Genomic DNA, 72,089 nt, shown 5'->3' on the forward strand with positions numbered 1-72,089 from the left:
ATTTATTAAATGACCCATCAAAATTTAAGTTTATTTTTCTTCTTTCCAATGGAATAGGAATGATTCTTTTAAAATTTTTCGATTTCGAGAAAATCAGTTTCAAAGAGAGAAACTTTTTTGTGGCGCACCCGGTAGATAATTTTATTGGCTTTTAGGAAATATATACTTTTATCATGAAAAAATTTCAGGAAAAGAAGTTATATCGAAAAAACAAACACCATACATTATATGTAAAGACAATCCTTAAAATGTTCTTGTTCTTAACATTTTGGTAATCGAAACTTTATGTTCTTATATAGTTTGTTTTGAACAAACGTCTTTTTTTATAAGAGCATCCAAAATTTTTGAAGCCTGAGGATGTTCTTAATTTTTTGAGCTTTAAACCTAAAATGTTCCTAACAGGTTCTTATTTTGTATTTTCGACATTTTGTGAGCATTTTTCTCTATTCTCTTAAGAAATTAGCCATTAAAGTCTGTAAAGCCTTAAAATATTCTCAACTTGTTATTAACATTTTGGCCATTGAAGCCTTATGTTCTTATATAGCTTGTTCTTATAAAACCAAAGACGTCTAATGTTTTCATTTTCTTGAATTTAGCAAGAAAATGAAAATAAAGTCGAACTTCAACTATAAAATCTCCTAAAAAGGCAGAAAAAACTACAATCATGGTCGAAATCTATTGAGAATTAAGCTTATTTCCTCGTTTTTCGAAATTTGGAGTTCGGGCAAGAGAGTCGATTTTGGACCATCTTTCAAATTTAATCGGATATTTCAATTTGGCTCGGTTTTATAGACCCCAAGGCTATATCATGAGCCTTATTGGACCATTTTTGAACTTTTGGATCCTCAGGTCCTAAGGTCTTAAGTCTCATGTTAAAACTCAGAGTTAAAACTCTACTCTTCCAACCTACTTTAGAGGACTTACAAATCGATTGTGGTTTCAAAACTTCCCGGTGGATTTTCATTATTTTCTCAAATATATCGTATCGACCATGATTATACTTTCTTTTCTTGACAAAAATGCAAAATAGAAAATAAAAAGACAAAAAATACTCGAATTCATGGATAAAATGAAAAATTGAACATAAAATTCTAAAAAACCTTAAAAACTACCAAATTTTGAAAATTTGGCAGTCTTAGATAAAATCAAAAATTAATCAAAAAACAAGAAGTAGAGATGGGAAGGTGAAATTTAGACTCCTCCTTGGAAAACTAGTCTTTTTATGTTGGAAATACGGTAAAAACCCATGTGGAAATTACGTTTTTGTACCATTTTCTGGGCATGTCCTTGGAGAAAACCACAAGCGATTTTTCGCGCAGAACTGTCGTAATGTATAGCTAACCTAGATATTAGGCTATAATGTGAGCAGTCAAGCTGTAAGTTTCCGTCAGGTGAGGCGTCCCTTTGGAGCGGCCTCGGTCAATCGCAGTGAGTTCGCACAGTGAAGCACATAGGGTAATTGTGTCATAGTTTCAAATGGTGCCCTGCTGAGCTGTGTGAGTGATCTAAGATCAACCACGTATCTGTGCGAACAATAACGATAGATTGACCGGGAGCCATCGAGTCTAGGCTAGCCAGTTAGTCACACTAGCGTCCCGCTAAAATGCATATCAAAGATTAATGCTGCGAAAGCACTATATCGTTTACTTGACTCACAAGCAAAAAATGCGCCGCAAAACTTCTAAATAAAAGGATTTATGAAAAAATAACCCGGCGCTTTTTGATGAAATTAACATTCTCAAAAACTATGAGAAATTGCCTAAAATTTGAGCCATAGATGAAAAATTTGAGTCAAGCCAACCTTGAAAACTAATTTGAAGATAAACTTCTCAAGAAAAAGATCTACGGGTGAGACGGAACCCACCTAGATCAGCGCACTGCCGGATAGGCTATTTCCCGGAAATTTTGCCAGACCTCAAACACTGACCCATTTACATGTGCAGAATTGTTTTTACTTTAGCGTATGAGCTAGGCCTTAAAAATCGAAGCGCTGTCTCGGGAATTGAATAAAAAATTTTGGTTGGTTGATTTTGGCTGCTGCACATTTTATTTTGTTTCAAACTTTTAAGTTTTAATTAATTGTCTTGCGAAGTCGATTCAGGCAACTCTCATCCTTGTTGTTTCAAATACATCCTGTAGATTTGTTTTTTCTGAAAGCTAGATTTCCTAGTGTGACTAACTGCTAGCGAGTGACTGTTCACAAAAACAAAAACCTTGTTTAACATCTCTTTTTCCACATCTCTGTCATCACTTTTTGGATTTTGGCTTTTTAGGACCCTGCCGACGCACCGGACTATAAAGAACACTGGACACGCGAAAGTCCGGTGTAAAATGAGAATTGTTTTACCACCGGACAATCTCTACACCGGACTTAACTTAAGGAAGTCGGATGTCCAGTGGGTGTCGGAGAAGGATATTTTTTTCCACCGGACAATCAAAACACCAGACATGACCAGTCTGGTGCGTCCGGTGTTTCTTAATTTTTTGTTTCGTAAATGTCCGGCGTCCAAAATTCCCTGTATGCAACACCGGACTGACACCGGACTTATTGCGTCCGGTGTAGCGAAAGGATACTCTTTGCCACCGGACAAATACACCGGACAGTTCGGTGCGTCGGCAGGGTCCTGGCTTTTTCAACCTGGATTTTTGAACATTCCAACCTTTTTTAGCTTGGATTTTGGCTTTATTCAACCTGGATTTTTGAAAATTCCAAGCCATGGAAAATTTTATGGGGGATGGGAAATTTTTTTAGTCCTTTTGAGGGGGGGGGGGGGGCTCGAAGTGGGAGTGCGAAATTGATTTTTGGATTTTTTGAAATGTCCTCCACTCCCCCCTAATAAATACTTTCTGACCACTCCCTTAATTTGATAACAACGAGGAATTAACCAAAGTTCTTTATATATTTTGACCAAGATTTTAGGGGCCGTCCACATAGTACGTACGCACTAAGGATGGGGGGGGCGGTCTTCTCAAAAGCATATGCTTGCGGACATATGGAGGGGTCAAAGGAAAATGTACGTTTTTTGTCGACTTTTACGCTTCTTATATGCATCAAGGAAAAGAAAAAGTTTCTTAATAAACATTGAGTTTCATGTATGAAATAAAGATCCGAACCAAACAATTTGAATTCAAAATCTTCTTCAACCGAGTGTGGGGGTGGGGTAAAAGTACGTACTTACGAGGGGTATAGCCATTTGCGTACGCTTGCGCACAGGGGGAGGGGGTACTCGATTTTTGACATTTTAGTGCGTACGTACTATGTGGCTCTTAGCGCTACGTTAGACAAAATTTTAAGCAACAAGCGAGAACGACTGAATTCGAAATTAGGAAGCTGTGTTTTGGGGTGTATTTGGGCTGACGTAAGTCTCTTAGCTGCTCTATGTTATATCAAATTTTCCGCAGCAAGCGAGAACAAACACGTAACAAGGCGGCTGTGTAGAAAGTATACGTAGACATATCTGTTGACCCTTTCTTATACGTAAAAGTACGTTTGATCATCATGAAACGTCGACACCCGATCCATAAACTCCAATGAATTGAGCTTGACATGTGCATTCAAAATGCCGACTATGTCGATCTCCTATATGAAACACTAAGGATGGGGAGGGGCGGTCTTCTCAAAAGCATATGCTTGCGGACATATGGAGGGGTCAAAGGAAAATGTACGTTTTTTGTCGACTTTTACGCTTCTTATATGCATCAAGGAAAAGAAAAAGTTTCTTAATAAACATTGAGTTTCATGTATGAAATAAAGATTCGAACCAAACGATTTGAAACTCCCCAAATTTTTCAAATGTACATTAATTTTTTTTCACCATATTTTCACTTGTCAAATCATATCACTTCATACTTCGAAAGAAGTGTATTGGAGTGTAGATCACTAAAATGACTGTGCCATAATTAAATTTTCACCCTAAGAAAAATTTTAGGCAAAAACCGAAAACTGCTTACGTCAGCAAATATTTTTTATTGAATAACTCAGGTTCGGCTGATGTAAAACATGAAATATACTACGTGATAGAGCTCTTCAAACCAAAGAAATATACTCTACTCTTATATTTCTTTGTTCAAACTGAGCAAAAAATTTATTACATGAAAGTCTCAACTATTCTAGATCTTATCTAAAATAAAAAAATAAAAAACTGCGTATACATTGATTTTCTGCGACTAAATCACATTTTGCTTAAATAAAATCAGGTTTTAAAATTCATGGCAATTTCCACTCTTCAAGCTATTTTTTCGTGTTTATTACGCTCAACTAGTCAAGGTTCTAAGCTAATAGTATTATTTTGACTTCAAATAATATGTATACTATTAGCTTAGTTGCAAACATGCTCGCCTCTTCCGAAGACCTTTTATAATAATCAAAAACGACAAATTGTCGTTTTGATAACGAGAAAAAATACTAAAGAACCTGAATGGATGCGATAAACCGAGCCGCAAGAGTTGTTTGCAATCAGGCGTTTGTATAAGTGTACTGAAAACTTAAAATCACGCTTCTACTCGAAATCTTTGTGCTTGTCACATGACATTTTTTTCTGATTGGTTCAATTCTGTTAACACTATTAAAGTTATCAGCTGTAAAGCAAGTAACATGGGAATAAAATCACGGATTTTTTTTGAGAAATCACATGTTTTGACATTGACATTGATATTCTTGATATGAGTCAAGATGACGTCATATTTTTTAACGGAAGCACTCGAAAAAATTTTGATCTCTGTGTTCCTATTTTTGGTAACAAAAAGGGTTCAAATCACGGATTTTTTCGGGTGTTTCCGCTAGAAAAATGACTTACGCATATCAAGAATAATTCTGCAACCCGCGTGTGGCTTAAAGGGGCATAAAAGTACTGACGAAATTTGTAAGCAAACCGTATGCAGCAGGATACAATATCAAAACAAATATAGATGATTTTGATTGTTTACAAGTTTGTTTTGACACGTGATTTTAATTGTTCTCATTAATGACACGTGGTTTGCGCGATGTTTACATTTTACTACTTTTATGTCCCTTTAAGGTAGAGTTGAAAATCAGCCGGGGAAACTAACTTTCCAGTTATTTGAGCTCTCGATTTTTCGAATTCTTACCCCCCTTGGAGATTTGAATAATCGGGAGTCAACTGTAGAATCAAGTTTTCAAGGGTCCACTTCCGCTTTTTGGACCTACCCCGGTGGGGTGGAGGTCCTATAAATTAACCCGTGTTCGTTAGTTAGTTAGTTAGTTAGTTAGTTAGTTAGTTACCAACTTTTCTCGAGATTGGCTCATTCAATTTTTCTGATTTTTTGCACAAAGGTGCATTACTATAAACCCTCGAATGTGACGGAGCCCGATTTTCGAAAAAAAAATTTTTCCGGCCGGTAGAACCGGAAATGTCCCGAAAAAAGCGGTTTTTTGAGATTTTCTCGAGATTTTATCATTAGTTTTTTGCGATTTTTTGCACATAGATGCACATTAGTACTGCCGAAAAGGTGTCGAAAACCGTTTGCCGAAAAAAAATTTTTTCCGGTCTGTAGAACCGGAAATGTGCCGGAAATCGTCGTTTTTTTCACATTTCCATCACATTTTTTCAACTTATTTAATTGTTTCTTTACAGAAAAATGTTCTTTATGATGATGCCCAAAACTTAGCATTGTTTGATTTCCAAAAAAATCATCCTTTGAATCCGGAACTCCTTAAAAATCGCCGGAACAGGCGAAAACCGGCGTGTAAAACGGGTTTCCTTCATTTTTTTTTCAACTTATACTCGACAGATTTTCATGATTTTTTGCATGCACAATGATGTAAAATGGCAATGCCCAAAAATGTGACAGAGCCCAATTTTCGAAAAAAAAATTTTTCCGGCCGGTAGAACCGGAAATGTCCCGAAAAAAGCGGTTTTTTGAGATTTTCTCGAGATTTTATCATTAGTTTTTTGCGATTTTTTGCACATAGATGCACATTAGTACTGCCGAAAAGGTGTCGAAAACCGTTTGCCGAAAAAATTTTTTTTCCGGTCTGTAGAACCGGAAATGTGCCGGAAATCGTCGTTTTTTCACATTTCCGTCACATTTTTTCAACTTATTTAATTGTTTCTTTACAGAAAAATGTTCTTTATGATGATGCCCAAAAGGTGTCGAAAACCGTTTGCCGAAAAAAATTTTTTTCCGGTCTGTAGAACCGGAAATGTGCCGGAAATCGTCGTTTTTTCACATTTCCGTCACATTTTTTCAACTTATTTAATTGTTTCTTTACAGAAAAATGTTCTTTATGATGATGCCCAAAACTTAGCATCGTTTGATTTCCAAAAAAATCATCCTTTGAATCCGGAACTCCTTAAAAATCGCCGGAACAGCCGAAAACCGGCGTAAAACGGTTTTCCTTCATTTTTTCAACTTATACTCGACAGATTTTCATGATTTTTTGCACAATGATGTAAAATGGCAATGCCCAAAATGTGACAGAGCCCAATTTTCGAAAAATAAATTTTTCCGGCCGCTAGAACCGGAAATGTCCCGAAAAAAGCGGTTTTTTGAGATTTTCTCAGTTTTAATTTTCTCTGGATGATTGATTAAAGTGTCGATATTATTTTTCTTTCACCGTTAAACATCGATGCGTTTCTTAATTGCTTTCTCCGTTCCAATAGATATATAAATCGAAATTTAAAATTATACATTACTTCCATTAAATTCTAATTATTCGTTTTATAAATAGGTAGGTCCATTAAAGTATTACTTGTTTATAGACTGGATGACGCGGTTAAGTGGCCCGGTAGTATATGGTAATATGCTTTTGCTTAGGCAAAAGTAATTAGTAATTTTTAAATGGTAAAAACAGTATGAAGCAATGTTTTTATTTGAGAATAAGGGATGGCAAATCTGTTATTGATGCTTGTTTCTCATTTTTGATTATATCTTTCAACTCCAAGTAGTTTTATTGTTATTTTGATTTTTAACATTTTCTCTCAAAATGGCGACCTCGCCAAACGCTCTTAGTCAAAAAGCAAATTTAAGCCAAAAGTAGACTCTAGTCTAGTCCCTAAGGGACACGTGAAAACAATTATGATAGTAATCGCCTGATAAGTTATTTTTTCTTATTTGGCGCGCCTTCAATGAGAGCAATTAATCGTTAATTGCATCCTGTATAGAGCAATTAATTGTTAGTCACATTCCGATGCCGGGGTAATGTTTAAAAAATTGATTGTAATGATTTTTCTTGCACTACTTGGGAAAAAAGAAGTATGGGGATGTGCTATTGGTCATGGGTACCTTCTGTTCATGAGTCCCAGAAAGGGTCATAAAAACCCCCAAATAGATAAATAAACCCTCGCAGGGTAAGAAACTTCGGCCTCGGTCAGATTCACTTTTGCAATTTTTTAATTTTGGCAAAATTAAAAAAAGAACGAGTTCCACGTAGGGTCCATTTTTCGAACTTCGGTGGAACATCTCCGTCAGTCAGGATGACAATGAAAAAGGGTTCTTGAATCTTCAAGTTATTTAAATGATGACGAAACATGCGACGCGTCCCAAAACTAGGGCAATGTTTATGAATAGACATTGTTTGTTTTTATCATGGATCTAATCTAATTGCTCTATTTTGGCACTCGTGAGCCCAGCTTAGAATTGTGGAGTTAAGGTGTCGGCCGTTTATAACTTTTTAGAAGCATTCTTTACCCCTTATTAATTTCGAAGTTATTGCGGTAAGGTTTCAGAGAAGTGACCTTACTTCAATCAAATTTAAAACGTTAGAAATATTAGAGCAACTAAAGCATTAAAAATGCCTTAGAACGGGTTAGTTTATGCTTTGTTTAACCTAAATACTCTTGGATATAGTATAATAATAATAAAAGATTAAATATTTTTTGCATTTCAGTTAAAGATATATATAAGCTTGGAAAATGGGCAGCGAATTTTCTACATTGGTTAACACAAACAAATATTGGACCAAATGCGTTTTGGCCCTGAATGTACATGGCAAAAAAGCGTTACTGCGTGTGTTCCACAATGATATCGGTGGTAATTATGCTGGATTACCAAAAGATCCAGGCCAACTGTACAACTTTTTCAACCAGCCAAATAACAGAAAAATTCTTAATAAGCTGAAGAGCTCAAAAACTTTGAAACAGGATCAGTTTGACCTGATTTTACCACCGAACAGTAATTTATGTAAATCAAATTCATTCGATATCACGCTTATTGTTTTACTCATCATTACTTTTGTGAATATCCCTCCACCTTTGGGTGGTTGGAAGATTAAAGTACCAAAAGCAAATGATCAATCTCTTGCAGCATTTGTTGTGTTAATTCGAAACCTGAGGAATTTAATTTTACACGGCTCGTTAAATGATTTTGACGAGCCGTACTTTAAAAAGATATGGAAAGATATAAAAGACTGTTTAATTGGATTGCAATATGATCAAACCATGCTGAAAGATTTTGACGAGCTGTTAACAAACGATAAAGTTGTGTTTGATTTCAAAGATGGAACAGACTTTATCGAGGGGCTCTTCGATTTCGATGAATTGAAAGAAGACATTAAGAAAAAATTCGATTCCAATTTCAAACAGCAAGACAAAGAACTGAAAAAGAGGTTGGTTTATATGAAAAAGGACATATTACGAAGTGCAAAAAAAACTTTGAATGAAGTTGCAGAGAAGCGTTTAGAAGACTTCAAGTTAGAAATGCGTCTGGAAAGGAGAGAGCAAATGGAGGATCTGAGGAAAGACATCGAGCATGAGCAAGATGAAATGAAAGATGTCCAGTGTAAGATCATAGATGACCAACGGAAAATGGAAGAGAAAATAGATGTCATCTCTCAGAAACAAAAAGAAAAATTGACAGGTTCGTTTCCCACCCCAGCAGACCCCAGAGTTATTTTTCAACAAAATTGTTCTTACGTTCAATTTTTATTCAAAATTTAAACTTTAGCTATAGCTATTCAAACGATGTGTTTTCTTAGGATATAGCTAAGCAACAGGATGGATTTCACATCAATCAGTTTTTTACTACACCCATGTATCTTTATTTCAGATTACCATGCGCTTAGATGACATTCCTAAAAAGATCTGCTTTCGCTTTTATCACCGGGACTAAAAAAATATTAGATCTACAAATTTTTTGAATTTTGTTGCCTAGATGATGGCAAAAATATTTCATATGGAAAGAAACCAAGAAATAATAAAAATCACTTATTTTCTTAATTTAGTACCGAACCGCACCCTCAGCACAAACAAGACATTCAGGTAGGGTTAGCCTTATGTTGTTAAGAACACTCTAGAAAAACAATTTTTGTAAATTTTTCGTCTGCAATTAAAAAAGAGGATTTTTTTAAAACTAAGATTATCAAACAATTTTCAAAATTAGAGCCCTTCGAGCTGCCATGGCATGTCCATTATGAAAAAAAGCTAAAATATCGATTGAAAGACAATGAACGTTCTCTGTGTTCTACACAAACCCCTTGGTTTCTATAATAATACCTTAAAGGAAGAAATTTTGGCGAAAAGAAAATTTGGCGGATTTGGCCAGAATCCGCCAAATTAAGTTCCCGCCAAAATTTCTTTTTACCGCCATCCGCCAAATTAAATTCCCGCCAAATTAAACTTATTGAAAATATGATCTCTTTTAAGGTGTTTTTGCATTTTTTTGCTCTTTTTACACCATTTTAAGGATAAATTTTTCAGCAAACGCCAAATTAAATTCCCGCCAAATTTTGTTTTTTCGTCCATGATCCGCCAAATTAAATTCCCTCTAAAAAACTTTTTCGGCCATCCGCCAAATTAAATTCCCGCCAAAATTTCTTCCTTTAAGGTAGTTCCTAGGTAAAAATAAAGCCAATAACCATAAGATTTCTGTCATCCGAGTTATTTCAACTTAGCATACATGTTTTTTTTTTATAAGCATACAAAAATCCGAAAACAGTCTCAGAGATGCTTAGGTTCGAAGCTTAATAAGGCTGAAAAATGCTTGAGGGGATTCTTAAATCTAAAACATAAATTTAGGGAAATACTGAAAATCCGTAAAATTCCAGCCAAAATCTAGGCTGCACGCATCCCCTCTGATATGATTTGATATAGGGGATGCGTATCGTCTAAAATATTTCCGTCCCAACTTACCCCCGTCTTTTCTTTTTTTCTTTTTTGATTATGCGTCATAGCAGTACAATGACTTCTTTTTTTCTTTGTTCAATGAATGAAAATTGATAATTATGAAAAAAACAGCACAATGACTTCATTTTTTTCTTTCTTTGATTGGATGTGACGAAATTATGTAAATTTATGCAAATTTTGGTTACCCCAAATTTGAGGTAACTCTCGGACGAGAATTTCATACACGATACGCATCCCCTATAACAAAATAAATTCTGGGGATGCGCGCAGCCTAGCCAAAATCAGGAAGAAAAGATTTTTCGTAGGCTCAAGTAATGTTTGTCATATATGCTTAATTTGAGCCTAGATATGCTTATAAGTGCAATGCTTATAAAAAAAACATGTAATCTATTAATCTGCAAATTAATACAGATTCTACAATGAGAATTTCACCAATTTCAGTAAATATCATATACTAGATATTCCTCACGCCTTCTTGCCACGTATTTTAAGCTGTTTCAACTCGTCAACCAATTGTCTTCTCTGCTTGAAAAAGCCTCGCTGTTAACAAAAGAGGTCAGAGTTAGGACAATTTTTCCAATTTTTAGCGATGGTTATCACTTAATCTCAACTGGTCCAAAAAAGAATCTTCCTCACAGATTACAATTATGGTCAAAATCTATTGAGAATTTGGCTTATTTCATCATTTTTCGAAATTTGGAGTTCGGGCGAGAAAGTCGATTTAGGGCCATCTCTTAAATTTAATCGGATATTTCAATTTGACTTCCAGTCTGTATTCTGAGCCTTATTGGATCATTTTTGAACTTTTAGATCCCCAGATCCTAAGGCTTCAGAAAGCCTAAAACTCAGAGTTAACTTATTTTGCAACTCTATCCTTCCAACCTAACTTAGAGCACTTCCAAATCGTTTGTGGTTTTGAAAGTTCGTGGGAATTTCCCTTTTTTCTCAAATATTACGACCATGATTATAGGTTGTCTTTGAAAATATACATTTTATTGTACAGGGTTGAGAAAATCACACCTCAAGATGTAGTTTTTGTGGTCAATGCAAGCGATGTCTACATGGTCTTCGACTTTCAATGCTGTAGAATCGGTAAAAGAAGAGTGCATCAAGAAATCGAAAGGTGTGCTCAAATAGTTTCAAATGGTTTAATTTGGTTACAACTTTGGTTAACAATGGAAGCACCAATGGAATACGAATTCACTTTCACAATCATGAAGAGCAAAGACAAAAATATCGAGATGATTCATGAAAACATTGAACTAGCAGGTACGCACCTTTAATACTCGCAAGCTTGGCGAATAAAATCTGTTTTCCGGTAATCCTATCATTTTTGGTCAGCAGCAGTGACCCCTCAAATCCCTTCCGCGATTCTTTCTTTCTGGTTCAGCTTCAGTGTCTATTTTAAATCCGATTTCCGTTTTCGCCAAAACTACTGATTGGATTTCTAAAATCGAACATCTCTTACGCGGCATTTTAGTTACTTTTACTCCGATCGGAATATAAATAAGTTAGTTTTCGTGTCCCGTTTTATTATTGCTAACAATAGTCAATTCCTAGAGTAAAATTTTCTTTATATTTTGGTGTTTGATTTGACTTAAGGGCTCTGAACTTAGTCGGAAAATTGATTTTTAGTATTTGAACATAAAAGTTATATTTTAGGTTCTTTAACACTTTTAACTAAGAATTGCCTTTATAAATTTCTTTTTAATCAAATCCCTGAGATATTAAGAATTGAATTGCAAAAATGACGTTATGAACTTTAAAAAGACGTTAATAATATGTTGTATCACCTTCTTTTATAAAAAATGCTAAGTTTTAATGGGTAATTAACCTAAAAATGCTAAGTTTTATTGGGTAATTAACCTTTTTGTTTAAAATCTTTTTCCAACTGTCCGCAAAGAATTGAACTGTTTTAAATTTTTCGGAAAATTTTCTAAATTAATGCATCAAAAGTTATGGCTGTTTTTCTATGAAAAATTGGGTTGGAAAATTGGTTAAAAAGCACTATTTTCAAGATTTTTAAGCAAATAAGCTTTCAGAAAGATTTTCCAAAAAAAAATTTTAGTTCGGTAAAAGATACAACATACCTTAAGGGAAGAAATTTTCGCGAGAAGAAATTTTCGCGGAATTTAATTTCGCGAAATTGGGCGTAATTCGCGAAATTAAATTCCGCGAAACACACCAAAATTGTTAAATCGCGAAATTAAATTCCGCGAAATTCGATTTTTTTTCTTCTTCTTTTATTTTGTTGTTTTTGACCAGGTATTACCAAAAAAGATGGACACAATTGATTTTTAAGCATTATAACATGTATTTTTTATCAAATATAAACAAATATAAACAACTCCGTGATGCTTAAAAGTTAATCTAAGTTGATAAATTCTTCTCAATCGCGAAATTAAATTCCGTGAAACTTTTAAAATTGGCTCATTCGCGAAATTAAATTCCGCGAAATTTTCCATTTTGAAACTCTGATTCGCGAAATTAAATTCCGCGAAAATTTCTTCTCGCGAAAATATCTTCCCTTAAGGTATACGGCAAAAAGATTTTGTGGGCTACATCAAGTAGAAATTTATATTTTGTAAGTGGTAAATATTAAAAATTGACTATGGTCAGAGCCCTTAACTTCATTTTTTAAGTTGAGAGCTTTTTTAATGAACTTTCGTGTTCAATTGTAAAATGCACTGTAAGGATACCTTTTCACTGCTCAAGGGCAGCGCTGTAAGGGTCCGATTTTGAGAGCCCTTTTTGGGCGACACATGCTGTCGTTTAGAAATCAAGTACCCCCCCCCCCCGTAATATATCGTATTCGTCAAGGAAAAGTAGGGAAAAAGTAGTCGTTTCTCAAGTTTTTGACATGGATTATTATCTTTCAAAGCCCACAACAAAGTACTAGGCATGTTACATTTATGTTTTTATTGGTGATAGGCGACAGGGAGCATGCCTTTTAGATGATTTACCAAGACATTCGATATTTTCGAGGGTGAGCCAACTTTCACCATAGTCCCTAAAATTACTGGTAGTGCCAATGTTTTTTGGTTTCTAAACACCTTCCTGACACACTGTACTATTGTTGATTTGGTAACCTTTTTTTCAGGCTTTATACTTTATCTAATCGGATACTTCCATTTGGGAGGAGTACAATGGCTTCATGGCTCAGCCTAGCTGTGAAAGAATGCATTCATAAGATTTTGCTTCCCTTGCAAGCGCAATAACTTTCTGGCTAGCTTTTATTTTATGAGTCGTTTTAATATGTGACTCAATTGTACAGAAGTTGTCAAAAGTTTAATTTAGGTTCTTATCTGAGTTGCTGTTAAAAAAGCTTTCGTTCTGCATAATGATGAAGATTTCTTTACTGGTATTAGGTCTCGACTCATAAAGTAAAACAAAAATCACATGTTAAGTAAAAGTGGCCCTAAAACGGATCATCGGGGGGGGGGCACCTATTTCATCATCTTGCCAGATACTACAATGGTCGCCAATCTTCGTTCTTTGTTTTCTATCTGATAAAAAGGCTGCTATGAGACCTAAAGTAATCCTTGAGAAGCAATATGCTTCAAGTTTAGCGACCAATCAATATTTTGTGCGATATGCAGTCTGAAGTCTATATCGGCAAGTTTCAATCCTTTTGGAAAGAGACTCGAAAAAAGCATTTATTGCTGAGCATAGAAACTCGGAAAACATATCATAACAATCCTTTAATATCTTCACTGGAATGTCTGAGCTTGGCTGTGATTTGCCTTTGACTAACTCTTTTAATGATCGATTATTGATTATTATTATCACGCTTCTCTTTTATATATGTAGATTTTGCTTCTTTAACAGTGTTTTTAAAGCCCCTAGCTAAGACCGGAGTAGATGTTTTTGTTGCACTGGCGTATGTTTTGACTTCAGTCACCTGATCTGTTACTTTTGTTAAAGAGGACAGGATTTCTTGATGGATTGACGCTTTATTTCTTGTACCGAGGGAGTTGATTTGATCTTCTTTTCAATGCTATTACCAGTGTTCGTTGTGTTCGTTGTGGATTCTTGGCTCTCATTTTTTTGATTTAAAGTGTTTTCATCTGGCAGGCCTTTTTGGCATTTTTGAATTGTTTTTTCGTGCTCAGATATGATGTTTTTAATGTTTTTTGATCACTTTCCATGCATTGATTTGATAATCTTCGAAACTTTTCGGTATAGTTGGAACATATGAAATTCCCTTGCGTTCATCGAGGCCCCCCAGCGGTTTGCGTGATGGCGTGATCGGGACTTTTTTCTTGCTTGATGGCGTGATTACATGCATAATTGGCATTATATTAAAGTGTAATCTTGTAGAAGAAAGATTAAATTTGCTTCCTTTGAAAACTAGAAATAATCAAATAGACCTTTTCGCCTTTCCATCCGCCATCTTGAATTGTATGCAAAAATAGAGGAACGAAAAAGCCGTGGTTGGATTTAGTTGGAAAATATGCAAAACATATGCAAGTTTACACAAAGATTAAAAAGACAAAAAAGCATTTTATAAAGAAATATTATAATCATTAGAACAATAAAAGATGGAATTTCTCAATCCAAAAAGAAATGTTTACAGAACAACAAAAGCCTTTTAGAAATTTGTTCTTAAAGACATTGCATATTCTGTTTTCATGCCATTAAAGAATTCCACCAAGACGGAGTACACACATTAAACTTTCAAAACACGGTAATTATGACGTCACACATTCAGCGGGTTCAAATCAATGTTTTGATTTGATCGTCTGACGGTTCTTTCCCCATGAGAATAATTTACCGTCAGCCGAATAAGTAATATTTCTGTCCTTCGCGGGTGATTTTTCAGCTTGAGTTTATGTCTAATGTTATGGTTTTTTGAAGTGCTTGTTCTAAGAGATGAGCGAATAGACTTTTTCGCCTTTCCATCCGCCATATTGAATTGTATGCAAAAATTATGGTGGCCGAATTGCCGTGGTGAAATTCCCTTAGAAAGTATGCAAAACATTTGCAAAAAGGGATATCCGCAAAAAGAAAGTATTAATATAAAACTTACATGCATAATTGGCATTATATTAAAGTGTAATCTTGTAGAAGAAAGATTAAATTTGCTTCTCTTGAAAACTAAAAAAATAATTATATTTGCTCATCTCTTAGAACAAGCACTTCAAAAATCAATAACATTAGACATAAATTCAAACTGAAAATCATCAGCGAAGGTAAAAAATAATCCTTATTCGGCTGACGGTAAATTATTCTCCTGGGAATAGAGCCGCCAAATGATCAAATCAAAACATTGATAATGTGTGACGTCATAATTACTGCTTTTCAGTTTGCGTGTTTTGAAAGTTTGATGTGTGTACTCCGTCTTCGTGGAATTTCTTAATGGCATGAAAACAGAGTATGCTATGTCTTTAAGAACAAATTTCTAAAAGGCTTTTGTTATTCTGTAAATATTTCTTTTTGGATTGAGAAATTCCATTCTTTATTGTTGTAATGATTATAATATTTATTTAAAAGATGCTTTGTTGTCTTTTTAATCTTTGTGTAAACTTGCATATGTTTTGCATACTTTCCAACTAAATCCAACCACGGCTTTTCCGTTCCTCTATTTTTGCATACAATTCAAGATGGCAGATGGAAAGGCGAAATGGTCTATTGGACAAGTTGATATTTCTGTTGAAATACTTTCTGACAAATATGACATTATTGATAAAAACTTCTTTTTTACCGAGAAAGTTACTGGGGCTATCCTTGTTATTGAAGGTAATTACATCTCAATTTTAAAAGAAAAAACCCTTAAAACATCCAAAATTGTATTTGTTCGATTCTAAAAATCGTGATTTTGAAGGAAATGTAATTGAAGGAGGTAAATCCGGTTAGTGTAAAACACAGGTCACAGGTCAGTGTTGACAGGTCAGCTTCAATTACTGTAAATTACAAAGAAAATGTTTGAAAAACAGTTGTTAATGCCAAAAATATAATTCCAAAGGTATTTTATTGGTCTAGAACTATTTTAAAGCCAAAAATCTATCCACGTGCTTACCACTTGCTTTCGCGTTTTATGTCGTGTATAAGACGGACCTGCAATACTTGTATTATATATTACACCTATATCACACATGTAATAAAAATTATATTTTCAATGTTATATGCATGTATGTTATATACAAAGAATACGTATTAAAAATTATTTATCTCACCTTTTGCTTTAAACGCTCCCTAACAGGAAAATAGCTATTTCACAATCATTATGTCATATCTCATTTCATCTCATGCATCACCTTGGGTATGATAACAAGAATTGATGAAAATAGCATCAATGGGATTATATTTTATAAATGTTTCAATATTTTTATCCCCTGATTTGTATTTTTGATAAAATGACGTCACTATTTTCGTATCTCTAAAACAGCTCTCTTGGAGTATTTATTGTTTTCAAAACCTGTCAATATATCCACTTGCAGCGTCAGCATCCTATTATGCATGAAAAATATTTTGATGTTAATTGGTGGACAAAACCTCATACTTTGAGATAACGTCATTATTTACATAATTTATTGTCATTTGTTGTCAATATTTGGGGTTGATGATTTGTCGTTTTAAAAAGTCTTCTAAATAACATATTTTGATATTATATTTTCATGACATAAAATATTTTCAGAAACTTATGTTATGAGTTATATGTTTTGAGTGTGTTACAGTTTTCTGGTCTGTAATTTGTAAGACCTGTGACCCGTGACCTGTGACCTGTGTTTTACACTCACCGAGGTAAATCAATATTAATGAAATTGTCCGCTAACAAATATATTCTTGAATACATTTTTGCAACTTACGGTTCCCGTTCTATTCAACTTACTTATGAGCCAATTTCTGTAAAAATCAGGCAGAATCAGGCAGGTCGAGGAAGTGATATCCTCAGATTTTGCCAATTTTTGGATATTTTGCTCAAATACATGAAAATAACATCCTGTGAAATTTTTTTTGAAAAATCTTTTTTCGTTCCCAAGATATGGGCCTTTAAAGTTTGGGCCAATTTGCCCAAAAAAGTGCACTTTTGATAAATCTTTGACTTCAAGAGCAATTTTAGACCTGATCAAGTTTAAGATTCATTTCAAAACATATTTTCCTGGAAGAAATCCATGGGTACTTTGAAAAAATGGCGTTTTGAGAAAAATTTTTTGACCCCATGGCTAGAAATCATTGCCTGAAATCACAACATTTCTAATTTTGAATAGATTTTGAGAGCAATAGCTGGCTTGGCCACAAGTGTCACATTGATATTTTTGTATATTTCTGAAGTCTTTATGGTCATCTTTGACTTTCAATTAAACTTTTCATGTGACACTTAAGGCCATGCCCTAAAATGGCGGTTAAACATAGCTTTTCGCTTAATTTTCAGTATTTTCAATGAGCTTTTGAAGCCATGGCCCTAAGTTCCACCACTGAAACAAACCATTTTTAGTTAGTGTTTTGGCCATATTTCCCAATCCTAAAATCAAACCCATGTGCTCTAATACCATTTTTGCACAATTTATCTCCGAAAATCTTTTTAAGTCATCAAGACTTAGCCAATTTTTCCCTTAGCAACCAGGCATCCAGCTTTATCAAAATTTTCCAAACTGTTTCCTAGTGGTTCCAGACCATGGTAAATGTCTTAGATTGCAATATCAAAGTCTTGGACACAATTTTCACTGAATTTTAGAGCAAATTAGGGTCGCAGAGACAGAAATAGCAAACCCCAACAGGTAACGAGGAAGCAACTTTGGCTGATGCTTGTTGCAAAACCCTAAATCAAATCAAATTGATTCTTATGTTTTTAACATTATTGCAGAGGAAATACTAAGAGAAAATTAAGTGAGGTACTTAGCATAGAAGTTGAAGGTTCTTTTAACAGGTGAAATGAGGCTTTTGACAAGGAATTTCACCACTAAGAAAAAACGCTAAGTCTCTTGTTTTTCTTTGTTTTCAAATGCTAAAAATTATTTGCAATTTATCTTTGAAGGGAAGTCTCTTCTTGCATTTCATACCTTTGTACTGTTTTGTCTTTATATATACTACACAGACCTAGAAAAGAACTTTGAAGAAAGTTATACTGCCTTACAGATGGACTCTAAGAGGAGGAGAGGATACAGAATTTCAGTGCAATACTGAGTTTTTAGAACCACTTTAATTGAGTTTCATCAAGCATGATCATTTCAAGTCAAATTATTTCAATATTTTGATCAAAACTAATATCAAAGAGTCAAAATTAACATAATGAAATTGGATGGAATCTAGCATAAATGGTTCTAAAAAATCAATGTTGCACTGAAATTCTGTACGATCCTCTGTAAAGTACTGTAGTTAAAGTTCATCTATAAGGCAGCATAACTTTCTTCAAAGTTCTTTTCTAGGTCTGTGTAGTATATATAATGACAAAACAGTACAAAGGTATGAAATGCAAGAAGATACTTCCCTTCAAAGATCAATTGCAAATAATTTTTAGCATTTGAAAACAAAGAAAAACAAGAGACTTAGCGTTTTTTCTTAGTGGTGAAATTCCCCGTCAAAAGCCTCATTTCACCTGTTAAAAGAACCTTCAACTTCTATGCTAAGTACCCCCACTTAATTTTCTCTTAGTATTTCCTCTGCAATAATGTCAAAAACATTAGAATCGATTTGATTTGATTTGGGGTTTTGCAACAAGCATCAGCCAAAGTTGCTTCCTCGTTACCTGTTGGGGTTTGCTATTTCTGTCTCTGCGACCCTAATTTGCTCTAAAATTCAGTGAAAATTGTGTCCAAGACTTTGATATTGCAATCTAAGACATTTACCATGGTCTGGAACCACTAGGAAACAGTTTGGAAAATTTTGCTAAAGCTGGATGCCTGGTTGCTAGGGAAAAACAATGCGTTGCTAAGGGAAAAATTGGCTAAGTCTTGATGACTTAAAAAGATTTTCGAAGATAAATTGTGCAAAAATGGTATTAGAGCACATGGGTTTGATTTTAGGATTGGGAAATATGGCCAAAACACTAACTAAAAATGGTTTGTTTCAGTGGTGGAACTTAGGGCCATGGCTTCAAAAGCTCATTGAAAATACTAAAAATTAAGCGAAAAGCTATGTTTAACCGCCATTTTAGGGCATGGCCTTAAGTGTCACATGAAAAGTTTAATTGAAAGTTAAAGATGACCGCCATAAAGACTTCAGAAATATACAAAAATATCAATGTGACACTTGTGGCCAAGCCAGTTAATTGCTCTCAAAATCTATTCAAAATTAGAAATGTTGTGATTTCAGGCAGTGATTTCTAGCCATGGGGTCAAAAATTTTTTCTCAAAACGCCATTTTTTCAAAGTACCCATGGATTTCTTCCAGGAAAATATGTTTTGAAATGAAACTTAAACTTGATCATGTCTAAAATTGCTCTTGAAGTCAAAGATTTATCAAAAGTGCACTTTTTTGGGCAAATTGGCCCAAACTTTAAAGACCCATATCTTGGGAACGAAAAAAAATTTTCAAAAAAATTTTCACAGGATGTTATTTTCATGTATTTGAGCAAAATATCCAAAAATTGGCAAAATCTGAGGATATCAATTCCTCGACCTACCTGATTCTTACAGAAAATGGCTCTTATATAGAAGCTAAAATTACAGAAAAAATCACAATTTTTAATAAAGATTTGAACAATTTTAGGAGATCAAGTATATATACTGATCATCTTCAAACTGAAAGAAGTGATCATTTGAAAAACGGTTCGTGTAAAACGGAGGTCACAGGACACAGGTCACGGGTCACATGTCAGTGTTGACAGCTCAGCTTCAAGTACTGTAAAACACAAAGAAAATGTTTGAAAAACAGTTGCTAATGTGAAAAATATAATTCCAAAGGTATTTTATTGATCTAGAACTATTTTAAAGCCAAAAATCTATCCACGTGCTTACCACGTGCTTTCGCGTATTACAGGTCCATGTATAACATGGACCTGTAATAATTGTATTATATATTACACTTATATCACACATGTAATAAAAATTATCTTTTCAATGTTATATGCATATACAAAAAATACGTATTAAAAACATTGATCTCACCTTTTGCTTTAAACGCTCCCTAACAGGAAAATAGCTATTTCACAATCATTATGTCATATCTCATTTCATCTCATGCATCACCTTGGGTATGATAACAAGAATTGATGAAGATAGCATCAATGGGATTATATTTTATAAATGTTTCAATATTTTTATCCCCTGCTTTGTATTTTTGATAAAATGACGTCACTATTTTCATATTTCTAAAATTTATTGTTTTCAAAACCTGTCAATCTATATCCACTTGCAGAGCGTCAGCATTCTATTATGCATGAAAAATATTTTGATGTTAATTTCTGGATAAAACCTCATACTCTCGGGTACTTAATAGCCGTTCACCCCCCCCCCGCTAATTAATTTTTGGAAAATTTTCCACCCAGGACATTCTTATTCCAACCCCCCCGCTTATTGATTTTTGGGAAAAAGTTTTTGAAAGTTCCCTTTTTTGTCTTAATTCTGCTGTATTAGCCTGTAGGGATTCACGGAGTGGGGATGAATAAATTGGAAGCGGTCACAAGTGTTTGTAACATGTGTGATGATAATGTTCAAACTGAAAATTGAAATTGAAAAAATACTAAATATTGATCACAAGGAAAAAGCTTAAGTCTAAAGTAAAACTAAAGTATAAGCCTGTTTGAATGTATAAATTTGAATATTGATTGATGAAATTGATTGAATAGTATTAGTTGAAAATAAAGTAAGCTAGTCCTAGCCTAATCTTAATGCCTCATGATGCAAAGCATCAAGAAAGAAAAAAAACAAAATGGCCGACAAAACAAAATGGCCGACAAAACAAAATGGCTGAAAAAACTTACCAGCTTGCCTGAAGTGTGAGGCTGGAATAATCCAGGCAGTGGTGTGATAAAAGTTAGTAAACTAAACTCATATTGATGAGAGAAAAGTTTATAGGTTATGACTAAGTCTTGTTTGAGTTGGACTTAGAAGAATTTGATGTTCACTCCATGAAATCTCTTGTTGAACTGATGTGAAAATGAAAGTCCTTGCTTAAATAGCAAATTCTAGAAAATGTGTAATTTACAGAATGATAAATTCTAGGTCATAGGTCAAAGTTGATAAATGATAAAAATGTATAAATTACTGACCAAAACCAAAAATTGGAAAAATGCATATTTTGAATAAATTAACATAAATAAACAAATTAGAATCCAAAATGGTGAACACTGAGAACAGAAAAAACACTGAAAATGCAGAGAAACATGAGAAAAACTGAAAAACCGAGAAAAATGAGAAACACAGAGAAAACCTGAACAAAATGTGAGGGAATGCCAAAAATGATGAGAAAAACACTGAACTGAAAAGGCTTAGCCGTTACACTCCCCCAACAGATATGAAAAATACTAATAGAAATTATATGAATATTGAAAATACTTGAAAATATACTAATTGAAATAAATGTATTAAATAAATTTTTCTTGAATATGTTAAATTTTAATAATTTTTATTTGATTTTTGAATTTTTCATAAAAACATCAAATCACATTTAGGATTTGAAGATTCATTTAAATTGCAAATTTGCAAATCATTTCAATTTGAACAATTCCTTTGATAAATCAATCTCATCAGCTCCCAATATCAAAATCAAAGTCCTCACAGCACGTGTCGTTAAACGCTTTGTATTCTCATTACTATTCTGATATTCAACCACAACATCACGAATGGCATTATCACGACCACGATTTACTGATTTGATACGACCATATTGATAAGTTGAAGCGATGGCAGAATCCTGTTTGGTGAACAAAACAACGTCACCTGGTTGTAGATCACGATCGGTGTTAAACCATTTAGGTTGGTGCATCAATGATGGTACATGCGAGGTTAACCAACACTCAAACCACGCATTGAAGATTTTCCCATTGGAACGGATGATTTTATCAGAATCATCTGATATTGACAGAGGTTCGGTTGGACAGCGGTCATTGTTCCTCCCGAGAATGAGTCTGTTCGGAGTGATGAGGTCTGCGAATTCAAAATCACCTTTGTTTTTTATTGCCAAAGGTAGATTGTTTATTGAGTTGGAGATGGATGCTGCAAGGGTTTCCCATTGCATCATGGAGAGTCTTTCAAGGTGGACAGATTTCTCCAATGATTTTCGAATTTCTCTAATCTTTCTTTCGACTCGACCATGGAAGTTGTGTCCACCAACTGGGCAGGTGCTGAACTCGATAGATGATTTTGCCTCAATCTTGGCCTTGATGTCTTGGAAGTTGAGTTGCATTGACTTACATCCCTTGAGAAGCTGACTCCCTTCATCAACAAGTAATTTCTTTGGGTAGCCAACTTCACATGCCAAACGTGTGAATGCTTGCACAAAGGATGTCGTTGTGTAATCTTCCATCAGCTTGATCTTCACGGCAGTTGTGGTTGCGCAACAGAAAACGATTAACCAGATTTTTACTGTTGTTCGTTTGTGATGATTCGAGTAGGATAAAAATGGTCCAGCCAAGTCGGTTTGGGAGCAATAGAAGGCTGGAGCGATGTTGAGACTGTCTAGTGACGTGGGCCCCATAGATACATCAAGTTGTTGTTTCATCAAGAATCGACATTTGGCACATAAGGATCGAATCTGTTTCACGAGGTATCTTCCTTCAATGATGTATGCTACTTGAAGGATATATCTCCAAGTGGTTTCGACTCCTGTGTGGCTGGCTGTCGGATGATTCCAATGGATGTCGTTTACAATGGCATATGCCAGCGGTGAATGTCGATCGATGATTGGTACATGAAAGTGAAGTGCTCCTAGATCCTTCATGACATTTGTTGCATTGCCAAGAATCGTGACGTTATCTGTTGGAAGAATTCGTCCTGTATAGTACAAGATTCCATCTTTCATTTCCGAGATTTTCTTCACCTTGTTCGTAGGTACAAAGGTGTTGACTTCCAATGTTGCCTTTCTGAAGAGGTAATTCCTTGCTTCTTCTAAGTCATCCTCTTGAATCTTTGTTTGAAGACGTTTCGGGCGAAGTGATGAGATCTTGAGATGAGTTTTGATGAATTTTCGAATGATAACCAAGATACGTACAATAGAAGAAAATTTCCTGGCGTTTGGATCAACGAGATAATTTGAAAGCTTGTATCGTTTAGCGACCTCATCTGCTATGATGATTGAAGATGAAAAGAATGACTTCGCTTCTGGCTTGCATTCTTTATAAGCCAATTGACGTTCTTGAGCACTGAGTTGAATCTTGTCCTTTGATAGGGATGGAAACAGTGTAGAAGGTAACTTCATCCAACTGTATCCATTGATCCAGTCTGATTCTTTATTGATGGTGTCGACAGATGAGCATCTGCGAGTTCCGATGTCGGCAATCATGTCTTCTGATTTGACATAGAACCATTGAGATCGGTCAGTGAAGCGTAGAATTTGGATGACTCTGTTTCTTGTCCACTTCATCAGATCAAGGTTTGGGTTGCAGATCCAGTATAGAGCGATTTGAGAGTCGGTGAATTTGATTGACGATTTATGACGGTCTCCAAATGCTGACTTGACTGTTTGGCCAGTATGACTGTTGAGAAGGGCTGCCAGGAGCTCTCCTCTTGGTTGGGTTGTTTCCTCTAAGACTTGCGATCTTGCGAAGATGAGTTGGCATGAGTATGTTTCATCTTTGAGTTTGAATCGGACATAAATTGCTGAACATGCCAAATATTCACTGGCGTCGCCAAAGTCAAGAGTTTCGATGTTGAGATTAACGGCCTCTTCTGGTACAATAGCGCGTTTATATTTGATGGTCTTTATCTCTTTCATCATTTCGAAGTGTGATACCCACATGTTGCGGAGGTTGTCCGGTAAGGTATCATCCCATTCAAATTTGTGCTTGACGATTTGATGCATATCCATCTTCATTGTTGCAATGAAAGGTGTGACGATGCCTGAGATGTCGTATAATTCTCCAAGTTTGGATGAGCATTGTCGGCGTGTTAGATTGGTTGGGATGTCAGAGATTGAAGTTGGTTTTCGACCACGATACTTTTTCGCGAAATTCAGATCCTGAACATCAATTGATAGGGTGTCTTCTTTTGGGTACCACTTGAGTCCAGCAACTGATACAGAATGACTGTCCTTGGAAAGCTTTTTGATTGGATCTTGGCAAGAGAATGTGAAACCTTTGAGTGTGAAGCCACCATTGTTTACAACAGTTTCGAGTCGATCTGCAGTGTTGATGACCTTGGGAAGAGTCTGATCACCTGATAAGCAATCATCCACATAAACGTCCTCTGATACGATTCTGTAGATGTCAGGGTGATCATTTTGGAATTGCTTGGCTGTCTCTCGTAAGCATCGTTCTGCCTGGTTGCCTGATGATTTGACACCGTAGATTAAAGTTTTGATAACTTTTTGTTCTGGTGGTTTGGTAGAATCAAGTGTTTCGTTCCAGAGATATCGTTGCAGAACCCAGTGTGATTTGTCTAGCTTGACCGAGTTGTACATCTTTTGCACATCTGTGTGGAATCCGAATCTGTATCCCCTCCACCGAAGGAAGATGTTGAGAAGCTTGTTCATATTGTTTCTCCCCTTAGCGATGATGTCATTTAGGGAAAAACCGCTCTTGGTTGGCATCGAAGCATCAAAAACAACGCGACAAGGTGTTGATACAGAGTTTTCTTTCCAGACTGCTCTCCATGGGATGAAGTTCTGGATATTAGATTGATGAAGAAGGTCTTGGTCTGCTTGAGAAAGGTTTTTTACATAATCAACATACCCTAATGATTGAAGTTTCTCTTCAGATTTGATGATGTCAGCTTTGTCATCAGGGTTTTTCTCCAGACGTTTGAGCTGTTGATTGAAGACTTGAAGAGCGATGCCACGATTTGGTTGAAGACGATCAGTGCTGGCAATGAGAGGAAGGGTGCTGTTGAACTTCTCTCCTTGATGTTGACTGTGACAGAGTTGTTGATAATCTCTTGCTCTGCCTCCTCTTTGATGCTACATATGTCGTTGGGTGATTCTTTGCAGGTTGAACAGTCTCTGCATTTGGTACATCGATAAGTGATTGAGCTTCCGGCTTCCTCAACAGAGTTGAAGAGGTGCATTGGATTTGTTGTATCGTCTTGGACATCTCCAAAATGATTGTTGTAGCCTAGAAGACGGACATCTGGATTGACGTGGTATCCAAAGGAGTAGAGTCTGAGTTGATTGGTGACAAAATTGGTTGATTGATTTTGGTGAATGAAATTGAATACCTGATGTGGTCCCCAATCAAACCAAAGGAGCCATCGTTACTTTCGAAGGATGACTCATAGATGGTGAGACCTGATAGCATTTGAAAGATGGGCTTTGGAAAATGACGTAGATATTTGATACCAATGATGAAGTCGACATCACCACCGACCTTCTCTGGAACCGTTGGAAGTGTTGATGCATTGCCTCCATTCGTAATGAAAGCTGTCTTGATGTCGTTGAAAACTTCCCCATTGAGTGGATACATAGGGAACGTATTTGTGACTCGATCGAGACAAGGTCCAGTCATCAGTGCATTACCCCCAATTCGTAGAGGTAAGTTGACTTCATAGATACCATGATTGGTTGGACTTGAGATGCCAGCAATTCCTTTCATATGGATTGTACCATCGTAGACTTGTTTTGCTCTTGATGGACCAAGACGTTGCACGGATTGATAACGACTGATAAAATCACTACAACCGTTATCGTAGAAAATGGTGAAGTTGGAATTTTCAATCCTGATTGGTTGAAGGATGAAAATTGCGTCATGTTGATCGTCAGTTGGTGAAGGTTTGATGAGTTGAGATTTGAAGATCGAATGGAAGATGCTGATGTTCTTTGAATACGTAGGAAGTGGTTGTTTCAGGATGCATCTTGCTTTGTAGTGTTCAAGCACGTCTTTGTTGTGTTGATCATTTTTGTGCTCGTCGCACACGAGAACATGCTTCGTTCTTGGGAATCTGTTGTGTGACGAGTTTTTGCAAGCGAACTGATGTTGACACTTCCCATCTCGATGTTTTCCTTGGTTGACGTTTGCGCCAGGGTAGAGACATTGGAAGCAAAAACCATTTGTAAGAAGAAATTGAAAACGATCAGCAGGTGACATGTCCACAAACTTCTTGCATGCAAAGTATTGGACAAGTTTGGTCCCATTTGGACCATTGGTTTGCACGTGATCAGTAGCACCACACACAAAACATTCAGTGATTGATTGACCATTTGCTTGACCACCTGATTGACCACCAGATTGTCCATTTGATTGATAACCAGGGTGACCATTTGATTGTTGACCTGATTGGCCAGTTGATTGACCACCAGATTGTCCATTTGATTGTTGACCAGATTGGCCATTGGATTGACCACCAGTGTTTGAGTGATTCCCAAAGGATGATGGTTGTTTCTTGGAAGGTTGTTTTGGAGCTTGGTTGGACGCAATCTGTATGGCAGCCTTTTGCTGATGCACCGCCATTTCAGTTTCAAGGAAATCAATCATTTGCTTCCATTTTCTCTTCCCAGTTTCTGGAGATTGGCACGAAAGTTGCAGCCATCTCATCATTCTGCTATCTCCTAGATTGCTGACGATTTGAGAAAATGCGTTACTATAAAAAAGTTCATTTTCGATATTGTGTTTGCAGCAAGTTGCATGAGATCTCTCATTGTATTAGTTATTTTACTCAGAGAGTCTATGATTTTAATTGAATCTTTCAGTAACTTTGGATTCTTTGTCAATTCCATGAGTTCGTGGAGTTTGTGTTGTAAAAGTACCTCCTTATCACCGAAGATTTGTTTCAGGCGATCCCATATGTCTTTGATGTTGTCAAGACTTTTAACAATAGCCAAGGCTTGTTTATCGAGGTAATTGTTCTTGAGAAACTCTGGCTGAAGCGACTTGGGTACAGAATCGGAGTGAAGTTTATCAAACTCATCAATAAAAGTATAAATGTCAATTTTTGAATCATACCCGGTGAATTGTGGCAGTTTGATGTTAAGTCGGCTCTTCTTGAACGATTCAAGCTTGTCGAATTCTCTAAGTTTGACTTCATCATTAATCTTTACGTGGTATGCTGCTCTCGATTTGATGAGTGCTTCATACTTTGTCTTCAAACTGTTGTATTTCTCCATATCTGGACGAAGGCCGAGTAGTTCACGAAGTTTTGATGGTATTTCCTTCAGCTCTTTGGATTGCTCCTCAATGTGTGATTTACGCTGCTTGAGTTCTTCATTACTGAGGAGGGTTGCAATACAAGTGCAGCTTGCGTTGAGGTAAGTGATTGTGCGATCAATTTCGTCAATTAAAAGACACGCTTGGTTGGTTGAGATCTGAGTGGCAGCATTGACCTCTGCCGAATGATGAGCCTCAGTGAGAATGTTCAATTGTTGCAAATACACTACCACTTGATGTGTGATGTCTGTGTAGAACGGTTGATAATTTGTTTGGTATTCCTTGGGATCCATCAATGCAGCAATGGTTTTGTGGATGGACCGATATTGAAGGCGTAGCTCTTTGATTTTTTCGGTGCTTGAGTTGATCAGCCGTAATGAGTTCTTTACAATATCTGTTGAGTTTTCTTGATAGCATCGGTGATCTCATCTCGAAAAGTAGACTCTTCAATGAGAAGCTTCTTTAATTCAGTCTCCACCATGATGCCATCAGCTCTGGGTTTGATCGCTTCTTCTTCCATTGGCGGATGATAAGCTTCTTCGGCTAGCGGATGGGTAACTTCCGGAGATGTTGGCTTTATGACTTTCTTGCCGGTAGTACCATAGATATCGTATCTGATATTGGCTTTTGATCTTCTGGGTCGATCTGACATGAAACGTTGATCGGTTGACAAACAACTTCAACGCTGTTTGAATGTAGGGATTCACGGAGTGGGGATGAATAAATTGGAAGCGGTCACAAGTGTTTGTAACATGTGTGATGATAATGTTCAAACTGAAAATTGAAATTGAAAAAATACTAAATATTGATCACAAGGAAAAAGCTTAAGTCTAAAGTAAAACTAAAGTATAAGCCTGTTTGAATGTATAAATTTGAATATTGATTGATGAAATTGATTGAATAGTATTAGTTGAAAATAAAGTAAGCTAGTCCTAGCCTAATCTTAATGCCTCATGATGCAAAGCATCAAGAAAGAAAAAAAACAAAATGCCGACAAACAAATGGCCGACAAAACAAAATGGCTGAAAAAACTTACCAGCTTGCCTGAAGTGTGAGGCTGGAATAATCCAGGCAGTGGTGTGATAAAAGTTAGTAAACTAAACTCATATTGATGAGAGAAAAGTTTATAAGTTATGACTAAGTCTTGTTTGAAGTTGGACTTTTGAAATTTGATGTTCACTCCATGAAATCTCTTGTTTAACTGATGTGAAAATGAAAGTCCTTGCTTAAATAGCAAATTCTAGAAAATGTGTAATTTACAGAATGATAAATTCTAGGTCATAGGTCAAAGTTGATAAATGATAAAAATGTATAAATTACTGACCAAAACCAAAAATTGGAAAAATGCATATTTTGAATAAATTAACATAAATAAACAAATTAGAATCCAAAATGGTGAACACTGAGAACAGAAAAACACTGAAAATGCAGAAAGCATGAGAAAAACTGAAAAACTGAGAAAAATGAGAAACACAGAGAAAACCTGAACAAAATGTGAGGGAATGCCAAAAATGATGAGAAAAACCTGAACTGAAAAGGCTTAGCCGTTACATAGCCTCCTTTTCAAACATTTTCCACCCAGGACATTTTTATTCCAACCCCCCCCCCCGCTTATTAAATTTTAAGATTTTTTCCAACCCCCCTGCTTATTCCAACCTCCCCGGCTATTAGGTACCCGAGAGTACTTTGAGATGACGTCATTATTTACATAATCTAAGTGTCATTTGTTGTCGATATTTTTGTTGTTTAAGGTATGTATTCACCTTTCTTGACACATTCTCTTTAATTGATCATATCTTTAGAACAACAAATTTTTATATATCAAAAGTATATATTTTCTGAAAGCCAATAATATTCTCTTTCTAATGGTAAAAGTTTCAGCTGAATTTAAAAAACTGGGCAGGATATAATTAAAATCTTAAGAATTTTAACCTTGCCTACTTCAAAGAAGTTAAAGTCACCCATAGCTTTTGAATTTTGAAAAAATAATTTCGATACTATGTTCCCAATAGATTGAACTAAAAAAATGTCTTGGGATTTTTTTTGGAATTGACTTTAACTCTTTAAATCCTAAATTCTGTAAAAATATCGATAAAAAAGTAAATTTAAATGTGATTTTTTCAGTTATCTTTAACTTGAGGAAAAACAACTCGGTTAGAAATAAAATCCTAAGACACTTTTTAAGTTTGATCTTTTGGGAATCTCATAAAAAAAGAATGAAGTCGATATCTAAATGCTATGGGTGACTTTAACTTCGTTAAAAGTAGTATGGTGTGGTAAAATTTCGTTTTTTTCTACATCAATTTGAAATTTTTAACGAGATGATTGCTGTTTATTTGAGTAATCAGTGAAATGTGTCAAAAATATTACTATTCAATAGAGGTGAGAATAAACATCAGCTGAATTCTCTCTTTTGTCTTTGTTGTTTCCGAAAGAGACAATTATTTGAGTAAACAATCCATCATAAGACGAACTTTGTTTTGAAATTTAAATGGTTATAACTCTGGATCAAAAAAAGATTTTAAGATCGCGATTTTACCAAAATGAAATCCAGTAACTTTTCTTCCACTTTGACTGAAAAAATTTTTTTTGACAAAAAATCGGAAAAAAGGTGTACACATACCTTAAGTCATATAAATAACATATTTTGATATTATATTTTCATTATATAACATATAATATTTTCAGGAACTTATGTTATGAGTTGTATGTTACGAGTGCGTTACAGTTTTCCGGTCTGTAATTTGTGTGACCCGTGACCTGTGACCTGTGTTTTACACTAACCGTTTGAAAAAAGAAAATAGAAAGCGAAATTACCAAAAAGAAAGCAACAAAAAATATTATGATAAAAATTCAACAAGAATTAAAAAGAGTAAAAAATAATATATAAAAAATAAGTTAACAACTGTTAAAGAAAGTAACAAAAAATATAAAAAAATAATTCAACAAGTATGTATTAAAGAAAGTAACAAAGAATATTAAAATAAAAACTCAACCAGTACACTTTTTTTTAAAAGAACAATTTTATAAGAACAATGAGGCTCAAAAATGCCAAAAAATAAGAACAATATAAGAACAGTGGAGAGGCTGAAGTTAGAGAGTTATAGCAAAAGAATCACTGGTTTCTAAAATCCTCTAAATAGTAAAGTAAATAGCCAAAACTTGTTTTTGGTCAGCCTAAGCTGAGCATTCAAATCCGTAAAATTCGGTTCTTCCATCACCATCATCATAAGACGGCAAAAAAAAAATCCGATTTTCCGATCTCACTTTGATTTCTAAACTTTCTTCCGATCGGGTTAACTTTCTGGGTACTTTTAGCGTGCGTTGTTTGTGGAGTTGATGTTGTGGAGAAGATGGCGGCTCAAGCGATAAGTCAGATGTGATAAGTCTGTTGTACCAAAGTATTTCCAGTGTAAATCTGTTGCAAGCTTCAACTTCTGTCATTTATTTTTTTAACTCGGCAAATCAAACACATGATTTTCATCAAGGGGATTCTTTTTCTACATCTTTTGAAGGTTTAAAGCCGTTTGCTCAAGTTTTTGTTTATGTTGAATTTTCTGATACTTTTTATTGCTGCTTTTGAAAAACATATTTTTCTTGTTTGCCTCTAGGCGGATTGATGGTGTTATAATGTTATTGGAATTTAATAAAGTTTACAAAAGTACAGCTACTGTCTAAATTTGATAAAGACTGGATGCAATCGTGCTTTTTTGGACTTGGACGTGTTTGATACGTTGTTTGATAAGGCGAATCGCAAAAAATTGTTTGGTTCCCGTCATTTCTACTTTAAAAAGTGGGAGTCGTTCGGTCGGTCGAAATTATTTTTCTGTTAAAAAGCAGCTACATCTTGTTGAAAGGGAATCCGTGTGGACTGATCCGAGTTTTAAAATTGAGAAACCGTGGATAAACTGGTTTTCGGTTTACTTTCCATTAGCATGCGGCTCTCTACTTCGATTTGAAAACTTGTAAACACAGAGCGTGCAGAGGTCGACAGTGGAAATCCAGCAAAGCAGCGGAAAAGCTTTCCGACTCTCCAACTCTACCTGTTGACCGTAAATCAGGGTCGGTCAGATGACGGGAACCAAATGATGACATCACATCTCCTATTATTGGACTTGCAAAATTATGACAAATGGTCTTTGGAATATGATCATTTATATTAACATTAATATATACAGTTCTTGTTGAAATTGATCAAACTATTTTTCACGCAGTTCCGGACGCAGATTGTGATTGTGTTTTTCTAACCTTTTCTAACCTTGGCGCACGTTTTGACTGAATGGAATGGAATGAATGGCGATAACAGTTTATACATATCTCTTATCAGACTAGCAGAAAGCGGGCTGCAGAAAGTTATGAAAAATGGTTTCTAGAATTTAATGAATTATACCGTCAAGTTACACTCTTGTCACAACTTGCACAGCCATAACAAACAGATCAATCTGGTCTTCATTTAACATTGTTTTAAAGTTAAAAAAACTCCCAGTTGAAATTAATTGCTACACCGCTGCCCTGTTGAATTTATTTACTCTCGGGTACCTAATAGCCGTCCCCCCCGCTAATTAATTTTTGGAAAATTTTCCACCCAGGACATTCTTATTCCAACCCCCCCGCTTATTAATTTTTGGGAAAATGTTTTTGAAAGTTCCCTTTTTTGTCTTAATTCTGCTGTATTAGCCTCCTTTTCAAACATTTTCCACCCAGGACATTTTTATTCCCCCCCCCCCCCGCTTATAATTTTGAGATTTTTTCCAACCCCCCTGCTTATTCCAACCCCCCCTCTCAGGCTTGTTTTAAATAATTTTAAATCAAGTTATCAAATGTTTCACATTTTGTACATTATTCAACACTTTTATTCTTTTTCAGTACATCTCTTACATCTGTTAACCCACTTATTAAAGCTATCTAGCTAAGCTCTATTGGCTGACCTTCCAGCCTGGGCTGGTTTATTTACCTTAAAATAAGAACAAAATAAGAACAATTCAAGGCTCAAAGTGCCAAAAAAATAAGAACAGCCGAGCCTCAGCAAAAATTTACTGGTTCTTATAAAAAAAAGTGTATTAAAGAAAATAGGAAAACAAACAAGAATAAAAACGATAAAAAGAATTCCAACAGAAACAAAAGAATAACAATTTTTCAGAAAAGTATCAATGAAGGACCATTTTTTTATTTGTGTTTGTTGTCATAGATGTCTTTTTAAAAGATCTGTTTTAATTTTTAAGGAAGAAAAATATATAAAAGATGGGTTTGATATAGACTTTGATCTTGTCATTAGCTATGACAATATGTATTACATATGTAAAACGTGTGATAAAAGACTTTTGAAACAGGAAGTTCCTTGTCAAAGTGTGAAAAATAAACTTGAATTGTATAACTTGCCAAGCCATTTACAAGACATTAAATTTTATAGTGTGACTCCCACCTTTCTTTTACTAAGGCTAAGTATCCCTTTTTATATATGTCAATAACGACCTTCATTATTAAGGAAATATTTAGTCGCAATTTTGCAATTCTTGTTACAAGATTGAATAATTTTAAAGGTTTTTAAGTAGAAATTGACAGGAAATTTTTCGTAAAAATACTTGAAAAAAAAACAAATAAAAATAAAATAACCAACTCAAATAACCAAATAACTAAGAAGACAAACTGTAACGAGAGCTAAGTATATGAAGACAAAAAGTAGAACTTAAGAAAGTCCTTAAGACGATCCTATCCAAGCAAGAATTGATTGGTATAAAACTGAGTAATTGCCATAAGTCACTGTATTTACTTCGGGTATTTTTAAAAGTCCAGACTTAGAACGGATAACTTCATGACGATTATTAGTATCATTTAATTGCTTATACTCGAGACTTTTCAATAAAGGAGTAGGAAGTTTGTTTTTTAAGTGCCTGAAAAGAAAAAAAATATTTAGATATTTGATAAAATTGAAATAGCGAAGAATCTTTAATTCTAAAAGTAAAGGAGATGAATGTGCACGAAAGTCAGAGAAAGTCATAATCCGAAGAGCTCGTTTTTGAAGAATGCGGACCATGTGAACATAGATTGTCTGCCGTTGACCCCATATTTGAGCTGCGTAAGAAAGATGACATTGAAAAATAGAATAATATAATGATGTTAATGTTTTCTTGTTGACATAATGCCTAAGTTTACTGTGAGCTCATTTAGCTCTCTTTAATTTATTACAAACAAAGTTTATATGATGTTTCCAGTTCAAATGTTCATCCAAATACTTGACAACTTTGCTTGGTATGAGTTTGCGTCCAATGACTTTGATTTTCAAGTCATCATAGTTGATTCTTTCGAATCGGACGAAAGATCATAAGTTCAGTCTTGCCAACGTTTAACGAGATCTTGTTCGCCTTCAGCCAGTTCATGAAAAGCTTAAGGTCGATATTTGCTCGTTTAGCTATAGGTTTTAAAGATTCATCTCTCAGAAAGAGCATAGTATCATCAGCAAACAGATTGACAAGAGAATATCGAAGAGCAGTATGAAGATCGTTCACATAAAGAAGGAAAAGAAGGGGGCCAAGAACAGAACCCTGAGGGACACCATGTTGCATGCGTTTAGATGTAGATCTTTTACCCGAAACTGAAACAAACTGTGATCTGTCAGTTAGAAAAGAACGAAACCAGTCAAGAGATTTTCCCAAAATGCCATAGAAATCTAGTTTAGCGAGTAAGATGGAATGGTCGACAGTGTCAAAAGCTTTTTGCAGATTAATAAGATGAAACAACCGAAATCACCTTCATCCAAGGCACTTAAAATTTGGTTAACACAGTAAAGAAGGGCTGTCACAGTAGAATGTCCAGATCGAAAACTGAATTGTAAAGAATAGATGGAATTTGTCTCAAGAAAATTTATCAGTCGTTTGTGCATAAGTTTTTGAAAAATTTTGTCGATGTTTGAAAGAAGTGAAATGGGTCTGTAATTTTCAGCATCAAAAGGAAATTCTTTGTTTTTGAAGACCGGAATGACTTTCGCTTCTTTGAGTTGACTTGGAAAAACACCGGTAAAAAAAGAAAGATTGATGATGTCAGTGAAGATCGAAGACAGACTATCTAGGTTAGAAGATATAATATGATAAGGGATGCTATTGGGACCAGAAGTTCTCACTCAAGGACATTGAAACTTGAGAGAGTTCGAGTTTGGAGACTGGCGAGATGAGAAAGTTGTTAGGATTTCGACGTTCATTTGATAGCCATTCAACAAAGTGATGACGTGTGAAAGGGAACTTGAACATTTGAAATGAACTATATATAAATGAGAAAATTGTACCGTGCAACATCTAATGCTGCTTACTTCGTCTGAGGGGAAGCAATTAGCATCTTTTGATTTTGACAGTATCTCTATTGATGATAATAAATAGTTATTGGACAAAGTCGAATCCAATATGCAAAAATATTGGGTGTGAAATGTTTTTTCTCGTAGATCAATGGATGAAACTGGGTCCAAATAAATGGTTTATTATCCGTTCAGCTTTAAGATATTACTCGTTTTCAAACATAATTCCAACTTATAACCTCATTAATCAGGTTTCTCAGTAGTTTTTTTTTTCGAAAGTAATATTCTTATTTTGTGACGTAGCGTCAAAAAGAAAATGCTCAATCACCATCAAATTTGTTGCGTGACGTTAATTTTAGAATAAACAGCCTCCGCGGAAGCTACTATGTAATAGCGAATTTATGTATTCTCACTTTTGAGGACGGTAAAGTAACTGTAGCCTATACTAGACGTCACGGCTTTTTTTCTACGCTGTAACGTCTATTCAACTTTGCGACTTTTTCGAATGTTTTGAACCCAGGTTTTCGGGCTCCAAACATTCGATTTTTGACGTCACTTTAAATGTTTGAAGCTCCTGCTGTATCAAAAAAATCGAATTTGAGTCAAAACACTTGAACGACTTCTATTTTTCGAAAATCGTCAAAGTGGAACTCACTAAGAAAGGGGATGAAAAAACCCGGTTTTTGGTGAGGTACTCGCTAAAGTGACTGGAGCGATTTGGAAAAACCCGCACTTCTGACCCGCAAAATCGAGGACGGTAAAAGTGCTGATTTACCGTCGTCCTCAGTCGGTCATGATCTAGTTAAATTAGAACCTTACCGTCTCCATCACTGAAAAACACACATACATAAACTCGGTAATCAAGAATACTGGACAGTAAAAATTAAATAATCAAGCACTACAAACCGGAAAAGAATACCCTAGACTTCATTTTATCAATTTTGCTTTATTTTTCAGATGATGTGTGCTCTCACATTAGATGCAAAGGAAAAGAACACAAAACACTTGTCTTTGCCCACAACGATGGCACAGTGAACAATATTCACCAATTTAAGATATCGAATGGTGTAGAAACTACTCATGAATGTCAACCAATTACAACAGGACCTTCAATCGTAAAGTTTGTCGAAGATTTTTATGAAAGGGCAAAGAAATATTATACGGACCATAAATCAGTGAGAGCATTTCCACCAACTTATTATTTGAAACCAACGAGCACATCAATTTTCGTTGACAAACTGAACAAATCTCTTGAAAAACATGGGGATCAATACTCGATACTATCAGAGTACAATCCAAAAACGCATCTTAAACTTTTAGGACTTGATAAAATAAACTTTGAAAGCATTCTTCATAACTTACAAGAGAGTTTTTACAAAAATTGCGTTGTGATGGTGCATGCTAAAAAAAGGTGTGTTTGCGTTTTCGTTGTAATTGATGATATATCGAAACTGACAGAAAATCTTAAAGCTCTCAATAACATTTTAAAATCAATCTATTTCGCAAGTTTTGAATTGTTTTGCACAGAATATCTGAGTATTACAGGAACACTTGTTTTCCCTGATAAAGCAATGAAGGATCTAGGACATTTGATGCACTTGAACATTCCAGAAAAAAGTGAAACATTGTTTATCACCAAAGAAGAGTTCCAGGAAGATGATTTCGAACAGTGGATCGATAATCTTTTCAAAACTATAAGATCTAATTTCAATAGAATCGGTTCGAAAGACTTTCAATCAAATATTGATTTATTTCACACGTTGTGTGGCACGTTAATGACTGTGATGGCGCAAACAACTCAATTTCTTCCACGCGTATGTGAGAATGATACAGACCAAGTTAAGACTATTCTTTTAAATGGAGAACAAATTGAGTGTATAACACACCCTGCAAAGCATAAGTTAATTAAAGCTTGTTTTGGCAGTGGAAAAACAGTGCTTTTAATCGAAATGATCCGAGCCATATTGAAAGAGAAAGACCCTAAAAACTTTATTATATTTCTCTCTTATGATCCGTTCAGTGCGCTGGACGGAAAAATAAGAGAGACCTTAAAGTTAATATCCAAGGAAGAAAAGGTTCCCGATGAGCATTGCCTCAACTTGAAGGCGATGTCGCTTACTGATGCCCTTGCTGATGCTGAGTTTCCAGTTTCTGACGTTTTCAACCTTTCATCGACCCGCCCGAAAAGAAATATTGGAGATATGTTGTTACATATTAAGAATAAACACCCTGAGAAAAAGGTTCACTTTTTCGTTGACGAGATACCTTGTGAAATGTTCGACTCTGAATACTCCAAAGAGCTTTCTCGACGTCTGAATGCAGACTTTAAGGACAATACAGTGGTTTTTAGCTTACAGAGCGTTGAAAAGAAAAGAGAGATAGTCCAAGTATATCGAACAGAGAAATCATTAGACATAGACATTTTCAGCACCGGTATGAAAATATTAAAGTTAACGAAAACTATGAGGATGTCAAGAACTCTTCATGATTTGAAGGAGATCCTTGAGAAAGAGATTGAAAGCACGTCGTATTCGATTCCATTGGAGATGAAGAAGAAAGAAGAAGAAGACAATGACAAAGGTGATAATATGAAATGGGCTTTTCCAGAAAAAAGACCTCCTCAACAGGGGGTGCACGATTTTTTTTTTGTGGAGAAGCCCAATTGATTTCCTTGCAAATTATCGTATTAAATGCTTACATGCTTTATTGACGATGCTGAAAACCGGGAGGTGTGCCTCGGCAAGTGGATGGTGTGAGTTGTGTATGTGCTGCCTTAAGATGCCTTATACCTTATTTGGAATCTTGAAGCCCAGGTTTTGATGAACAAGAAACTATAAGTGGAGCAAATTTGTTTTTTTTTCTACATATGTGTGAGTTGTATGAAATTTGCTTAACATCATTTAACATGTTTTTTTCCATACAATTTTAGAAAACTCTACTAATGAAGAGAAGGTAGACTACGTGAAATCAGTTGGAGAGGATGGTCCAGGTGAGAAATCATAGGCTTATTTTCAGGGGTGCTCATATAAAGACATTCGAAAATCATACTTCAAACTGTAACTCTTCTAAAGAGGTTTTCACGGTTTTAGCCTCTACTAAGGAGAGTTTCAGAAAATATAAAATCGTTCTGTAAATTACACAATACTACTATGCATTATGCAATATGCATTATGTTTTATGCATTTTGTACCTGCCGGTTTTTAAACGCAAAGCGAAGATGGAAAATTTCGAAAATGCAGGAAAAGCAATTTTTAGCGGCTGACGTCTTTAAGAATTTTTGAACAAAAATTTTACTCAGGAAACGTTTCTTGTTGGATGTGGTGTACATGTTTTATTTTTTATAAGCATAACGCTTATAAGCATATGAAGGCTCAGATTTGCAGATTTCCTAAGCAAAACATAAGCATATACGCTAGCCTGAAATATTTTTCAAGTAGTCAATCTCTTTTTATTTAAAAAGGTTTGCAATTTGGTCAAGTAAAAAATGACATTGGGCTCTTCCAGAAAAAATCCGTTCATGGGGGGTGGAGGATGAATTGTCCAGGGGTATTGAAAAAATACCAAAAAATTGCAATGTCCAGGGGGTAAATTCCAATGTCCAGGGGTAATTTTTTGCGTCCACGGGGTTGATTTGATGTTTGTCCAGGGGTATAACACGTGTCCAGGGGGTTAAAAATCAAAATGCCCTGGGGTAATTCATGAAAAAAATAATATATCCTCCACCCCCCATGAACGGATTTTTTCTGGAAGAGCCCATTCCACGGCTAGCCACATTCCACTGCTCAAAAATTTAAATGCTTTTTTAATCGAATATTAACAAAATTTTAATAATTTTACTAAAAAATTTGGTTGGGTGAATCAAAAGCATAATAATTCTTAAGCATATAATAAGCATATTCTATGTCAAGATGCTTTGAAAGCTTAAGCATACTCGAGCCTGTCCAAGGGGCACACACTTGCTTATAAAAAAAAAACATGTATCCTGTCAAAATTTTGTGATTAAAACTTTACTTCTTAAAAAGATATCAGACTTAGGAAGAATTTTTCACCTATTTTCTACACAAAAATGCAAAATTTCGCTGTTTTTGTCGATTCGGCAATAGCAAATTTTCAAAAATTATATGACTTTTCTTTGGAAAAGTATCAGGTTCTATCAGTAGAAAGACATTTTAAGGGTATATATTATATATTATATTAAATTTTCACATTCAGATTTTTGAGACCTTGAAATGCTGATTCAGGGGCCCCGAAAATGCTGGTTAGCTTCAAGAAGCTATTTTTTCATAGGCTGCATTCAAAAATAACTTTGTTTTGATTTCCTAGTAGCTATTGGATAGAACTCTCCTACACCCAATCTTAAGAGGTTTTCTGTGATATTTATAATGATATTTAGGGAAGCTGGAGTCAGTTAAACACGATTTCTGGTAATCTGGATGATTAAAAAGAATTAACTTTCTTCACAATTTCTATGAGGTTAAAGTTGTTGAGAATTTTTTCTTGAAAAAGTTATTCATAGAAGCTGTCTCATGACAATTAATCCGCAATTAATATGACACAGAGAGAAACATTGATAAACATTGTAAATTTAGTTAAACACACACAAGAACTTTCTTTCTATAGAAGTGGTACGACTCGATTTGTACATAGATTTATTACCACATGAGATTTGAAAATGGCCATTAATTACCCTATTAAAATTCACTATTCTCATGAGAAAATTGATATGAAAAGAATAGAACTTAGCTGAGATCCTAATAAAATGCCCTGCCCTAAGTGCTTTCTTTTTGTTCAATCTTGCCGTACTTTTTCAAAGTCGCTGTCCTAGACAGCTGTAAAAAGATTCGAAGTTTATTTTCTTTGATCTAGCTTCCGCATGAAGCTAATTTCAGCCCATTTCACATCCGTTGAAATTGATTAGCAATTGTTCGAAAAGATCTCTGAGGAAACCCAGAATAAAGATCTTTCTATAAAATTTACGTTTTCGAGTTAGAAAAGTAATATACGGAGAAGATATTTTCGTCTTTTTTCTACACTGTACTACGTTCTGTATAATACAACTATGAAAATCAAAATGGCGAAAAGCATTTTCAGTGGATCATGGATTTTATTCATCGTCCAAAATTCAAATTTACAGCTTTCTACCCTTTATTTTCTGCTAGAAAATGGTATATTTGTTTTGTTGAAAGTATATCTTTCAAATTCTCCTTATTATAGCCTCTAAAATCGACATTTTTCAAATATTATGCATTATGCATTATACAATATGCATTATGTTTTATGCATTTTGGACCTGCCGGTTTAAAAATTCTTCAACGTAAAACGATAAATTTCATACCAGTTAGCCGGTACATTCATCGGATAACGAAAATATGTAAACATGTTTTCTGTATACAGTGGAACCTCTAATTAGCAGACACCATCGGGGAAAGGGGTTAGTGTCCGCTAATTAGAAATGTCCGCCTTTTAGAAACTTTTGATCTCGGAGCTCCAATTTTGAAACTAGGCCATCCCAGGGTGTCGAAAATACAAAATTGGGGTCTAAAGTACTTATCTGCAGACACTAGGCCATAGAAGAACAGGAGAAAGGTTATTAAAACGCAACAATTTAGTTTTTAACAAATAAAAGAAAATCAGTGATTTATGATTTCTTTGGCCCACCTAAATTCGTTGAAGGGGTCAAGGTAAAACTGGAAATTTGTAGAAATAATTTGAATAATAAGACTAATAAGTGCTGGAAATAAAAATATCTAAAAAAAGTTTTTTCGATTTTGGACGTCTGTGACCCATTTGATATTCAATGTCCGCTAATTGGAGAGCTAAAATAGGGGTTTTGGCCATTTCGTGCGAAAAAATTTGTCCGCTAATCAGAGGGTCCGCTAATTGAATGTCCGCCTTTTAGAAACTTTTTTATGAGGATTTGACTAGGAAACTGCCGGGGAAAATGAAATTGTCCGCTAATCAGAGGTGTCCGCCTTTTAGAGTGTCCGTTAATTAGAGATTTTACTGTACTTCACTGAAATCCATAATGTGAATTTAACAAAACCTACTTTTTAGGGGCCACAACAAATACAAGTAAGCCCCACAAACCTGCATTTTAACAACCATGAACATGCTTTGAGAATACAAGTAAGCAAGTTAAAGCTTACAATCCTCCAAATCACGCTTTGAAACAATGGTAAAAACTATACCCTTAGTAAGTTTTGGAAAAATCGTCAAAAATTCAAACCTACTTTTTAAGGGCCATTGAAAAAGGTAATCTAACCTTGAGCGATTGGAAAATATTGTTACAATCATAAGCTTTTGTAAAAAAAAATTTGGGAAAGAAAAAGAGATACTGAAGTTTTTAACACTAAAAAGTTCGGTGAAATATTTTTAATAATATCTTTAAAAAGATTCTAGATTCAACCTACATTTTAGGGGCCATGCACTGTAAAATCGGATAACATTTGCTATTTGATTTTAAGATTTACTTCACGTCCTAATTTAGGTCGCCGTCCTAGATGCTAAAAGTCCCTATTATAGACACTGGATTTACAACTGACTGATTTGATTCAAATTCACCTAGTTAATTATTACTAATTACACCTTGTTATGACGTTTTGAATGGCGAGAAAGATGCAAAAACACATGTATATTCCCTAATATTTAATATTTACTACAGTATTTCATTGCATAACTAGGACTTTGACAACCTACACAATTCGACCTGTGTGATTTTTTATCTATATCATCTTATCCGACGAACCTATCTTTCAGCGTCTTCTATATTAGGTTGCCCATTGATTTACTATTTTAATACTATGTAGCCGACGTAGCCGACCAACCCACTGAGCTTCCATTACTGACTTAGCTGTCCAATTCGTATCAGTTTGAATCGTAGAATTTTAAATACATTTATATTCTGTTACACCTTAAGTGGATTAATTTTGGCGGGGATTAATTTTGGCGAATTTGACGAATTATGCCAAAATTCGCCAAATTAAATCCTCGCCAAAATTTCCAAATTCGGCAATTCGCCAAATTAAATCCCCGTCAAATTTAACAAAAAGAGAATTATGTGAAAAATCACAACTTTTTACTCTATTCTTGAGTAATTTTCACCCATTTCAGTGTGACAAAATTTCCAATTTGCCAAATTAAATCCCGCCAAAAATCGTATTTTGGCCAATCGCCAAATTAAATCCACGCCAAAATTTATCCACTTAAGGTATACATTACATATACATAAAATATTTCAATTTCTTGTAAGAAGAACCAATATACTTTTGGAGATCAAGAAATCAATGATGAAAAAAAAAATGTATAAGAAACTGAATATTGACACCAGAAATGTTTAAACTTCAACCTCAAAAATTTTACTGTGCAACCACGTGCCACCAAAAGATTTTCATACCACATTGGAGCTATGAGACTCACGTCTGATATATGTTAATTTCAGCCCTTTGGAAAGATATTCCCAATTGAAGATTTCGTGTCATTGTTTTATCTTACTCGTTGGATTATGTTTTTCTCACACCAGATTTCATGAATGTATTCGCTTAGTATTCTAGCATTTATTTTCAAACTTTTGGCCAGCAAGAGTACGAATAGAAAAAGTTACAGAACATTTTATAAATAAGAGTATTAATCTTTTTTCAAAATCGGAGTCCTTACCTAAATCTTATTGAGCCGCCATGACAGTTGTCCTTTGCGGACAAATCCTGTATATCGAAAGACAATACTTCGCTTCTGTCGTTTCATTCAATGTTTATTCAGAGTCTCTATAATAAATCCATGCTATAACTTAATAAAGAAAAATTGTCAGTCTCACTTAAGCAATGCTGTTTTTACTGATTTATTACTTTGTAGTTTCAGGAGCAAATCTAACCTCAGCCAAAGAGTCTGTTGAAGAGAAGCGTTCTGGCTCAGCGTTTGGCAAAGATAGTGAAGGTATGTTTTTTTATAGGAGCAAGTTGACCCTTCTTTAATTAATTAAGATAAATCTTCTGTTCTTTTTCTTGTTCTTGTTGTCATACAGGTTTAAAAATTCTCACCATTTCATTTTAGACGAACAGAAATCGTTAACCTTAACCTACCTACATGATCCAGAGAAAATTTTAAAGTCAACGGGCGATGATGGGTACGAAGTAGTGAAAGCACTCAATACGTCAGTGAAATTCGTTGATGCGAATTGTGGTCATGATTTTCCGAGTGAAATTTTACCAAGACTTTTTTACTTCGATGAAAATTTCACTTTTAATTCAGTCGATGCAATTACTACGCTTTCCATTGTCTTACGCCAATGTTTAGAGTCACGCAACGAAGAAGGCGTTGCTTTGATATGCAACAACATTCAAGAGGTCAGAATGACTGAAGCTGCTTTACTGAAGATCAAGACCAGGAAGCCAGTTGTATTCGCACCATATTTAGACATCGACGTTCCTCTTCAAAAGTTGAAAGTTGATCTTGTCAAAAACTTGGAAAATACCGATAATGTTTTGATCTCAGACTATCGAACTCTTCGTGGTTTAGAAGTTTCGCATTCAATAATTATAGTTGATGAAGAAGATATTATTGGGCCAAATCTTTTAGTGGAGATGATAACTCGCACCATTACTGACTTGGATATACTGGTACTCCCTAAAACGAATAAACAATCTCCACCAACAACAATACAAAACGCATTTCAAAAATTTGACAAGCAAAAACTAATCCACAAGATCATAGTAAAAGTAACAAAAGTTAACGAAGCTACGACATCTGTTGAACTGCAAGGAAATAGTGGTGAAATCGATCAGCATCTTGAACCTTTAGCACTTACTGATGAAGATCGCAAGCGATTTAATGAAATTAAAAAACTCACCAAAGATAATGAGCAACTACAGGAGAGCATCCGGTTAGTAAAAGCCTTTAGCTACTGTTTTATTAAGGGCAGGTCTAAAACGTCTATAATACCTACTACTTAATACTTACTACCTAATACTTAATACTGACTACCTAATCCGTTTGGATACTTTACAGACGAGAACTTCAAGGCCCTCTCCTTCGCCTGTTCGAAATCTCTATTCTAAGAAAATTGGTTTCCTGGAATTTGAGTGTGTTATCTAAAAGAATATTTAAATAATAAGTAAATATTTCCTTCGCCTCATATAAGTACAAAGCAAAAGGTCATTATCTTAGTTTTTCTTCCTTTTACTGCTCTCTCGTATGACTTTGATTTGATTATAAGAACACATGTGCAAATATTTAAAACAGTTATTCTTATACACCCCTGTCTCCTTTATAAAGATCCAAATGGCTAAAACGTTATTTAAACGCGTTCTTTGGCGAGGCCAATTTAATTTGTTGTTCTACAGGCAGATCAGGGTTGGTAAGGTACCGAAAATATTTTCCATTTTTCGATGAAGATAAAAATAAAATTTTGGTGCATGGAATGCTTAATTTTCTAAATTTTTCAATTTCTTGAATTAGTTTTCAGCTTTATTCAAATTTAATTCTTACAAATAAGGCGAGACCAATTTAAATTGTTGTTCTACGGGCAGATCATTAGAAAAATATGGGTCGGTCGGATGGTAAAATAAAATTAAATTTTTCATTTATCAGGGTTGGTAAGGTACTGAAAATATTTTCCAAAAGAATATCTGGATCAAAAATTCACTTTTTGGTCAGCCCGAGTGACCCTTCAAATTTAAATCAATCTGAATCAATTGACTATTCTTTTCAAGTGATTACTAGACAGCTAACCGTGCCCGGGGGGGGGGGCACTTAGGCAAAATTGGGTACGGGGACGTGCCGCTTGTCGGGGTTCCTTTTTTAGGCTCTGAAGATATTTGACAGGTTGGTTCCCAAATTTACTAATTTTCAAGATGTGTATCTGACAGGGTCGATTTCTGACAATTTTCAGGGTGGAAAACAGAAAATCTTTCAAATTTTCGTCTACTTTTATTTTCAGGGCGAAAATTCAATTTTTTGGTTCTGACAGGGTCCCAATTTTGCCAAAAATTCATATCATATCTGACAGGGTCCACTTTTCAAACTCCAGCGGCACGTCCCCGTCGGCCGTCAAGGTCAATGCCCCCCCCTCCCCCCCAAGAACCGTTCACACTCAACTATAAACGAGGGGCGGCCTTGACTGAAGAAAAAATCAATAAATCAACATAAAAATGCCAAAAATGAACAAAAATGACGAAAGCCTCAGTGAACATAATTATAAAGCGGCCGCCTAGGAGAATAAAGAACAGGTTTAAGACATTCTAACGAAAAGATTTATGTGAAATTCCAAGGATGAAATAATCGTAGGAGAAAAATATTTCACTTACTCATTCATATTAGTTTTATTTATAAGCATCAGTTGAGATGATAAAGCCCTACAAATTAATCTCAAGAAGTAATATGACACTTTACTTGATATGATGCAGATAAATACAAAAGGATACAATTAAATGACCTATATTTAATCTCAAAGGCGAGACCAATTTAATTTGTTGTTCTAGGGGCCCGACCGACCCTATTTTTGCTAAAATGAAAATAATAATAATATTGAATTTCCACTACAATATATTTTATATATTTTACAATCTAGAAGCCTAATTCGATGTTATAAAGCCAAAGAAGTTGAAAAGCTCATTATGGTTGAACTTCAGACAAAAAAAAGTTAAACGCAAAGTTGAATTTGTCCAAAGCAGACAGAGATGTGATCACATGGCCAACCCTTGGCCTACCTTATGGCCCACCTTACAACTCTAAAAAAGATTTGATTCTTATCATTCTGAAAATCTGCAAACCAATTCTGAGGTTGGACTTTGGTTTTTCTGGCATTTAGAAAAACAATGAGACTGAAATAAACAAAAAAAATAAAATAGTTTTGAGTCTGCATTTTATACACCTGACATAGATTAAGTGGAGAGGGTCTGGTAAAGTCCTGTACGGGTGTCGACAACCCCCGTAGCGCCGTTTCTTCAACTTTTCAGAACTTCGGAATCTCCACCCAAAAAAACTATAAAATATCAAAACCTGGCGAAAAACTTTAAAGATGACCCGAACCCGACTCGAACTCGGGATCCCTAGTGCAAGAGCATAATGCGCTACCATTAGGCTGACTTTTGATAATATAGTTTAAAATTTTAAGGATCTTATCCCTTGGTCAGACAAGACCTACGTTAAGAATATTTCACCCTCAATTTTGGCACTTTCTTAAGAATACTTGACCCTCATCCAAAGTACACTATTCTTATAAAAAAGCGTTTGATTCTTAGAGCATTTAGAAGATTTGACCAATTGTTTGTCGTAAAACGGCTGATGCATGATGCAATAACGCCAACGCGCTTTATGATGAAATCATAATGAAATTATAGCGCATCCCATCCCGACGCACACATCATTATATGGTTGTCCAATAATAGAATCGGGGAAAAAAATCTTTGAAGGTGGGCCAAAGGGTAGGCCAAGGGTAGGCCATATGGCCCGGGCCAGAGAGGTGGGCCAGGTTTTGTTCAAACCCAAAATGTGTGTAGTCTGTAAACTTTATAGAAAAAGCGCGGGAAAATGAAGAGAAAAAAAAGAGAAAAAATTTCATGTCTTCAAAACGCTATAAGACAAAACCTTGAAATTTTTTTAACACCACATTTTCGGGTGCATGTCACTAGTCCGACACTTTCTAGTCCGACAGCCCCTCCCGCCAAAAGAAGGGTCGTAAAAACAGCTAAATCCAATTTCTTGACTTTTGAAAGCCTAATCCTAATAAGCTTTCCAAAATTTAAGAAAGGTCCGGTTTAGGGGCCCAACCTTAAAGTCGGAACTTTGGATATTTATAAGCACGTGGTTGCTTATAAAAGATGTGCCTCCTCTTCGGCGAGTCATATTTTGTTTTAGATGTGTTTTTAGAAAGTGTCGGACTACTGACGACTTCTCAAATTTTCAGAGTTGGTCATATTTGGCAGGCTGATTATTTTAAAGGTATTTTCGAGCAATTTTGAGGTATATACAGTAAGTATTAAGTATTAGGTAGTAAGTATTAGGTAGTAGGTATTAGGCGTTTTATACCTGCCCGTTTTATTAATATCATTTACTTTGAACGAAATTTCTGAACACCCTGTTAAGTGTTAAGCATTCACGTTTAAAAACCACTATTTCCTTTTTATAGAAAACTCATGACGAACGTAAACCAATTTCAAATCATGACGTAAGTTTATTTTCGAAGGAAGTGAAGACAAGAGAATGTACCGCAATATTGATGCTAAAACAGGAGAGTTTAAACCCTGACAATGAACACCCGTTTTCTGCATCCGATCTTGTTGGTTTTTATGGCGACGATGGCTTCATCAACGGGTTTGGTCTCCTGGAGAAAATTAGCATATATTTTCTGTGCACGTTTTTAATTGGTTAAGAAATCTTGGGAAACTAAATATTCTCAACTTCAGTTGAGCTACAATCTGACAATGTCTGTCTGTGTGTGTGTGTGTGTGTCTGTCTGTCTGTCACAAAAACTTTAGGGCAGCCTGTAGACTTCAAAAATGCTTGGATTTGGCTGAAATTTTGCACACTTGTTCCTTGGGTGAATATCTGGGGGTGTTTTTTTCTTTTTTTGAAAATTTTGATTTTTGGGTCCTGGGGACGAGTTTTTCGCCAAAACGAGGCTAAAACTTTAGGGCAGCCTGGAGACTTCAAAAATGCTTGGATTTGGCTGAAATTTTGCACACTTGTTCCTTGGGTGAATATCTGGGGGTGTTTCTTTCTTTTTTTGAAAATTTTGATTTTTGGGGCCTAGGGACGAGTTTTTCGCCAAAACGAGGCTAAAACTTTAGGGCAGCCTGGAGACTTCAAAAATGCTTGAGTTTGGCTGAAATTTTGCACACTTGTTCCTTGGGTGAATATCTGGGGGTGCTTTTTGCATTTTTCAAAAATTTTGATTTTTGGGGTCTGGGAACGTGTTTTTTGCCAAAACGAGGCTAAAGCTTTGAAGCAGTCTACAGGCCTCCAAAATGATCGGATTTGGTTGAAATTTGGCACACTTGTTCATTGGGTGAATATCTGGGGGTCTACAATTGGGCCTATGAATGATTTGAAGCCACTGAAGTTGAGCCCAGTGCGTTGTGCACGTTCGACTATTTTGAACTTTTTTATGAATTTTTGGAATTATCTGTCAAAAGACAAAAGAGATTAAAAGACGAACATTTTTTAAACATAAAAAAATTTAGATGTTTAATTTCAAATGGGCATGAGAAGGCATGAGTCCCTGCTATCGATAAAATGTTATTCAATTTATTATGTCTTTTTTCTAAATAGCAACAAATGGGACGGCACAACCATGGAAAGTGTGACCTTAAATGATGGAACCACGCTCAGTTTTGATGGTAAGTTCATATGAAACAAAATATAACATTTTGACTCAGATAGTAAGTTTAGAGCAAAGCGAATTTCAAAAGTTAAATACTTTTCACAGTACTCTCCGTCCGGAGGGGTATAGGTACTTTTCCCTTACGTTAGAGGAGTCTTCGGGGCTCTCATTCTCTCAGATAAAATTTTAAGTCTTTTAGAAACCCACCGCACATGAAACCGTGTCATTTAACCCTTAGTGACCACGGCCTATTTTCTAAGTATTTTAAGGACATCGCTAGTTCAAACTTTAAAGGCTGATATCTCCAGATCTAGAAGGAGTTAGAAGCTCGTTTACAGCTCGTTGGATAGCTTAGAGGAGGCCCCCCAGCGGTTGGCGTGATGGTGTGATATTTTGAAAAAAGCGGCGTGATGGCGTGAAAATGAAGTGCTGGCGTGATCATGAAATTGAGTTTTTTTAGGCGTGACAGCGTGAAATTTACAGTTCAGCGTGATCGTGAAAATTGTATTCATTACTTGAATCGTAAACTCTATGTCCATTAATTTTAGCCAATTTAGAGGGTTTAAATCTCAATCATAATTTGGAGGTTTTTGGATCACTCGTTGACGAAAAATGGTCGAAAACGGTCAAAATCTAAAAAAAATGGAGTTGTACTGTCGTGGGGAGGGGGGGAGGTGCAAAATTTTCTTACCCTTTTGAGGGGGGTTCTAAAAAATTTTCCAGGTTGTGATATTTTTTGGGATTTCCAAAGAACATCCTCCACTCCCCCCCCCCTAGTAGATACTTTCTGACCACTCAGGTTTATCCTTTTTAGTCTTGAATCATACCCTTGAGCACTTTTTGTAATTTCAAAAAGAGAGTTAGTGTTATTAATCCAATAAATTCATTTTGGATTTGTCTTCTTTGGAAGCTCATTAAGTTCAAGAGGACAAAAAGTGAGGGAAATACCCAAAATACACGCTGATTTTATCCCAGGAACAAAAGTGAGATTTTACTTTTATTGGTAGAAAAAAAAATGGGGTGGAGACACAAGAAAGCGTTTCAGGTTGGTGGGATGGAGCATGTTGCATTGCACCAACGTGAAAAAAACTTCTCGTGTCTCCAAACCTTTACAGTTACAAAATATTAATTCCGTGGGTTTGAGTTTTGAGTATACACGCTTTTTTTTTATAAGAATGGTGTAAATCCATTTCATCATGGATATTCTTAACGTTTTTGGGAAAATCATCCAAAAATATTCTTACAGCACATTCTCAGGTTAGGTTCCTAATTCATAATAGATTTAACATTTAGTACATACGTCTCAAGCATAAAATGGCACTTTTGTAAAAGCAGTGAGCCTAACTTGGGTGTAACTTGGGGATAATTGATAATTTATAATTGAAAATGCTCTTAAAATGGCATTCTTAGCTTTAGTAGCAAAATTCCATGATGGTGATATTCTTAGCATATTCTTAGTTTTTTGGCCATTTTCATCATGGACATTCTTATAAAGTGTATTCTTATAAAAAAAAAGCGTGTACAAAGTTTCTCAATACAACTTACTAATAGGTTGAAGGGATCAAAGGGTTTAGTGATTTAGGAGGCACAAGTTTTGGTTATTCCTTAAAATTTTGGTCACTTTTCCCCTTTCGATTTTTTCTCGATTACAATCCGGCTAAATATTTTTATTGAACATTTTTATTTTAAACAAGGAAGACGATCATTGTGTTGAATGGCCATATGCCCCATGTCTGTGATTTACGACGTGGGCGGCCTCTAGAGACCATCAATTAATATATGTCGAGTTGTCAATTTCATTCTCGAGTACAATGTACCAGAAAGGTCATGTTTTCAACTAAACACAATGTTTTCACCTAGAAAAAAGTCAGTAGAAAACTTTCAAAACAACATGGTGAAAACTCTCTAAAAAAAACCAGTTGAAAACTCTCAATCAAAAGTTATGGTGAAAACTCCCAAAAATTATGGTGAAAACCCTCTAACTAAACTAAAAGTCAGTTGGAAACTCTCAAAAAAAAATTCAACCCAAGCGTACAGGGACGTTGTAATTGCGGAAAGGCTAGTCATACCTCTACCTCCGTTTGCAATAATTAACGGTAATTGATTGTAATGAGTATTTCGAACGTGACAGACGTACAAAGACGTACGACAAGAGCGAAATTTGAAGTTTTGCAAAACATTTCAGACAGTTCCATCCAGGATGGCCAGCAATTGCAAAGGGAGGTACTTAGGCAAAAGGAGGGTACGGTATGTCCGCTCTTAAGGGTACCTTTTTTGGATTTCCAAAGTCCCGCTAAGGGTTGGGAAAATCAGAAAATCAAATTGCAGTCCCACTAAGGGCAGGAGAAATTAGAAAATTACAACTTTACCCCAAGAAAGATTGAAATTTGCTCAAAATTGGTCAAATTTGTTCCGGTAAGGGTCGTAAAATTCACTAAATTTCCCTTTGTTTTCCCCTTTTCCGAAAGTTCGAAAGTCGGGCGGCACCCCCACCCCCGTCGGCTCGCAACCCTAGTAACCCCCCCCCCCTATGGGAGGATGTATGGCTTGGTGTATGGCTAGCCTCCCCGCAATCACAACGTCCCTGTACGCTTGGGTTAATTTTTTTGGAGAGTTTTCAACTGACTTTTAGTTGAGTTAGAGGGTTTTCACCATAACTTTTGAGAGTTTTCACCATAACTTTTGATTGAGAGTTTTCAACTGGTTTCTTTTTAGAGAGTTTTCACCATGTAGTTTTGAGAGTTTTCTACTGAATTATTTTTAATATAGAGAGTTTTCACCATGTTGTTTTGAGAGTTTTCTACTGACTTATTTTTAATATAGAGAGTTTTCACCACAGTTTTTGAGAGTTTTCAACAATTTTTTTAAATTAGAGAGTTTCAACCAAGTTATTTTCTAGGTGAAAATATTGTGTTTAGTTGAAAACATGACCTTTCAGGTCCATCGTAATTTTTGGTTCCTGAGATATCGAGATTCAATTTTTGTTGATTTTTTTTTTTTTTACTCCGTGAAAAGTTTGAATTTCTTCTTTTTTTCTTCAGATGTTTGGAAAATTTTAGACGAAAAGAAATTCGCAAAATTCGAAAAGATTTTCCGCCAAAAACCGAACATCATCAACTCGTTGCGTGTTGGTGGTGAGACACTTTTCATGGAGGCTGTTTTGTTTGATCGTTTCGACGTTTTCGTTCACTTGATGGGTTATCCTCAAGATTTCTCACTTGTGGACAGTGAAGGTCGGAACATTCTTCATTATGTTGGTTTGTTTGGATCAGTTCGTTATTTGGAAATGTTTGATCATCAAACAATCGAAAAGTTGATCAATGGAAGAGACAAATTGAAACGAACACCATTGCATCATGCAGCAGGTGACAACAAACATGACGTCATCAGATGGTTGTTGACCAAAGGAGCGAATCATGAATTAAAAAACAATCGTGGTCGACGCCCTGATGAAGATGATCGATGTTACGATGTTACCAAAGAAATCTTTCGATCGTTTCGTTCGTCTTGGTAAGAGAAAAATATCCACTTTTTCATGAATTTCTCAGGGTTGAAATATTTTTTCGGAGTTTAAAATTATTCTTTTTTTATTGCGAGAAGTGTTGAAACTTTTTTTGTTAATTTTTTCAATAGAAGTGAAAAGTTATTTAGAAAGTCTTTAAATTTTTCAGTTTGATAAATTCCACCTTTTCGAAGTTCGAATGAATGAAACGAATGAATTGATTTCGATATTTTGATTGAGATTTTTCATCGCATTGGAGCAGACATGTTTTAGAGACGGTTGAAATTTGCAAATAGATTGTTGTTTGTGAAATGTTTTCTCAAGTTGTTATGAATTTATTTTTTGGTGGAGAAAGAAATTGTCGTTTTTTTATTTTATCGATGATTATCATGTGTTTCAAATGTTTTTCATTCGATTATTTATTTTTCAGATTGATTGATTGTTTCCATTGTTTGTTTCATCGTTTCCAATGACGTCATCGGTTCCAAATTATTTCCACGTAAGTATATTTGAATAGTATGTACTTGGTTTCCGGCTGATGTGAAATTGTCTAAAGCCTAAATTTTTCTGCATATCGAAATTTTTTTAAAAAGTGAATCTACGATGGACCTGAAAGGTCATGTTTTCAACTAAACACAATGTTTTCACCAAGAAAATAACTTGGTTGAAAACTCTCTAAATTAAAAAAAGTCAGTTGAAAACTCTCAAAAACTGTGGTGAAAACTCTTTATATTAAAAATAATTCAGTTGAAAACTCTCAAAACAACATGGTGAAAACTCTCTAAAAAAAAAACCAGTTGAAAACTCTCAATCAAAAGTTATGGTGAAAACTCTCAAAAGTTATGGTGAAAACCCTCTAACTGAACTAAAAGTCAGTTGAAAACTCTAAAAAAAATCAACCCAAGCGTACAGGGACGTTGAGATTGTGGGGAGGCTAGCCATACACATACCTCCCCTGGGGAAAACAAAGGGAAATTTAGTGAATTTTACGACCGTTACCGGGAGCGGGACAAATTTACCCAATTTTGACCAAATTTCAATCTTTCTTGGGGTAAAAAGTTGGAATTTTCTTATTTCTCCTACCCTTAGTGGGACTGCAATTTGATTTTCCGTTTTTTCCGACCCTTAGCCGTTAGCGGGACTTTGGAAATCCAAAAAAGGTACCCTTAAGGGCGGAACATACCGTACCCTCCATTTGCCTAAGTACCCCCTCCCGGGTACCTCCCTTTGCAATTGCTGGCCATCCTGGATGGAACTGTCTGAAATGATATGCAAAACTTAAAATTTCACTCTTGTCATGCATCTTTGTACGTCTGTCACGTTCGAAATACTCATTACAATCAATTACCGGTAATTATTGCAAAGGGAGGTAGAGGTATGACTAGCCTCCCCGCAATTACAACGTCCCTGTACGCTTGGGTTGAATTTTTTTGAGAGTTTTCAACTGACTTTTAGTTTAGTTAGAGGGTTTTCACCATAACTTTTGAGAGTTTTCACCATAACTTTTGATTGAGAGTTTTCAACTGTTTTTTTTTAGAGAGTTTTCACCATGTTGTTTTGAGAGTTTTCAACTGAATTATTTTTAATATGAAGAGTTTTCACCACAGTTTTTGAGAGTTTTCAACTGACTTTTTTTAAATTAGAGAGTTTTCAACCAAGTTATTTTCTTGGTGAAAACATTGTGTTTAGCTGAAAACATGACCTTTCAGGTCCATCGTATGAATCCATTCAAAAAAGTTAGAAAGGAGGGCTTGGTTAGCCTGTACCAAACTCTTCTTGGTGGACTGAAAAGACCAAGGGAAGTTCAGTAAAATGTACAGTTCGGACTTTCATATGACACAAGTCTTGGTTGTAAAGAGTTGAACGATTTTCAGAATTAAGCCTCTTCAATTAGTCGAATAAATGCAATTGTTTCTTTCTGTAGTAAAAATAGCGTATAAAGCCTAAAATACCCTAACTTTGACCTGGAAGTAAGAAAAGGTTTTGCAACACATGAGGCTGGAAATTTCAAAACAGGTTGTGATACCTCAAAGAAGATTAATAGTTCTTATAAAAAAATTGTGCTGCTCCGTGTTTTTTTTTCACTTTTCCACCAGAATAGATTTTCAGCATTCTCATTAGCCGCTCTAAAGTAAAAATTTCTTCGACTTTCGTTTAGCAATTAACCTTCAAAATTTTCAAATTTTTATTTCTAGATTCCCAGCAAGACAGCACGCATGAGAAGTTACACCAGTCGTTTTTGACGCCATTTCTACGATTTCGTTATTTATTCATTCCGTCTCTACATTTCTGTTTGCGTTCAAACATTACTACCTTCATTGTGGCTTGTTTTTAGATGTATATTTAACACTTCACTAACTTAACTATTATTAAGTCAACCGTCACTAGTTTTGGTGGTGTGTCTACTCTAACGCCCTTGCGTTTCTACCTTATTGATTACCTTGGTTGAATATGGAAAAGAGCACAGTGCTAAAACTCATTGATTTCGATTGGATCATTTCCCTTGTAAATATCCGACTCTTTTTGCTTACTTGGTGAAATTTTGTTCAGTCAGTCAGGGAAAAAATTTAGATATTATTTTTAATGGAAAACCCTGTCAACAGTGACCTCGGTGAAAACATGAAAAGATTTTTCTAACCTTTTCTCCCAGGATTCTTTTGTACGGTTTAGGTTTGACACCTCCAAGGGGTGAAACAGTCAAGGTTAAATTACTTAATTGGCTGTCAAAGTTTTTACGGTCTTTTTCGGAAGAAACTCATATGGGCACTAAATATTGGATGGTTTAAAATTGCTCTTCATTTCAAGCTGATGAACGTGTTTTAGTATATATACGACAAATGTTTATACTTTATTTAGATACGAATATTTTATCATTATATATAGAATTGATAAATACTTATACTTAAAATACAGGCATTTCTTTGTAATCAATTGTTTTTTTAGCTGTAAATAGCATGTTCTCATTAATTTATTTTTATTTATAAAAAATTACAAATCGATCTTATATGCGACTTAAAGATTTTAATTTTTACAAAAAGAGATTAACTCTTGCTTTAATTCTTTTCTGCTTAACGTACACCTCTTCTCATAATGTTATGAATGTTATACTAGCCATAGCCTGGATATCCAGGCTGTAAATTATTTCACAGTCTAGTTTTAGATATTTCATGTTCTGATTTACAGCCTGGTCTCCCTAGAGCGATTTGCATTCTCATATGAGAATGCAGTCCGCTTGCTTGCGCTCACTTCGCTAAAACCGTAAGGGCCAATCTACACGGTGTTGAGCAATTCTAAAGCAAAAATAGGATAGTCCTCCAGCTGCTAGTGAAGATAGAGCTTTCTGTTACACGAAAACATGAAAAAGAAGAAAACAGAGGCAAGTTCATTTTCCAAGAAAACATGGTTGGTCATGATAATGCATGCAAACTTTTTTATGGACTTTGGTGTAATCTTTGGATGTTTTAAATAATTTTAGATCTTGTAAGACTGCTTTTTATTAATTTCTGTTTTGCTGCCCTGGGTTGGCTAGGAAACATGGGTTTTCACTTTCATTCTCTAGGGAGACCAAGCTCTATAATTTAAGAACTTTGTATGTTGAGGTAAATTTTGTTTTTTCTTAAATTTTGAGCTTGGATATCCAGGCTATACTAGCCATAACTTTCACTAACTGCCACCCGCTAGTACAAATGCTTGTAAAAACTAATTGATAATAATTGTTCCCGCATTGAGTGCAAGTAGGCCTCTACGCGGGAGTATATGGTTCTCCTCCGTAACGTATTTTATATTTCTCAATGTTTCGTGCGCTTCTATTGTCTTGTTTTATGTATTGTCTTTGTCTTGTCTTGTCCCTTGTGAATTTGTATTGTGACGTCGCTTAATTGGATTTTGTAGGCGTTTTAAAATGTTATTTCTCTGAATGTCGTTTATTGAACTGTTGTATGTTGTTGTGAGTGCTGTGAGGGTGAAGTGAAAGAACTTTAATATTTTAGTAAGTATACAGTATGTGGCCCCCAAAACGGCGATCAAATTTGAAATTTCTCTCAAATCTAGGGGAAAAGAGATTTTACAAAAATTTTTGCTGCATGAAAACCTTTAACATCTCTACTTTATTTCCCGGAAGTTCTTTTTCAAAATTTTCAATTTCAACAATATTTTTCAATCGCTTAAAGATAGGTAGCTTTTTTCTAATGGCCCGCAAAACGGAGGTTTGAAATTTTAGCGATTTCTCGAGATATCTTTAAGATATAAATACAAAATTTTGACCATAGTTTTGAAATATGATTTAGAGGGTTTTGGACATAAATTTATTTGATAAATTTTTACAGTATACCCCTGGTTGTCAAAATGCAGGTTTGGGGCCCCCAAAACGGAGGTGTAGCTAAAATCAAATTATTAAGCCCGGTGGTAATAGGGGGAAAAACTATGAACATATTTGTGTTTTCCCTTAAATTTACGACCCGATGGATGTAAAATTTATGATTTTTATGAAATATTTCAAGATTTTCGATATTGCAAAGTCCAAACTGAAAATTTAGAAATTTTCAAAATGACAATTTTGATTTAACAGCGTCTTAATCAAGTTTTTGAAAACAAATCTCTTTTGAAAATAGTTCCATTCACGTATGGAATAAGCTGTGAAAATTTTAGAAAAAAAGCTTAACTGAAATTGAAAATATTAAGCTTTAAAGATATTTTTCTCCTATATTTTGTAAAAAAATGACAGAATTTGCCGTTTTTGCTGATTCAGCGAAAACTTTTATATATAATGTCAATTTTTTGCTATAAACTATTAACTTAAGGGGGGTAGTCATATGAGAAATTTGAAATGTCATTTTTTAAACTTTTTGTTATATCTTGTGAAGTAGTAAATATTTTTCAATGAAACTTTCCACAATTGTAGCACAACTATAAAGAATATGAAAAATTAAAAAAAATTTCTAAAAATAGCAAAGACGGGGGTAATATCGTCCAGGGGGTAAAAGCTATAAAAATATTGTGTCAACCTTTTAAGAAAAGCTAAGAAAGCTATTCAAAAAATTTTTTCTGGTGAAGGTTAGTATTATGAAAGTCTCCAGAATGAGTGGAAAATTTTTTCCAAATTTCAAGCCAGGGGGTCTGGAACCTAAAATTTGTACTTTTTCAGTTTAAAAGTCAAAAATTGATTTTTTTGAAAAACTGCTTCATTCATCCTGAGGCTTACCATAATGGAAAACTACCCTGAAAATTTCAAGTCAATAGCTTTTCTCAATCCTGAGAAAAGGCTGACAAGGTGCGCAAAAACCCCCTAAAACGTGTTTTGAGAAAACGGCGCAGAAAGTTGAAAATAGAGGTTTTTTCTAAATTTTTCTGCGATACATAGACCGTTTTACAAAATTTTTGCTGTGGTTGACCAAAATGGATTGACACATAACTTTTAATGTTGAAAAGGTACTGGAAATACTAAAATAGTCCAAGTTTTTTGAAAAAAATGGCCTTCCACGTGCTCCGGGAATCTCCAAGTATTTTGCGTCAACTCTGCGTACAACGCGTAAACATGGTTTTAAGTCAATAAAAGTGCATTTTCTCATCAAAAAAACTATTGCCAACAAAATATATCATCCTTGTGCTCTCTCAAATCTGTTTATATCATTTACAGTTGAATTTCAGTGTTGATCTTAGGGAAACGTGTCTTCAGGTTGAACGTCAATCATGCCATAGTTTTACTCAATTTTCCAGGATCGCCTCTGGCGCCATGAGTGCCATGATTCATCAAAGACTAGATTTCCACTGGATTTAAGACTCATAATGGATACATCATTGAATGTGTTTGGTTCCTTGCTTCAAACTTTATTCAAAGTCTATAGTCCATCACTCTGAAAAGTTTTTTTCGGTGTACAAGTTTTACTGTTCGAAAACATCAGTTTCGCAGAATCAAATTGTTGCTTTCACTCAAATTATAGGCTTCCAAAGCTTTCCCAGATGTGAGAAATGAAATGAAACATTCAATAATATCATAATTCAATCCAAAACAATACATAAGCTCAGTTTCCATGTCAAAAACACAGCTGACTGCCTCCAAAATGTGAATGTTTTTGAAAATACCACTTCTTTCTTTACCATCTTTAATTACGTCATATTAAGAAATCCCGGGGAAAAAAGGCGGCATTGACTTAGACGCCCAAAAAGGGCGTAAAAAGAGCTTTCATTTGGTATGTCATGATGCTATGTTTAGAGCAGCCGTATGGAAATGAGGCCCTAGCAACGGATGCGATTCCCCGTTGCTAAGGAGAAAATTGTATACCAGGGCTCATAAGAAACCCAATATATCGGCAGATATTTATGCTACGGCCTTGAAATTTTCAGGGTATGTTCAGGAAGGATAAAGGATCCTAAAAAGCCCTAAATCCCGAAATTGATAAATTTTTCACCAATTTTCAAAATCTCATATGACTACCCCCTTAAGGTGATAGGAATAGAATTCCAAGATTTTTTGCTTTTTCTCATATTTAGAATTTTCGGTTTTGTCAATGCTGATTCTAGGGCTCCAAAATACTGGTTGACCTTCAAGATGCTATATCTTTTACCCAGCCTCTAAAGTCACAGATGTATCTGCATTTTCTGAACGGCATTAGGTGTAGAAAGTTTCACATACCCCGTTTTTATAACTTATTTTCAATATCCAAGGAGCTAGAGGAGTTTTTATCTAATTTTGGTGTTAAAATATTTCCTTTAGAAGCAAATATGTTATTTTGAATCCGTCTCAAACCAGCAAAAACATGCTCATTTTTAAGTATAACCATCATTCTTTCAAAATAAACAAAAATCGTTTAATTCTGATAAATGTACAAGTCAGAATCTTCATTTTAATGAAAACCTCCGTTATGGGGGCCGTCTCCGTTTTGGGGGCCATATACTGTAGACCTTTTCGCCTTTCCATCCGCCATCTTGAATTGTATGCAAAAATATAGGAACGAAAAAGCCGTGGTCGGATTTAGTTGAAAATATGCAAAACATATTCAAGTTTACACAAAGATTAAAAAGACAACAAAGCATCTTATAAATAAATTTTATAATCATTAGAACAATAAAAGATGGAATTTCTTAATCCAAAAAGAAATATTTACCGAACAACAAAAGCCTTTTAGGAATTTGTTCTTAAAGACATTGCATATTCTGTTTCCATGCCATTAAAAAATTCCACGAAGACGGAGTACACACATCAACTTTCAAAACACGCAAACTGAAAGCAGTAATTATGACGTCACGCATTCAGCGGGTTCAGATCAATGTTTTGATTTGATCGTTTGGTGGTTCTATTCCCAGGAGAATAATTTACCGTCAGCCGAATAAGGATTATTTTTGTACCTTCGTGGGTGATTTTTCAGCTTGAGTTTATGTCTAATGTTATGGTTTTTTGAAGTGCTTGTTCTAAGAAGTGGGCGAATTTGATTATTTCTAGTTTTCAAAAGAAGCAAATTTAATCTTTCTTCTACAAGATTACACTTTAATATAATGCTAATTATGCATGTAAGTTTTATATTAATACTTTCTTTTTGCATATGTTTTGCATACTTTCTAAGGGAATTTCACCACGGCAATTCGGCCACCATAATTTTTGCATACAATTCAATATGGCGGATGGAAAGGCAAAAAGGTCTATTTTCTATGTTTGTGTACATACTTAGTTCTTTGTTGGGCTTGCATCTTCTGTGTGTTTTCCGGTGCTTCGTTTTCAGTGTGCTTCGTCTAGGTTTTGTTTGGGGGTTTGCGTCTTTTCTGTTTGCCAGCCTATCGTTTCTTTTGGGTCTAACTTAGGATATTTTCAGTTTCTTGTAACTAGTTTATGGCAAGTTTTCGAACTTCTAATTTTGTGCATTTGTTTTAGCGTCCCTGAAATATATGGTCAGAATATACTCATCGGGTCAGTGATATATTCCTCGCTACTGCGTTAGCAGTAACAGTAAAATACTAAAAGTTAAAGGTGGGGGGCGTACGAGGGTCCTGGACACCGAAATACCGACAGTTTTTCACAAAATCACCGCAATACCGACACATTTTTTACGAAAAACCGACACCGACACTTTTTTCAAGCTGTCGATAAAAGATGAATAGTATTTCCAAGTAGATAAAAAATGTTGTATAACATTTTGCTTATTATCATGTTTTTTTTCAAAATTCTAATATGACATATCACATAGGAGGGATTTCTGAGAAATTAGCACCTTTTCGTCGACGTTTTGAGAAAAATTACCGTATCACCGATTGAAAATTTAACATTTTCCGTCACCGTAAAGCATCTCAAACACCGCAATACCGACACATTTTTTGTTTATCACCGAAATACCGACGCAAAAAAAGGTTAATACCGACACACCGTCAAACTGGTACGCCCCCCCCCCCCTAAAGGGGAAGTTAAGTAATTTCTAGGGTACCCATTTTTTGCTGTTATTATCATTATATGACAATATCATGTGCCTCAGGCTACTTTTTATTCGTTCGAAACACTTTTTTCTACGAGATATAGCTCCCTCTTTTTTGCAATAAAAGTGAGTTTTTAAAGAGAACGCGTTTTTTAAAGAGGAATGGCACGAGCATCTGTTCTGACGTAATTTGCTCCAAAAGACGAACAGAAATTTTTCTTTTAAACAAAATCTGTACTGATAAACAGTGTTTTGTAAAGAGATTCTGCTAGACCTGGCTAGACATTTATTCGTTTTTTTTCAAGATTTCTTCACGTTTCTTCGATCCTATACTTTCTCATTCTTTCTAGCTACAAGATGAGCAAGTCCTTGACCTTTTGTGATAATTTTAGTTTGATGAAGCAACCGTAAATGCTAGATTTGTAGATGCGGAAAAAGCTTCGGCTCTCCAGAGGAAAATGTGTCCACGAATAGTCCTCATCCCGATTGGGTAAATCGCTAATTTCACTTTAGCCTGGGAATCCAAGCTCATAATCTTAGAAAAAACAAAAAATACCTCACTTCACAAACTTCTAAAATTATAGAGCTTGGTGCAGGTAGATTAGTCTGACACAGAATGTTATAAACAGTCTGTGTGTGAACCCTCGTTGACAGACTTTCTGAACTTTGGAAACCCATGTAAACACACATAATCAACTTACCATAAAAACTCTTTCACAAGTTCTAAGGACTTTCAAAACTACTAAAAACCACATCAAAACATCAGACACGTGTATTTAGAATCCAGCCAACAGCCATTTTGTTTCTAAATGAATCTATGTTTTCATTTTCATTTGTTTTCCTTTTTCTGCAGAGTCAGCTTTTTCCATAAATTATGCGCGCGCATCGAAATTATCAAAATGCGCGCGAAAGTACTGCTAAGTAATACACCGAAAGCTGGCCAATCAGGCCGAACCTGCATTGTTGCAGGGAAAAATGTCCCTGCAGGCAAGTTACCTGCGCCAAGCGTTAAACAAGCAGCAAAAATATCATAAACTAGACTGTGGAAAAAGTTTGACGCTTGGATTCCCAGGCTAATTCCACTTGAATTTTGTGGCTGAAAATGATTCCATCGAGAAATAAAAGAATTAAAATATCCCATTTAAAAGTCTCTTATTTTGACTTTGACTTTACTGTGCGAGATTCAAATATTCCCTAGAAGATTCTCCTTTCTTTACTTCTCCTAGAATTTAGAAAAATATATATTTAACCCAGTTGCTTTCAGACTTCAATTTCCCACTGGATTAGCCAGCCTTTAGAAAAACCTAATGGTAAAAAACAAGTTCTAGACTTTAGATAAAGGGCGCACAACGTAGTTAGCATTAACTCACTAACGTTGACTTGTCATGAACATTTTTCTCTTTAAAGAGCGAGGAATGGTCTAAATACAATTTTCATATCTCTTGTCTTTCGTGTTTCATAACTATAACTTTACTTACGGCCTCTTCACATGGAAAAAAGTCCAAAACTTACTAAGCTTACTGGACCTTACTGAAAACACAAAGATTCTTTCACATACCTAGATATTGTGGCTACCATTGAATTTCTATTGAAAAAAACAAGGTTTTTGGATTCTCTAGTATGGTTAGACCGTATAAAACATCAAGTAATGAAATATTGAAAAAATCAGGGGTTGAAAAAAGTATTGATCAGTTATGATACAGCTCTTTTCTACTACAAAGTCGTTTAAAAAAGATTCTTTCTGGAGCAAATGACGTCACACGAAAGAGAAATTAGAAGAAATTTTTGCGTCTAAAAGAGTATGTGTTATGAAAGATATATCGATGTTTAGACATTGAAGTTACGATTTTCGTGAATTCTATGATGTTAGGATTGGTTTTCAGGGGAAAAACATATACCTTAAAAACCACTTAAAACTTCCCCTTTAAAGTAGCTTGTCATCTAGTACTCACCTTTTCGTTATGCCATACATTCAGTCAGCAAGAGGCAGCAGCAAAAGGGAAATTAAAATTCCAGTCAGATTGAGACTTTATCAAATAGATTTGCTTCAAAGTAAAAGAGGCAAATTAGAGGCGAAAATACGAACACAGCTTTTGAAGTTGGACATACTCTTAGAGGATCAGAGACGAGATGAGCTGTTGAATGAAGTTGATGCCCTGGAGAGTCCGTTTGCAGAGTTTATGCAGTATCATTCAAAGTGTCACATCCTGGTCGCTGAGGCTGACAATAGTGACGAATTCGATAGATACAGCACTGAATCGATAGACAGAAAAGTTTCTGTTATCAAGAAAAGGGTCATCGAGGCGATGGACCAAGAAATAACGGTGGAGGAGCAAGTGAAGAGAGCCAAGACTGCTAGCAAACCTGAGGAGATAGCTGAGCAATTTGCAGAGTTACCCTACGATAAGGCCAGCAGTACAGTATCTTCAAAAAGCTCCTCGAAAAAATCATCAAACAAATCCAGAAAGTCATCTAGCTATTCTGGAAAGTCATCAAATAAATCAAACAAATCAGTTTCGAGTGAGAAGGTTAGCCTGGCTGAAAATTGAAGCGAAATTTCTACAGCAAAAACAGAAGATTGAGCAAGAGAGCAAAGCCTTCCAGCTAAATCTCGAGATGGCAAAAACGCAAGCAAAAATAGAAGCTTACGAGAATGTAGAGCAAGAAAATAACAAGCCAGAAACAGACTTGGAGAGGATCTTTCCAGAAGTCGACAAGACAGAATTGGTCGATAGCTACGTAAATTCGTATGAAGTTCCAGAAGAAAATGTTGATCCGATCCAATCCAATCCAGTGAAGTCGATACAAAGGAAGGATATCTCAAGTCTAATGGGGTGTCCAATGAAGTATCCAAAATCAAGAGTGAGAAGCCAAGAGAGAGGTGCCCAAGGAAAGATACTTCAAGTCGTTAAAAGTACCCGAAGAGAGATACATCAACTCGTATGATGTGCCCAAACAGAAGACTACATTACGCCAGCAACCCAAGATTACAGTTGAGACGGGGGCTACACAGAAGGATGAAGTCAAGCAAGTCCAGCAGATTGAGAGTCATGATCAATGTGCTAACGTTTTTAAAAGAGCCTAAAGAGTTCTCATTTTAATTGATGAGGGTAGTTTATTCCAAGTTGATACAGCTCTAAAATCAAATGTGTTTACACCAAAAAAATTGTTATATCGTTTGTATAATGGCAAAGCTAAGGATTGACCGTTACGGAGCTGATAGACTGATTGTCTAATTGTGAAAATTTCATGCATAATCTTTGGATCAAGATTATTGTCATAAGTCGAAGTGCCCTATGGTGGCATTTCTCAATCATGTTGCTAGCCCCTTTTCCACAGAACATCCAAATAAGTGGGCAGTAATTAAAAGGTGATAGAATATAAGCATTGACGAGAAATTTTGTTTGCTCATCAGTCAGGAATTTTCTCAGTCGTCTCAGTGCTCTAAGTTTTTGATTAGATAGTTTACAAAGCTCAGTGACGTATGGCATAAAGGAAAGGTTGATATCTACCTGAACACCCAGTAGTCTAACAACCTCCACACTGTCAATCTTTATGTTGTTTATGCACAAAGACGAGCTGACATTGGTAATTCCTGGATAGAATTTAGAGGGGTTAGCAACTAAGGAGTTATGTTTGATCCAGTTTAAGACTATGGTCAATTTATAAATAAGATTAGAATTTACATCATCAATAGTGGGTCCAAAGGAAGAAAGAAAGAATTTTGCCTGATTTCCGATTTTGCTGACGTCAGCATTTTTTAGTTTTTGCGGTTTTTCGCGAAAATAAGGGCGTAAACAATTAGGTAAAACCCCTACAGTGAAACTTCGTCATGGTATCCTTCATAGCAAATCATTGGTTTTCTCATTTTCTGCCGGCCGGCTTATGGCCTTCAAAAATTATGGTAATTTTCAGATTTTGAGACATGCCATAACTTACCTGAGAAGTCAATTCTTTGTTTCTGTACTTTCGTAAACTTCAATTCCTTTTAATGGTTTTTGTACCCATTTGATGGACTTTCGAGGGTGCTAAAAAGGGAATACTAAAAAGTATTTATTAAAAATAAACTGTAATAGAAATAACTGAACAGAAAAATTTAACAAAACTTTTTGATTCTTAAAATTTTACATTGAGCCTTGAGATTAATTTTATAATTCATATTGTATTTTATTGGGGCTACTCGATGGAATGAGGATTCTAGCACATTCATTAGGGCTTTTTTACGTAACACCGTTGTTAAGGCCCCCCGTGGACTTTCACGCAATCACGAAAAAAAAGGCATGGCAGGCATTCACGTTTTTTCCAATTTTCACCCATTCGCACATTCACGCAAACCGCTGGGGGCTTCGCTGTAATACTTTTGTTCTAGATCTAATTTTTTCATCACTACCCACACCTCTCACAGACCCGGATGGAAAACTGCTTCCTACAGTTGAGATAATTTCTATCGAAAACGAAATACCAATGAGGATATATATAAATTCCTTTGCTGCTACCTGGCAGGTAAAAAAATCTAGTGAGAATGATCTTGGAAGTGCAATTTCTTCCTTTGAATTTTAAAAGGAATGAAAAGAAAGTCAATTTTACAATGGGGCTGAAATTTTAGGGTATTTTTTCCCACCGGGAAAGAAATTTTCTAGTTCGTAGTCGTAGGCCCCCCTGGGCCTGTGACCCAATAAGGTACTCTGTTTGATTGATAGAATAACTTTAGGTACTGTCATATATTAATCACGATATATACTACTTGTCAAGCTCCTTGAAGGTTAAGGTAAGACAAGGGTACACATAGAATATCAAAGTTTAATTTACTGTCTCCATACCAGAAAATATGAATAGAGATGTACAAACAAAAATGACAGTTTTTCAACATGGTAAATGAGTATACAATATTTGTATTGAGTCAATACACTATAAAGCCTTCGTGTAAATAGAGGGGTGAAATTCAATGTGAATCGATTTAAAATTCTTACACAGTTATTATAAGAGATTTTGTCTTTAGAACTATTTTGAATGCATGCTTATAGTTATACCGAAAATTAAAACGAATTTTTTTATGAGGATGTGATCGTTGGGGGGGGGATAGACTATTCAAATAGTCACCTATGAAGCTGCAGCGCTGCAGCTAACGCTCGCTTTACGCTCACTACGTTCGCTTAGCATAGACGACTATAACTATTTGAGAGTTTTAGAGAGTTTCAGAAAAAGTCGCCGTTAATACGATACGGGGTGAGGTTTGGATTACGTAATTCAAAATGGTAAACAAAAAAGTTATTTCCAAACATTTATCATTCGATTTATTTCCCGATTTTGTGAGTACAAAAAAACGACTGTCTTACAGTCTACAGTAGTTGTGGTTGGCAAATTTTAGATAGCATCAAACTGATACAATGAGATGTAATTGGAAAAAAAACAGGCATTTAGCTATCTACAGTAGACTCGAACTATAACTCGAACTAATTTGAACTTTTATTACTCGAATCTTTGACTAATTCGAATGGATTCTCCGTTCCCGTAAAACGTTAACCGTTAACCTTGTAAAATACTCAATTCCCTATCATTCTCTTTAGAATTTGACTTCTATATGGCTTTTTGGGCAGCTTCCCCTAGAAGTTTGGAGTATTGTGCTTATTATGTGATTTTTTTTCTTTCAATTTTTTATGACAAGGCAATTTTTCAATATACTTGTTAAAAATATAATGTCTTTTCATTCATCTTAAATATCCACACGAGTACTCGCAAAATTAATCATGTTATTCCCGCCCAAAGCAACCATACGACTGTTTGCTTCCGATGATTAATCAGAATAGAACAAAGGTATTGACTCTCCATCTATCTTTATTACCTTCATAAAAGATTTGAGCGACCATTTAGGTCATTACCGAGACATCTATATTTTTATTACCTCCATGATCTATATTTATTGCCTTCATGATAGGATAATAAGTATGCTAATGATTGATCTTTAGAACACCCAATTGAAAAATCCTTTATCAGCCTAATGTATATGATATTGGATTACATTCTTTTTTTATAAGAATAGAAAATTCATGGAAAATTATATGGCTAGACTAAGTTCAAACTATCAAATGTTTCTTAAGCAAAAACGAGCATGTGAAATTCAAGATCATTTCAATAATGTATGCAAAGCTCGCAACCCATTGATATCTATAGTCTGTATACAAGTCTTATGAATAAAAAATATTCTTATACAAAAAGTAGCAGGGTATATAAATAAGTAAATCCCCCAAAATGCAATTGGTAAATAACGCGCCCAGTTGCGAAGTATGTGTTTTCAATTAAAAGTTTTCATGTAGAGATGTTGAGAAAAATTTATTTTTATCAGAATATAGTTTACGAATGGTTGATAGGAGAGACAGACTTTTAAGAGTTTTTATTAGTAGTTTGCAAAATTTGTTTCTAGCTTATTGGGGGCTTATTGCTAGATGAGCTTCACTTGAAAGTTCTATATTTTTAGTTTTCACTCGAAATTTTGATTTTTTTTTCAGCGTTTTTCGCTACTCAGGACATTTTTTTTCAAATTCAAGGCTACACGCTAAGGGTTAACCAAACGGAAGGATTACACCATGTTAGTCAAGATGGCCAAATGCACCACCTTTCCCCTTGGGATATATCTAAAGGGCTACATACACTACACAATATATTGTCAGGCAATATATTGATGATATATTGCTGAATGTCGACAATATATTGAAAAGGTGTCCGCAATATATTGTCAGCTCGATTTGCAATATTCCAACAATAAAGGGGGATTGTTTACAGAAAGAAAATTCCTTTTTATAATAGAGTACCAGTTGTTTACTTCGTACATTACGGTCCGCAAACCATATTGTCGAATATTGTTCGTCAATATATTGTGTAGTCTAAGTAGCCCTTAAGAATCTAAACTTGTTTGGTAGTGGGTGGTTGAGCATAAAAGGGTATTGTATACCCAGCTGGCACACAACGTTGTTTCAACGTTTATCTAACGTTCACAACATCCATATAACGTTAAATGAACGTTGAAACAACGTTGTGTGTCAGCTGGGTATATTTCATTTGAAGGGTTTTAGCTTCTCCAAAATGATGCATTCAAAAAATCTAGCTTGTTCTGTCTTTTCTTTTTAGAAGTATCTTGTCAAACACCAACGTTATAAAACAAAATGGCTGACATTAACAATCAACAAGCTAAAATGGTGATGGATGCAGCCATTGCAAAATGTAAAGAAATTGACGTCAAAATGAACGTGGCTATCGTTGATGCAGGTTCGTGTGATTTTTCATCTTCCTTATTTCTATAACACCCCCTTCTCAAAGACCCACTGGGTGCCCTTCCCAATTTTTCCATCAGTGGACAGTGGGTCTGTGAGAAGGGGGTGTTCTATAACTACACCCTTGTGTCACAGACCCGCGAGCCCCGCTAGCAAAATTTCGCCGCCAGAAATTCGACCCAAATGAAAAAAATACCCTACAATTTCACAGCGATGCATTGTGGGATTGTTTCGGGGGTATTACAATAGAATTCCGGCCTCGAGGAATTCCTAAGAGATTTTTATTGCAATACCCCCGAAACAGTCCCACAATGCATCGCTTTTTTAGAAAAATCAATAACTCCGATAAGGTCTATTTAGAGAAAACTCACCCAAGCCCCTCGTCCCTTTAGTTAAAAATGCCTCATAAACCTCACTCCAACTCGAACAAATTTGTGTTCCCGTGCGTATTCGAGTAATGGAGGCTTCACTGTATTACTAAAAACATTTTCTCTGCTTAGGAGCCAACCTCAAAGCTTTCGCACGTATGGACGGAGCATGGTTAGGAAGTATTGATATCGCTATCAAGAAAGCAAAAACTGCACGATGCTTTGATATGCCTTCTGCAGCAATCGGACAAATTTCACAACCTAACGGAGAACTTTTCAATATCGAACATAGCAACGGTAGGTTGAATGGAAAACCTAAACGTTTTTTGGTTATAAGAACAAACTATATAATAACATAAGGCCAAGATCTTAAGAACATTTTAAGGCTATATGGACTCTAAAACAGTTTTCTTAGGAAAATGGACAAAAATACTCAAAAAATGCTGAAAATAAGAAAATGTTAAGAACATTTATAGGCTGGTCTTGAGTAACTATTGAATGCCTCTCTGCTTGTTAATTCTCTTGAACTACTACCTACTAACTATCCCCTTTAGTTATAACACCACATCCGGTCTATTGATATTTTTCAAATTAACTTTAGCTCAAAAGAATAGTTTCTTGTTTTACTCTAAGTAGCCTGATCACATACTATATAAATCATTGACTTCCAAAATCGAAGGGCTAGACTCGAGACTCCTGCATGGGAAATCAAGCCACTTATTTCCCATCCAGAACGCCCGCGCGTGGTTTTTACACAAACGCCGGGTTAAAAGTAAAATCTATCCCTAGATTTCAAAAAATGCAGTCCTCAAAAACAAAGGAACCACTAGATACAATTCGTCGTCATGATTGCGGCACGTTCTAGACGCGTTCTGGATGGGAAATAAATGGCTTCACTTTTTCTTGCCTGCAAAAGGTTTGGCTAGCCCCTCGGGTGGCTTCAAACTCAATGATATTATAAACCTTATTTTGAAGTATTTTAAGAGTACAGTTCCGACCCCCACACCCCGCACTGTTAATGAAGATTTCACAGTTTTTTACCACCTCTAATTCAGTTAAGATTGAACCTGCTAAGATTGAACCTGTTCATATTATGAGATTGTTCTTAATTATTTTCTTTTTAACAGGTGGTTTGATTACTTTTGGTGGAGGTATTCCAATCAAGTACAATGGTCAAGTTATCGGTGCAATCGGGGTTTCTGGCAGCTCTGTGGCAAATGATGTGATTGTTGCTGAAGCTGGCGTTGCTGTAATCAACTAAAATCAACTATCATCAGAAATCTTAGATAGATATCTTGATATCTTGATATCACTGAGCTCACATATCATTTATATTAAAAGTTTCATCGTCATGAATATTGAGGGTATTATATCAGGAGTTATATGTTAAAAAATTACGCTATTAATTTTCTAGATAATTTTCTTTAATTTATTTTACCGTTGTTTATAAAAAAATATAAATACATTTTGAAAAAAAAATTTCATTATTTGAAAAAATAAGATTTGGGTCAGTTTGGGTATTTTTGAATTGTGAGTTTTTCAGGCCGGAGGGAGAAGGGTGGCACTTGATTTAAAAACGGTCGTATAAGCAGCCTGGATTTTAAAATCTGGCCCTAACAGAGAAAGTTTAGAGAAATTTGAGTAAATTTGGGCTCAAAATCGACCCTTTGGTGATTTTCTTGACACTATTGGTCTATTTCAATGCAAAAAAAGGTGTGATTTTTTTTTAATTTTCCCAAGAAACATCGTTTACCGTTTTACTTCGAAAAATGCCCCCTTCTTTTAAACGCCCCCTCGAATAAACGCCACCCTCCTAAAAGGAAAATTATTTAATAAACTCCCACCCCTCAAACTAAACGCCCCCTTCGAATGAAACTTGTGACTTTTATACTTCAATACCAGTGTTGACTGGGTTTGAAAAGGAAGACTTTAGTCATTTCTTATAACCAAAGCAGTTTTCGATGCAATTTTAATCGTTGAACCAAAGAAATTTTGCACTAAAATCCTGATAAAGAACTAAAACAAAGAGTATATTTGCAATTTAATTTCACTTTGGAAAGCCTAATAAAAGCACCCTGTAGGGCCAAACTTACGGTCAGTCACTTACCTCAAGTGTCTTCCCACGGGGAGTTCAGGCACTGTATTATTGTAACAGGCATATAGCTTCCGGGAAAATCTACTCTTAAGTGGTTTAAAACAAACCAAAATAAAATTTGAGATATTGAAATAAATTTTTTTACATATTCCCCCAAATCTAAATAAAAAACTATAAGATAACTCATACAACTAAAGTTTGAAATAAAATCTTCGTAAGAATGAGTAAAACTTTTTAATACTCAATACAGCTGTCTCTCTCTCTAATTCGATCTTTAACGGACCGAAAATTTTCAACTTTTTATGTTAAAGTATTCCTTATTGGGTTTCCAAACGAAAAGTGTCGAAATTTACCTCACAAAATTGTTACAGTTCAATAAAGTTAAGCCCCATGAAATTAAGAGAAGAGTATTCTTAAGGCCGAGTTTTGCCAAAATATGTATCGCAAGAGTTCAATCTTAACACATCTTATACAGTAATCACTTACAGTCATTTCAAATGAGTACTCATACCCCGGCCAGCAGCGTCAACAAAACTCAGTTGAGACTAGTTTATTCATGAGATGCACCACTACAGTGACTAACAAAACACCCCCTTCTCACAGACCCACTGGGACCCATTCCCACTGGAAAAATTGGCCACAATATTTTCTTCGGTGGAAAATTATCCTCCAATTTTTGTACCCACTGAAAATGATCAAATAAACCAACCTTCACTGCAAAATATTATGATATTTTTCCCATCCCCACTGAATTTTCTGACTTGAACACAACTGAATTTAAATCCCCAGCCATAAAAAATATGGGAATATCAATCCCCATCATATTTCAGTCCCTTATTTTTAGCCCCACTGGCTGAAGAAATCCTACCGGGTCTGTGAGAAGGGGGTGTAACAAAGTGTCACAAAAATATGTACATTCTTCTGTTATTTTCTTCCCCATACACCATTTGTTGCAAGAGTGACGTAATGTTAGAAAATATTGTAGGGGTGTATATCCTGAATTATACCCCTACTTACAGTATGTATCTTACAGATCAGGTGACAAAACGTTGCCCTTTCTCGCATATCTCGTGAGAAACTAACGAAAAATGGAGTCTTGGTTTATTTTTATTTTCAAAAGTAAATTTCTTTGTTCTATGACCAACAACCAGATCCAATCTGTCACAGAACGTCGTACCAACGTCCAGCTGACGTTCCTAACGTTAATAAAATGTTAAATAAATGTTAAAACAACGTTGTGTGCCATAGCTGGAATCTGCATGGTTGACCAGATGGCACTTATCATTCCTTTTTTAACTCACACATAACTTTATATGAGATTCTGTGAACGTTGTTTTAATGTTCCATACAAACATGGTTGATAATGATTCATCATTCAGTTGTCATTGCCTGTACTGTCTCCTCCAGGTCTTCCATGATCTCATTTTGCTGTGAAAGGATACCCATCGCCTGTAAGAAAAAATTAAATGGTCAGTGAAGAGTCGGTGAAAAATAAAAAGTTACAGTCACAAGAGTGGATACATTTTGCCCATTTTTGGCCATTCTTTAGCCATTTTTAGCTTTCTTTGTTTTCATGAAGGTAATAAAGATAGATGGAGAGTCAATGCCTTTTGTTCTATTCTGATTTATCATCGGAAGCAAACAGCTGTTTGGTTGCTTTAGGAATAAGATGATTAATTTTGGATATACCCGTGGGAATATTTAAGATGAATGAAAAGACATTAGATTTTTAACAAGTAAATTGAAATATGATAGCCTTGTCATGAAAAATTGAAAAAAACTTCACATAATAAGCACAATACTCTAAACTTCTAGGGGATGCTGCCCATAAAGCCATCGATAGATTTAAAAAAGAATTACGTGTTACGATTAGGAACCTTGTATCGATCATTTTGTCAGAGTATGAAAACCGCTGCCCACTTAGACGTGAAGATTTTAAGATAAGAAACTTTCAATGATAATGTGATGCGACTCTCAATGTTCACAAAATGCCAGCCCAAAAATATATCCTTGTGAAATTGATATATTCTTTTATCCTTAAATCAGTTTAAATTATTTCGAATCGCATTTTAACTAAGATTTCTCGCAAAATTAAGTTTTTCAAAATCAACGGACCAGCCTCTTTCTTTTCTTATAAAGTTATAAATTGATGTTTTTTGCTTCCAATGATGGTACATCAAAGAAAAGCCGCTTTGAATAGATTTATAAAAGATTTCAACGACCATTTAGGTCATTACCGAGACGTTTTCTCTCCATCTGTATCTTTATTACCTTCATGTTGTTTTGAAGGGCTGTAGCTTTTGCTGTAAAAAAACCTAAATATTTGAAATCAGCGAGGTTTTAAGTTTCAGAAAATCAAAAATTCAACATTTTTGATTCAGTAGAAAAATCTGTATTTTTTTTCATTTTCATTTTCGAATTTGTTTTTGATTTTCGAAAATTTTGAAGTCTTCAAATCATCCGCTTAAGATTATCTTTTCAACGAGATAAAACTTTTAATTATAACTTATATGCTTCAGGAGTAATGTATCAAAATGTGCGGATTGCCAATTTTTTTGGGAAAAACTTTAGTAAATACAAACCTCAATCTTGAAGAAGGTAG

General features: G+C 35.2%; 3 protein-coding genes and 1 long non-coding RNA gene across 4 annotated transcripts in view; 2 read left to right on the forward strand and 2 right to left on the reverse strand.

The window, feature by feature from the left end:
• The first annotated feature begins 7,853 nt into the window (after positions 1-7,853).
• Positions 7,854-54,367, forward strand: LOC136805607 (uncharacterized). Its single transcript, XM_067062172.1, has 12 exons — positions 7,854-8,817; positions 9,182-9,218; positions 11,086-11,351; positions 35,498-37,120; positions 37,470-37,529; positions 42,389-42,469; positions 42,587-43,415; positions 46,662-46,700; positions 47,804-47,871; positions 50,897-51,365; positions 51,788-51,856; positions 53,553-54,367. Coding segments are annotated over exons 1-11 (4,416 nt in total). The 5' UTR covers positions 7,854-7,874; the 3' UTR covers positions 51,789-51,856; positions 53,553-54,367.
• On the reverse strand, positions 20,652-21,318 carry LOC136805650 (uncharacterized). Its single transcript, XR_010846430.1, has 2 exons — positions 20,947-21,318; positions 20,652-20,681 (listed from the first exon to the last, which is right to left on the reverse strand). It is a non-coding gene; the product is annotated as an uncharacterized lncRNA (long non-coding RNA).
• Positions 54,368-66,850: 12,483 nt separating the features above from the next.
• LOC136805610 (formaldehyde-sensing protein EfgA-like) lies at positions 66,851-68,730 on the forward strand. The gene is made up of 3 exons (XM_067062174.1): positions 66,851-67,019; positions 67,525-67,689; positions 68,520-68,730. The coding sequence occupies exons 1-3, from the start codon at positions 66,917-66,919 to the stop codon at positions 68,651-68,653; spliced, it is 402 nt and encodes a 133-aa protein (XP_066918275.1). The 5' UTR covers positions 66,851-66,916; the 3' UTR covers positions 68,654-68,730.
• Positions 68,731-70,581: 1,851 nt separating this feature from the next.
• The window catches only part of LOC136805609 (transient receptor potential channel pyrexia-like), an 11,334-nt gene continuing 9,826 nt past the window's right edge, over positions 70,582-72,089 (reverse strand). The window contains exons 9-10 of the mRNA XM_067062173.1: positions 72,070-72,089; positions 70,582-70,936 (exon numbers count right to left, since the gene is read on the reverse strand). The exon at positions 72,070-72,089 is cut by the window's right edge and continues 121 nt beyond it. Coding sequence (XP_066918274.1) covers positions 70,859-70,936; positions 72,070-72,089 — 98 coding nt within the window. The 3' untranslated portion in view covers positions 70,582-70,858. The remainder of the gene's footprint in view (positions 70,937-72,069) is intronic.

Source organism: Clytia hemisphaerica, unplaced genomic scaffold (assembly GCF_902728285.1).
Source record: "Clytia hemisphaerica strain Z4C2 unplaced genomic scaffold, Clytia hemisphaerica genome assembly, whole genome shotgun sequence".
Classification (NCBI taxonomy): Eukaryota; Metazoa; Cnidaria; class Hydrozoa; order Leptothecata; family Clytiidae; genus Clytia; species Clytia hemisphaerica.

Coding starts and splice junctions, on each gene's coding strand:
- LOC136805610 (XM_067062174.1), top strand. CDS start 66,917: ATGGCTGACATTAACAATCAACAAGCTAAAATGGTGATGGATGCAGCC. Junction 67,020..67,524: donor CGTGGCTATCGTTGATGCAG/GTTCGTGTGATT, acceptor TTCTCTGCTTAG/GAGCCAACCTCAAAGCTTTC. Junction 67,690..68,519: donor CAATATCGAACATAGCAACG/GTAGGTTGAATG, acceptor TCTTTTTAACAG/GTGGTTTGATTACTTTTGGT.
- LOC136805607 (XM_067062172.1), top strand. CDS start 7,875: ATGGGCAGCGAATTTTCTACATTGGTTAACACAAACAAATATTGGACC. Junction 37,530..42,388: donor AGTTGGAGAGGATGGTCCAG/GTGAGAAATCAT, acceptor ATTACTTTGTAG/TTTCAGGAGCAAATCTAACC. Junction 47,872..50,896: donor AACCACGCTCAGTTTTGATG/GTAAGTTCATAT, acceptor TTTTTTCTTCAG/ATGTTTGGAAAATTTTAGAC.